This window comes from Asterias rubens, chromosome 19 (assembly GCF_902459465.1).
Source record: "Asterias rubens chromosome 19, eAstRub1.3, whole genome shotgun sequence".
Classification (NCBI taxonomy): domain Eukaryota; kingdom Metazoa; phylum Echinodermata; class Asteroidea; order Forcipulatida; family Asteriidae; genus Asterias; species Asterias rubens.
Genome location: NC_047080.1, coordinates 4,383,721 through 4,450,152, shown reverse-complemented (window position 1 = coordinate 4,450,152; position 66,432 = coordinate 4,383,721). Strand labels below are relative to the sequence as shown.

General features: G+C 39.3%; 1 protein-coding gene across 1 annotated transcript; it reads left to right on the top strand.

Annotated features, from left to right (window-relative positions):
• The first annotated feature begins 6,508 nt into the window (after window positions 1–6,508).
• On the top strand, window positions 6,509–64,925 carry LOC117303313 (gamma-aminobutyric acid type B receptor subunit 2-like). The gene is made up of 17 exons (XM_033787480.1): window positions 6,509–6,736; window positions 40,054–40,212; window positions 43,013–43,183; window positions 43,888–43,992; window positions 45,194–45,259; window positions 46,772–46,987; window positions 47,869–48,111; window positions 52,643–52,706; window positions 53,319–53,396; window positions 54,065–54,215; window positions 58,353–58,488; window positions 58,852–58,962; window positions 59,543–59,671; window positions 60,254–60,425; window positions 61,255–61,424; window positions 61,916–62,038; window positions 63,552–64,925. The coding sequence occupies exons 1-17, from the start codon at window positions 6,509–6,511 to the stop codon at window positions 63,618–63,620; spliced, it is 2,391 nt and encodes a 796-aa protein (XP_033643371.1). The 3' UTR covers window positions 63,621–64,925.
• The last annotated feature ends 1,507 nt before the right edge of the window (window positions 64,926–66,432 follow it).

Below are 66,432 nucleotides of genomic sequence, written 5' to 3'. Positions count from 1 at the left end.
TGTTTGTCTACACTTTAAGCCAATAATTATTCTTTCTAAATGGTGCCATTGTTTTATCTCTTAATTTTAAGATTTTTTATTTTGTTGTATGCATATTTTCTCAACACCAACAAATATATACCGCGATAGTCATGTCCGGTAGCTTCGAGAAACCTTGCCACAATTTGTAATATTGCTTTTAAAATTGTATAATTGGAAACGATCTACTGGTGATGTATTGACCTTGTGCTTGTAACATAATGGCATGCTTCATGCCACTTAATTCGCTCTATAGGATGTCAACTATATTATTTCTTCATTGAAAACAATACAACACCAAAAAGGCCGTATAGTTGTCTTTCCAGGCCTTAACCTTTCAGTCACGATTCCCGGCTAGCCACTCTTATCAATCGCACGTCCGTGATGCACACTTGAGTTTATAATGTAATAAAACCTCCGGACTCGACCAGCCACGCAGTCTTTCGTGGCCTTCTTTCTTCCCAGTTTGCGATTTAAACACGCATGTGGTGTGTAGCCCTTAACTCGGCGTTATTTCATTTTAAGGAAAGCCCTATCACAGCTGTGTATACACCTCCGAAGGTTTTGAAGCCCGGTAAATTTTCCATCGGAGTTGGTTAATATGTTTGTTAATATTAAAACTATCTCATTGTGTTATATGATAATCGTTATTTGGTTATGTGGGAACCAACGTTGATACATATGGCCCCCTTCCCATGCATTGGGTGCATTTATCATGGGCTCACTTGATAGTTTTCGAGAAAGAAGTAATTTTCCACGAATTTGATTTCGATACCTCAGGTTTAGAACTTCAGGTCTCGAAATCAACCGTCTAAACGCACACAACTTCGTGTGACAAGGGTGTTTTTTATTGCATTTTTATCTCGCAAGTTCGATGACCGATTGAGCTCAAATTTTCACAGGTTTGTTATTTTATGCATATGTGGAGATACACCCACTGTAAAGGCTAGTCTTTGACAATTACCAATAGTGTCCACTGCCTTTAAATGGAGCTCAGTGGAGCCACATAGATACGAATATTTTCACATGTATCTCGCAAAATCATTTTGTTTCGTAGCATATCACCTATATTGTGTGTGTCCTGATTTTATATTTAATCCTGTTCTCACACTTTTACTGTATTTGTTCATTACTATTTATATTGCGTGTCCTCTAATAGACTATTTACAATAATCCATCATAAGGTTCGAACTTTAATGCACACGATTAATATAAATATTGTTTCCTTCAAATCGCACGCCTTTTGTGTGTGTCGCATGTCCTCAATGTTATATTGAACATTTTACTCATGTGTCCTCATTCTATATTTAATCCTTTACTCACTATGTATTTCTCATTAATATTTATTATTGCGTGTCCTACAGACCCATACGTCTTAGATAATCCAATCACCAAGAAGTTCATTCTGAATCGGGCTGCAAAAGATGAGTGCATGTCTTGAGTGGCTTGTACAAATTTGCAATTGTGTAAAAAAGGACCGGTCCCGGGATTTAATACTTCTCAAAAGTGATTTTATTTGGATATCGCTGCATGTAAAAGGTGCCGTTGCCAGCCTCGCCGTGTAATATTGATTTAAGATATCCGTTACAACAGTGATATTTGAAGACTTTCTGAAACGACATCACCACATTTTCTATTTATTTGTTTGCTTGTGCACCCAACGCTTATTTATACACATTCGAGCTCTCTGTAAAACCTAGTGGTCACGTACGCTATTGTTAAGAATATTATTCTCCAACTTTATGAAATTTACTTTCTGGAAGTGGTCTTAACTTGATTTGTATATTTGGCTATAAAAGAAGTCTATATCGGGTTGATTAATACGTTTGTGTTGTTCTGTGCACCATAATACCCCTGATATTACTACGTAGACATTCGGCGACGACATCTGTCCGAACCCATCATTCCAAAACTACCAGAATTTACACAAATTACTTTGTGCCTGTCAAGATTTGTACAAACACTTCTGGACTGAGCCAACGACTTTAATTGCCGTCGGATGTGATGGCAATGGAAATGCTTTTTACGGATTTCTTGTTGATTTTAGAGGAGCTCGGGAAACTTTGTCTGAGGCTGCGTGTCAGTTGTGATTTGAGTGAAGTCCCGTAAAATTTGTTTTATAAATTGAATTCAAGTTCAGAGTGGAGAACGGTGTGTATTTTGTGGCCATGGCGCCACGAAAGGGTTTTGGTTCTCCACATGATGAGGCCACGTTCTATCTGTGATGTTGAAGTTCATATACCAATCAAATACTCCATTGCGAAGGAGGTACTGCTCCTTCGTCACAACTGGTTTACTGCCCCTGTCTTTTGCTTTGGAGCTGGGCCATTTACGAAACCACGGCTTCAGTTCTGGACTCGTCTTCAGGCTCCGTTATCTCGTCTGAAACCATGACGAAGCACGTAAGCAAAGCACGCGCAATTGCCAAACACAACCGCGGGCCAAGCTGGCTTAACCGAATCCGGAACCGAAGCCGTGGTTTCGTAAAGGACCTCAGAGTAAACCTAAATAAGTCACTACGTTGTTGAAGGATTTATCAATCCGTAATTGTTATGACCATAAATGTAAGTTTTATTGATGAGATTTATCACTGTTATCAAAAATGAAGCGTGAATTCTCGTGAAGCGTGTTCGAAGATCGCGTGCGTTGTATTTAGAGCTACAGCCATTGAGGCTCTAATAACAGCAACGTATGGAAACAAAATCACTCTTCCAGAGAGTAAAATTTCTTTAATGGGATTATTTATCAGACTATTAGAGTCAGTTTTGGTGAGACAACATCCTATAAGTCGTAATCAACGATGTTCTGCCCTTAAATGTAACAATGATCGAACTCACTTTTGACCATAGTTTGACAATTGTGTCTATACCAGTTCGGAAAAGTTAATGCATATCTCAGACCATGATGATTTAACCTGCTATTGACAAAATTAGTTAATACCTGTAAAATCGCATACTTTTTTCTTTCATCGGCTCACTCCGACTTTGTTTGAGCTAGGGCGCCACCAAGCGCTACCTCAGTCATCGGTATGTGGCCGAGATATATTGCCTCTGCTGAGTCTGCATGGGCAAATAATGTCGTGCAAAATAACCACATCAATCAATGACCATTACCCAAGGTTGCTTACCGTCTACCATGCACGTGGTTGCAGCCATGTTGCTTTCAATTATAATGTAGAAATGCACCGCTTGTGAATCGATTTAAGCATGTTAGTCTCCTCGAGCACAGTCGTTCATGTAAAAGTTGTATTTCAGTTTGGCGAATTATTCACTTTTAGGAGGTGTTGAACAGTTCAAACAGCTAGGTTTTTTTATTGTCACTTATTAGCTATTGGTATAACGTTTCATAATATCTTGTGCAATTAAGCGTTGTTGGTTGTGAGTTGTTTTGTTCCTATTCGTACGTCTTCTGTTTGTCCGTTTATCTTGTCTCTGTCTGTCCACAGGCTGATAACTACAAGCCTCAGCTTATCAAATCGCCCTCCATACTGTTCCTTTTCTTTGACTTTATAAATCTTAAACTAATCTGCTTGCTATTACGCATTCTGTAATGCTGTGTTTTTGAAAGTATGGAAAAAAAAATGTGAACTGAATTGAAACATATTAATCCATCATGAATAGCTAATAGATAGTGCAGCCATCTTGAATTTCACCCACTAATATCAATGTTACCAAACCGAGGCTGGAAGAACAACATAGTCTGGTTCCTATTTGCAAAGTGATTATAAGTGTTTATTGTTGCTATTCGATACGAGGAGTATGACCAAGATGGAGGCAGCACGATAAAGGTCGACCTATACCTATGCTCGGTGATAATGTGAACATGGCCCGTGTATGATTATCTACAGTGGTTTCCTCATTACCTAGTCTTATATAGGAGTCTTCCTCTGTACACAGATACAATACGAAAGAGTAAAGACCACAACGCCTACCTCATTACCCTACTTGTTTGACTACACCAGTAGCCCTAACTGTTGGGATCAATATTGTTCTTGCTTCATTATTATACGGTCATGTACACCTCTATGTCTATACCATCCTTTGGCCACGGTGGGGACACGGGTAATTAGATTGTTAAGCTAGCGATCCGGCCGTCGGATCCATAACCACATCGACTTATGTTGAAGTTAGTGATGCACATTTTGTGTGTACGTGTGTGTGTGTTTCATTTGGAATTTCTATTTTTATCTCGTGCTTGTATACTCGTTGAAAGCCTGTTCGGAAACTTAAGGATTGAGTCGTGGTGCCTTAAAATGGTGGACACTAATAATTGTGTAAGGTATACAATTATGCTGTGCAAGAAAAAGCCTACAAGAAAGACTCTCCTAGAGGGTTGAAACGTCAGGCCATTTACTGTTTGTGCATTTAAACCATCAGTCCTTTTGGTTGGTAGTTGTTTGCAACAGATAATTTTATTTAAAAAAAAAAAAAATAGTTGTGGCTTTAGTCATCTGACGCGTCGGTTGCTTCCTTAACTGCTCCACTGTTGACAATTCACTGATGTTCTGAGGGGAGCACATCCCATAAACAGTTTATGTACGTCATGAAAACTTTGTTGAGCTTTTGGATTCGGTGAAACCAGGTATAGTATTTCGATGCCAGCTATCTACAGCTTTTGGTCTCACCGTGTGTGTCCATTGACTCCCAGTAGCTGCAACACTCATCCCCATTGTGATGTGAAGATTGTGTTGTTTCGTTCGATCTCACAGAGTCGTGTGTGACGTCACACTGTGTCGTGACCGGGGGGCTACTCATCATGTTGTTTGATGCCCCTGGGGATGGTGGATGTCAAGAGAAGTCCATGGTGGTGTATAGATAGACACACCTACTCACGTGGACTTCCTTAATCTTGTATAGTGATGGATGGTGTGGTGTGTATACACGTATCACACTTGCAGTAAGAGGTAGCAACCATAGCGTACAGTAACAAGCGATATCATTCACTCTTCGTACTGTGCGACCAACCTCGTCAAATTGGTGCTGAATTTAACTACGATATCGTGCATAGTGTAGCATTCAGAGTGATACCACTCACCCGTACAAACGCACCGCAGCTACCCGAGGGCGACATCGCGTGGCAAGCCAGACCTTTTCACCGATCGGCAGGGCTTTCTACAATCGGTTGTTATTAAGACACGTTTCAGGTTGCTCGAGGTATTCATTCAAACCCGACTGGGACTAGTGATCGTGTGACGGACATAAAGGTCACACGGTGAGGCGCAAGAGTTTTGACTGGTCGTCGCTGAGAGGAGTTGATGTGGGGACCTTATAGGTTGGGGGCATGAGCCTCAAGGGACATTTTCATCAACGCCGATTGGATGAGATTGCGTTTCATTGCACTGCCCAATTTCTCGAAAGGTTTTATTTATATTAAACAGTACTGTCCAGTACTTCGTTCTGATTAAATCGCGATACAAAGAAGAACATAATATTCACAGATGACTTCATCTTAGGTGGTTATAGCATTTTCCCCTTAAAGCGCAGAACGTCAACTGAACCCACTCGAATTGTTGCACAAATCATCACCAATTGAAGTGGTTTGGTCCTTGCTCCATGATAAAAAAAAAACCAACTCATTGATGCTGTACGGTCATCATTTGGATTTTTTGACATTTTCATGTGTTTGATCGCAGGATTTAAGGCAGTTCAAGATATCGCTTTACTGTAACTTGAGACTTCAGAGTCGATGCACTTGTGACATGCCTGCAACCTAATGGTAACTCAAGACACAAACTGCAACATGTTGGTCCCTCCTAGCTTCTTCATTTAACCCTGAGGGTCTGAAGCATTGCGTACTTGAGTAAACCTGGCACACTCGTCGGAAGCAGTCATCGAGGAGGGAGAAAAAGGGGGACATCATTGTGTGTTCAGCTCATGGTGTTATTGCGAGTAAAACCCAAAAGGTGTATACATTGTGTGAGTGGTTCGTGGTGCTGATCATGTCTATCCGCCCCGTCGAGTCGAAATCAGGCACGGTAGTCGTGTAATAAACCGAAAATTGAATAACAGCCCGAAGTAAGGGATGACACTCGGCGTCAACATTTAGCAGTATGGACTGGACTGCCACCGTGCATAAACCAGCTCGTTCTTCCACTCGACGTTCATCAGCTGCAAAGAGTCGTCTAGGCGAGAGTTCCTCCTTATCGTCGATGGGTTATACCCCAGTAATATCGCCGGTCGTTCAGCGTAACTCTATACCGAGATATACAGTCCAGAGCAACTGAAACCACATTGCGTATAATATGCAAAGCTGGACTTGATAGCACCGTGCAAATAAAAATGAGCAAACTCGGCCAAATTAAGTTGGAATACGCTTGCTGATGATTACAATCGTCCGGTGGGGAAGACATTGTTAAATCTTGGCTGGAAAAGAGATTTATTTCTGAAGATTTTGTTTTCTATTTACAGACTAAAAAAAACCTGGCAATATGCATTCACGTTGGTTTCAGCCACTGGTCCGGATCGCCGTTTGTGACTTTTTAGTCCTTCAAATGCTCTTGAGTGCCCGGGACATAACGGCACAGGGCACCACGGCGGCACAGCCGACGACGGGGCCACCCCGCAACAAGACGCCCATCTACATTGCGGGTTTCTTTCCCTTCGAAGACTATTTTAACAGCGTGATGGTGAACTCCACACAGATTGCCATAGACCACGTGAATGAATTCGAGGGACTGTTAGCAGACTACGAGTTGAAGATGATATGGGCATGGGCTCAGGTAAGTCACGAGCAAACACCTTTCACTTGTGCATTTATTTATTAACCTCCATGTGTTTAAAGGCAGTGGACACTATTGGTAATTACTCAAAATAATTATTAGTGTAAAACCTTTCTTGGTGACGAGTAATGGGGAGAGGTTGATGGTATAAAACATTCTGAGAAATAGCTCCCTCGGAAGTGCCACAGTTTTCGAGAAAGAAGTAATTTTCCACGAATTTAATTTCGAGGCCTCAAGTTAAGAACTTGAGGGAGAGGTTGATGGTATAAAACATTCTGAGAAATGGCTCCCTCGGAAGTGCCATAGTTTTCGAGAAAGAAGTAATTTTCCACGAATTTGATTTCGAGGCTTCAAGTTTAGAACTTGAGGTCTCGAATCATATCTAAACGCACACATCTTCGTGTGACAAGGGTGTTTTTTCTTTCATTATTATCTCGCAAATTCGATGACCGATTGAGCTCAAATTTTCACAGGTTTGTTATTTTATGCATATGTTGAGATACACCAACTGTGAAGGCTAGTCTTTGACAATTACCAATAGTGTCCACTGCCTTTAAAGTTTATTATGTATTTCTGATAATAAACCAAGAATGCGTGTTAAATAAAGTTAATCACTGTTGCTCGTAGGCCTGATGAAGGATGCCCGTATATGCCAGAAACACAAGGGTTAAATTCTCTTCCATGTTCGCGTAGTGATTACTTCGTTGGAAGAAACCCCTCAGAATAATCTAAATACGCTTACAATTTCTTTTAAAACAAAAATCCGAGTTCGTTCTGAAGTCGCAGTATTTCGAGTACTGTGGTTTTGGGGTGCGTGGTTATACGATTATGATAGCATTACTTATGTCCCATTTCCTACATGAATGGATTCAAACTTTCTACTAGCCTGAGCAGCATCTACCAACATATTCCAGCATTCTCCTGAAGACGATCAGAGCATACTGATCGAAATGTTGAGTTGTTAACTTCAGTTCTTTTTAGAACCAACACTACTTTTAAACGATTACACATGGGTGCTACTGCAAACCTCACCTAACTATACTTGTTACCTACTTCATCAATTTAATCACTCCATTTATTATACATAAGTAGATATTTCTTCTCAGTTGAACCTAACTTCATTAGATTCCTGGTCAAATTGAAAAGGCTGTGATAGACCATTAAATATGAGAGACTGCCAATAAAAAGCATCATGTGTACGGGAGCGACGCAAACCGCCGTACATAATCCATTTACTGGAGAACCAGTTCTTATAAGTCGGCAATGCACATCGCGGGAAAGATCTACGCGGCAAATGTTTTACCGCTGTTTATAAAACATTCGGTTCATCACTCAACTCGATTTACATTTCATAAAGAAAGCACGCTAAATGCAACTATTTCATGACTATGATTTCACGGTCGCGTTGTTGTTGTAGAGAAAGTCTCTACAATCACGCTTCATGTTCAAATATGATTCGACTCTCCTGCAATACAATAAAATAAAAAAACAGGTGTGATTTCACGAATTGTTCACTAAAAAAACCGCTAAATGCCCATTTTCATTACTCTGATTTCTCAGTTGCGTTGTTGTTGTATAGCGGCACGCTTTTATGTTCGATATATAGCCGACTCTTCTGCAATGAAAAATATATATATAAAACAAAACAGGTGGGATTTCATGAATTGTTTTTACGCTATGGTTTTTGAGATCATTTTAAAGCGGGGGACCACACACAGAACGGGTTATATCGTCATATCACGAAGAAAGGCGTATCAACAGTTTTACCTGAAAAGGGGCGTATGCAATTAATGCGTACAAAATTGAGTTTCAGGAAAATTGAGTGTGAAAGTTTGATCGGTTTTTCGGTAAATGTTGTGATCAACATGTTATCTCTAATCCGTATACCGTATTGTGGATACGGAGGACGGGTTGAGAAAATTGACGTAACTGCAGCGAAATAATGGGATATTAACAGCATCGCCTAGTCTGATCGAGGGCAATGATGGGATTCGAACCAGCATACAGCTGACGCGCTCAGTGCTCTAGAACCTAGACATACTCTATATAGACCGCGGAGCGTCTACGGTTCGAGTCCCAGCCAACGTACACTTGAAAACACAGACATTCCAATGCATATTGCAATAACGAAGGTTTTGTGGTTAATTTACCTGCAGTAATGGTCTTTTATACCTAATTAAGAAAAAACGCATTTACCTTCACATGATTAGTTCGGCATGATGGGTTAATTACTTCGTCTTGTCAGTAATTGTAAGTTAATTTAAATTTTCTTGAAATTGCAATAACTATATATTCGGTTATTGTCCACTAACCCACTAATTATGATGATAATAGACATTTATTTAATTGAGCCGTAATGATGCACGGAGGTTATGGTCAATGTCAGTGCACACAACTGAATTTGTCTTTCTCACCTAATGCGAAGGGAGGGTCGAATTGGCGGCTGCATCTCCCAACGGTTGCTATGTAATAATAATAATAATAATAATAATAATATGAAACATTTATATAGCGCTCTACGGAGAACAGAGCGCTTTACATGAGACTATGACAACAAAACAAAAGAAAAACAAACAAACTAGGATGGGTGGGGAAAACGAAATGTCTTGAGGAGGCTTTTGAATACAGGCAATGAGATCGCCTCTCGCAGACCCGCGGGGAGCTCATTCCATAGGCGAGGGGCGGCTATGGAGAATGAGCTATCCCCAGCTTTCCGTCTAGTTCTAGGAATGGAAAGCCGGTTTTTGATCAGCTGATGAGCGGAGTCGTTGCCTGTAATCATCAGCAGTATTGGAGTTTTGGGAATGAACAAGTTTAACCAGATATGATGGAGATTGGGTGTGGAGGATTTTGTAAACATGAGTGAAAATTTTGAAGTTGATACGTTCTTTAACAGGGAGCCAATGCAGCGATGCAATCAGGCCGGCAGAAGGCTGGTCACGGCCACACGCAAACACTATCCGAGCGGCCTTGTTTTGTAGACGCTGGTGTCGAGCGAGGTCATTTTCGCGGGCACCTACCAAAAGAGAGTTGGCATAGTCAAGACGGGACAAGACCAGACTTCTGACGGCATGATGGCAAGCGCTTTGTGTAATAAACCGGCGAATACGCCATAGATTACGTATGTGGAAATTAACAGTTTTACGTACAGAGCTAATATGATGAGACATATTCAGAGAACAATCGAGCGAGACTCCTAGGTTCTTAACAGATGTGGAAGCAGGAATTGTAAAGTCGCCCAATATTAGTTCAAGATTAGGGAGAGTGGATAAAACATGACTGTTCGCAAACACAATAAACTCCGTCTTTCCCTGGTTCAGCTGAAGCATGTTTTGAGCCATCCATTTGTTGATGGCAAGCACACATGATGATAAATTGCTGAGTACACGCTGACGATCACCTTCAGACTTAGGGTCAAACTCAGCATAGAGCTGAATATCATCAGCGTTTTCATGAAATGAGATACCATGTTGACGAATGATCTCGCCAATGGGATTGGTGTACAAAATGAAAGCCAACGGACCTACTATGGACCCCTGAGGTATGGAATAGGTAAAGATATGATGTCTTGAGAAATCGCCTTTTATCGAAACTTTGGTGGTACGGTTTTTGATATAAGTGCTGAACCAAGTATTGACCGTACTGCTTATTCCAAATTGAGTATGAAGTCTCTGGAGGAGGATGTCGTGGTCAACCGTGTCAAAGGCGGCAGACATGTCAAGCAACACCATGAGAACAGCTTTACTTTTATCAAGGGAATGAAGAATGTCATTTTTCACCCGAAGGAGGGCAGTCTCAGTACTATGAAAGCGCTTGTAAGCAGACTGGAACTGTTCCCCTAGTGTGTAGCTGTCCACATGGTGTGGCCTAGCTGTTACTAGGTGTGGCAATGGTGTGGCATAGCCTCTGCTCAATGCCTGTCGACAAGACAAACCGATAGGAAGCCAAATTTAAGCGGTCACGGGTGGCAAACAACGTCATTGTAACATATATTAGTCAAATCTGTCGTATAAAAAGAGTATAATGTCCATTGATAGTAAATTCACAACAAAAATTAATCTTCAACAAGTCAATAGTGTACCTTGAATCACCTATATCAGTAGGCGTACATAATCATGTAAAATTAAACTTTAAAGACACTGGACACTATTGGTAATTGTCAAAGACCGGTCTTCTCACTTTCTGTGTCTCACCATATGCATAAAATAACAAACCTGTGAAAATTTGAGCTCAATCAAGTTGCGAGATAATAATGAAAGAAAAAAACACCCTGTCACACGAAGTTGTGTGCGTTCAGATGCTTGATTTCGATACCTCAAATTCTAAATATGAGGTCTCGAAATCAAATTCGTGGAAAATTACTTCTTTCTCGAAAACCACTCCACTTCAGAGGGAGCCGTTTCTCACGATGTTTTATAATATCAACCTCTCCCCATTACTCGTCACCAAGTAAGGTTTTATGCTAATAATTATTTTGAGTAATTTCCAATAGTGTCCACTGCCTTTAAACAATTTAATATATTTCATTTGTATTCTTTTTGCTCACCGCCCAGTCGATCCTGCCTAAACTGCCGCATTAAAAAGATGCCTCACAAGTACTGTAGGTCTATATATCTATATCAACACAAATAATTCCACGTGTTAACAATGGAAGTGAATCTAAATCAACAGACTGACATATTGTTATTGAAGGCAAGCCTAAATTTATCCACATTGGCTGAAGACGTCCAAAGATATGTTATTATATTTGTGGATCATATTTCTGTTATACAACAACTCTCTTATTTTGAAACTAGTTTGACGCGTGTGGGTTATATATCAGAAGAGATATAACAACAATGTAATTTAATAGATGTTAAATTTGCATCGGGATAAAGAATATTAATTTTTGGTTTTACCCATATACACCGATGTGTGTAGCACTGTATACTCAGTACTTCCCCGAGTCCTGTGAAAAAAATCACAGGCATTTTACTCGGGTCGTGGGTCGTGGGTTCGAATCCCACCCGAGTAAAATGCCTGTGATTTTTTTCACAGGACTCGGGGAAAGTACTGAGTATACAGTGCTACACACATCGGTGTATATGGGTAAAACCAAAAATTAACAATGTTGTAAGTCTTTCTCGCCTTAAAGCTGTTCATCGGTCGAGGCCACGCTTTCAATGTTGATATCTACTTTTTTTTTCCTTCTTGGCGATCAATATTTTATGAGAGTGCCTTAAGGCATTGACAGTTACATGGCTGCTGACGACTTCAGTTCAAGGGACAATAGCGACTGGTGATGTGCTAACAAAGGGTTGTCGAACTCCCCACAGTAAATTACCTCTTTTTTTACGCGGGGAATATTATTTCGGTTGAAAGCTCTCGAACGGTCGTGGTCTAAAGATCATAGTAACACCACGAATTGGTCCTGTGGTTGTATTAAGAAGTGGAGATATTGGTCGATGGACATTATGGACATTTTAAAAAGCAGTAGTTGGAAAAAAGGGCATGTAAAAAATAGCCCGGGTAAATTGATTGTACTCGGTTACTTTGAGTGAGGAAACAAATATATACTCGTATAACGGCACCGGGTGTAATGTTGCCTCTATTACGCCTTTTCAGGTTGGTAATTTTTGTTTCTGTACATCAAAATATTGCAACTGTCTTCTTAATTGATTTAAAAAAAAATTGCAAGAGAATACTGAAGAAAAAAAAACCCAGAAAAAACAGCCCAGTTGCATTACTTTGTGTGCTTTCAGATGCATAATAAACGGCTTCAGCTGATTTAGTGTTTGTATATTTTTTATTGAGAAATGGCTTATTTCTGAAAAACTACAATTCCAGAGGGGTGTTTCCCACAATGTGTTTTTTTGTTTACTACAACAGCTCTCAATTGCTTGTTATCAAGTAAATATTTTAGGCCAACAATTATTTTGAGTAATTACCAATGGTGTCCAGTTCGTTTAAAGAAGTATTTTTGAGAGTGGTAATTCTAAAGTTACAGATTGAAGAAAACAACTGCTTCTTATCGTGTGGTAACGCGGATGTACACAATGTTCCAATTCTGAGAATACTGTGCATTGTTCACGGCGCATCTGATTGCATCCTTAAAGGAACACGTTGCCTTGGACAGGACGAGTTGGTCCATAAAAAGCGTGTGTAACCATTTTTTTTAAATGCATTTGGTTGGAAAGATTTTTTAAAAGTAGAATACAATGATCCACCCAAGTTTGCCTCGAAATTGCGTGGTTTGCCTTTTACTGTGCGGACTAACACGGTCGGCCATTTATGGGAGTCAAAAATTTGACTCCCATAAATGGCCGACCGTGTTAGTCGACGAGGTAAAAAGAAAACCTCGCACTTTCGAGGCATATTTGTGTAGATCATTGTATTCTACTTTTACAACATCTTTCTAACATTATGCATTTTATAATAAACGGTTACAAACGCTTTTCAAAGACCAACTCGACCGATCCAAGGCAACGTGTTCCTTTAAAGGTCTCCTACAGCCGCGTTGTCCCCAGAGATATACTGTCTGTTGAATCCTCAACTTTCTCACTCAAATAATAAAGACTTAAAGGAACACGTTGCCTTGGATCGGTCGAGTTGGTCTATTAAAAGCGTTTGTAACCGTTTGTTATGAAATAAATATGGTTAGAAAGATGTTTTAAAAGTAGAATACAATGATCCACACAGGTGTCACTCAAAATTACACGGTTTTCCTTTTTCGTCGCCAACTGTCACGGTCGGCCATTTATATGGGAGTCAAAATTTTGACCCCCATAAGTGGCCGTACGTGTTAGTGGACGAGGTAAAAAGAAAACCACGCACTTTCGAGGCATATTTGTGTAGATCATTGTATTCTACTTTTACAACATCTTTCTAACATTATGCATTTTAAAACAAACGGTTACAGAACGCTTTTCAAAGACCAACTCGACCGATCCAAGGCAACGTGTTCCTTTAAGTTGAAACATTTCACAATGCATCTGAAAGCACACACTTATGCAACAAGGGTAGTTATTTTCGATGACCAATATTGAGCCCTATTTTTCACAGGTTTATGTTATGCTTATGTAAGGATACGCCAAATGAGAATACAGGACCCAATTTCATGGCTCTGATTACCGCCGAATTCTGCGCTTACGTACACGATTCCCCGCTTACGTGCAAGCGCCGAATTGGTAACCGTCGAATCTTTACTAGCCGAATGTTTACATAGCCTTGTTACCGTAGAATGCCTAGTAACGTCGAGTACGCACGCGCAGAAGCCCAAATTCGCCACTAACCCAATAAATACGCTTGCCGTTAGCACAGAATCCTCTGCTTCTGTAAGCGCCGATTCTGTGCTTACGGTTAGCAGAGCCATGAAATTGGGCCCAGGTGTTTGACAATTATCAAAGGTGTCCAGTGCATTTAACTAGTGTGATGTATGTCGTCTACATTCATGTTGAAACCCACTGGATCTTTTCAGATCTAAGAAAGAGATATACATGATGTAGTTCCAAATGAAATCTACAATAATATATAACCTCACAATGCAAAAACCTCATAAATTCCACATCGTTATTGCACTGCATTGCCACCCGTCTCAATTCAAAATACGCAAAATTATCGCAAATTTGAGCCAGGATTTTTTTTTTTATTATATTGATTAACTTTACCTTAAAGGGCGGTACAGCAAATAGTTAAAAGTTATTCAATTTCCACGGTCTAGCTTTTAATGAACACATCAACCAACCAGCCCTGGTCATGTTTTTATGGCGAAACGAACGGCTTGGTCAAAGGGCCTTTGTGACATTCACGCCTATTTTCAACCTTGGCACTCTAAAACAACGATGAGATCTCTGAGTTCTTATTTTTTCTCAACTTTGACAATATTTCACACAGAAAAATCTTTGTAACAGGATTTGTACATGGCCTTAATTTTATATTCAGTGAGCTTTCAGATTTCATATGATTGTTATCAATGTCCTTTGTCTCGATGTAGGTATCCATTATGTAGTTTAAGGTATATCTGGACGTACACCGACAGTAATAAGCCTTATTTTGATCCTTGTTAGTTTTGGCGCGCTTGATTACGCGTATATTTGTTTTGTAAAGGTTGACGGGTAGCAGCATGCAGCGCGTCGAGGCCCCTTCTCATCGTGAATATTAGACAATTCGTGCGACCTTCTACATTGTTTGCCTGTCTGTATTTCTACGCCTACCCTGGTTACCGTGTTGTACACTTTGCTGATGTCCCCACTTTACATGGTTACAATAGGGTATAGTGGACTTACAGCAGCGTCTATTTTGAATGCGTGGTGTAAAGATCATAGCTTGTTGGTTCCACCATCTTCCTCTATTGTGGTTCCACAAACTGCACATGTTGTAACAAAATGGATTTAAGAGGTTTCGATACCTTTTGTTTTGGGCCATGGCATAAATCCATAGTCACTGAGAAAGAAGATGTATGTAATGTTATAATTACTTGTTGAACTTATAGTTTAATGTAATTCTGTGGATATTGTGTTTTGAAGGCTAACAATTATTTCGAGTAATTACCAATAGTGGTGCCTTTATACAGGGACGAAGGAAATCGCAAAAGACTTCCCCACAGGTATGCACAAACATAATTTGTGTGCGATTATTGACAACTTAGGGGAGCGGAAGTAGTTTACTTTCCCCACGAAACCATTTTATAATACATTCTGTGACTGCGCTGTCGAATGAGCCTCGCAGGCCCCGTGTCGCACTCGCGCACTGACCCATCGTGCAATTTTATTTTGTCGTTGACTTTCCACTATGTTACCGCAAGCCAACACGTTAGTGTTATTATAATTGCCTCAAAAACAATATGATGTACAAGGCAGTTATTATTTTCATAAAAAAGGATACAAAGCAAATTGAATCCTCGTGAACACACAAACAAAACAAAAAATCGAAGACCGATCAACCTTGTACGCGTACACGTCATTAATCGATATTAATTACTCGCTTGGCTCGTTTGAAGTTTTCCCCTCCCGGTTGTCATACAATATGTTTGTATGTGATTGGTACTGTATTGCGAATGTAAATGGTATCAGTTTCGCGTTGTGGGTGTTTGAGGACGAATTCCGGTATCTAAACGACAGGGCCCAATTTCATAGCGCTGCATAAGCAGACAACTTGGACTCAATGGGAGACTTTCAGGACGCTTGGTGGCAGCAGACTTACCAGGTAAAATCCATTATTCTCGGTAATGACTGCATGTTCAGAACTACGTAAACAATGGCAATTTACCTGGTAAGTCTGCTGCCACCTAGCGCCACAAAGTCTCCCATTGGTCATCGTATTTTCGAGAGAATAATGAAAGAAAAAACACCCCTGTTGCACATGCTCTTGTGTACTTTTAGCAGATGCCTAGAATAGGCTTCAGGCCTGAAGACGTTTAATATTTGAGTGGAAACATACCCCATTCTCAAAAACTACGGTTCCTCACTCAGAGCATAGAGCAAGGAGGGAGCCGTTTCTCACAATGTTTTACACTACCAACAGCTCTTCATTGTTCATTACCAAGTAAGTTTTTATGCTAACAGTAATTTTGAGTAACTAGTGTCCAGTGCTTTTAAATTTCCATACCGTATCATCCAACGCGGCCACCAACCATTCCTCATTGTTTGCACAATGCCGCATCAGAAGGGTATAATTCGTTTAGGGAACGTCTGTATAAATATCAAGATAATTTATCAACAAGCACATTACCATTAATAAGAGCATTACACAATAAACGTGCTCTCTTATTAGAACGGGTTATAATATGTCGGCAAGAAATCAGCTGGGCATTATTAGATTGCGTTTGTTGGATGAAGTTTAAGTAGGATTTGAAACTTTGCATGGTGGAAGTAAGATATAGAAAAGTTTGCGGTAACACCATGTAATAACAATCTCTAAATGAGTTGGGGTGGTTCTGAAAAGAACCGTTGGATTAACTCGACGTTTCGATCAGTATGCTCTGATCGTCTTCTGGAGAATGCTGGATGAAGTTTACTGATTCAACACAAATTCAGTAACAAATCATCGTCAAATAGTATAATTGCAAGGAAGTTCGTGGGGACTTAAAAGGCAGTGATGGACACTATTGTTAATTGTCAAAGACCAGCCTTCACAGTTGGTGTATCTCAACATATGCATAACATAACAAACCTGTGAAAATTTGAGCTCAATCGGTCATCGAACTTGCTAGATAATAATGAAAGAAAAAACAACCTTGTCACACGAAGTTGTGTGCGTTTAGATGGTTGATTTCGAGACCTCATGTTCTAAATCTGAGGTCTCGAAATCAAATTCATGGAAAATTAATTCTTTCTCGAAAACTATGGCACTTCAGAGGGAGCTGTTTCTCACATTATTTTATACCATCAACCTCTCCCCATTGCTCGTCACCAAGAAAGGTTTTATGCTAATAATTATTTTTAGTAATTACCAATATAGTGTCCACTGCCTAAGAATAGTATAGGGGATGGTTTATTCAGTTTTTCTGTAAAAGGTATAAGGCCTAACCTTAATTTTTGTGAAAAAAATCATACTTCCACTTTGGAGAGAATTTGAAGGCAAATAAATATCATCGCGGTCGCCTTTGACTTGTCACACATTCTCTGAAATAAAAGAGACCCCGAGAAAAACTAAAGCCTTCACCGCCAACCGTTCAGTTGCAATTTAAAGGCAAGTAATGCATTTCTATTTTGTTCGCCAGAAGAGAGAGAGAGAGAGACGAAAAAAGGCAACGTGATTGAATTGAGAAATGTTTCATAAACGAGGCCATTGAAACATCTATAGCTTATCGGTTTCAACAGGAAATTTTTTTATCCTGATGTGACATTGTCACTTGGATGTAATCCGCGCGTCCTTCCCTGTAACTCATAGACGTAAACCAAGCACGGCCATCTTGTCTTGAAGTAAGGTCAGAAAGATTGTGACTTTATATCCATCCCGAATGGTCAAGGTTAAACGACAAACTGATACACGGCACTCAATTATTATTTGAAGACGATGGTCTATAATGGCCACCATTCAGCTTGCGCTGAAGGGTAAAAGTACATCCTTTGGTCGTATAATGGAGAAGGATAAGATCATTTCAGTTATCCTGTTTTCAATAAACTCCGTAAAATATTCGATCAAACCGCTGACCACGTCAGAGTTAAAAACAACACAAAAACTGTTGTCATTTATTTCAACTGAGGCGTTCGAAATAACCTCGTTCCTGGGGGTGGGGGGTGTAGGGGGTTCAATAATGTTTGAGTTGTGGGGACCCGAAAAAGAGCTGAGAGTTGTGCTAAGTTGAATATTTATTCGAAACCTGTTCCAGGGATCGAGTATTCAGTACTTATCACAAACCAGTGTAAAGTTTAAAATCCAAACGATATTATTTTGGATAATATAAAAACATATAGCTGAGTCTTTGTAGACTATATCTTGTGTGCTACTTCATGGACTTGAACTGTGCCGAGTTCAATAAAAAAATGTACCATTCCCCACTATGTAACCTACTTTACTTCTTTTCCAACCATGCAAAGTTTCAAATCCTATTTAGAATTGCGGTTAAAAGCGACTTCTTTGTATAGTATTGTGTGAGTGTTTTACGGAGTACCTCAACGGTGACTAACCGCTGGCGGAAACGTCACCTTGACTAGACCGTGATGAGCAAGCTTACCCCCCGTATGCTCTTGTCAAGAAAATACGCTCCGTGTTTGGAGAAGAAAATTACTGTAAACATCATTATTAAATCCCACGGTTTGGACTTATGGAACATTGGACCCTTGGGTCTTAAATGCTCTGAAAGGCAATGTACGCATGAAGTATATATAAAGGCTAATTCACAAACTACTAAAATCACATGCATGAAGACATGGCTTCTGGCTGGATTTCCGTTTATATGCTTCTTGTTTAACGTTTTTTAATGAGAGATAGCCTCTTATCACAATGCTGGACGGCCAATTCAAGGTGATGATGGCTAGACTGATTTGGGCCCAATTTCATAGAGCTGCTTAAAGGCAATGGACACTATTGGTAATTACTCAAAACAATTGTTATCATAAAACCTTACTTGATTACGAGTAATGGGGAGAGGTTGATAGTATAAAACATTGTGAGAAACGGCTCCCTCTGAAGTGGAGTAGTTTTCGAGAATTTTCCACGAATTTGATTTCGAGACCTCAGTTTAAGAATTTCTCGAAATCAACCATCTAAACGCACACAACTTCGTGTGACAAGGGTGTTTTCGATGACCGATTGAACTCAAATTTTCACAGCTTCGTTACTTTATGCACATGTTGAGAGGCACCAACTGTGAAGAGTAGTCTATTTGACAATACCAGTATCTTTAAGCAGGAATCGTAGCTTAACAAAACAAAATGTTTATGAATGTTCTCTACAGTTTGTGTTTTTGCCTGTTTTTCCCCAGTATGCTACCAATCCTTTCTCCATGCTCTATTCTTCTTCTCCATTCTCTTTAGAATAGTCCATGTTTAACTCTTGTCTTTGAATCCACCTTTTGTTCTTGCTGCTCATTTCCCACCTGACCGATTCTATTTCACTTTTGTGTGTCATTTGCTGTTATTTTCTCTTTTAGCAAGACTCTGCTAGGGGTCAAAACGTGAGGCCATTAAGGATTTCTGTTTACACTATAGTTACTCATTAAAGGTATAAGCATCGGTTGTTTTTTGTAAACGTAATGAGAAAACTGTCAAGAAAGATATAAGTAAAGGGTTTTGGTATTTGTTTTTTGTACGACACAAAGCACAATGTCCATAGATTTAAATTAAAGGAACACGCTGCCTTGGATCGGTCGAGTTGGTCTTTGAAAAGCGTTTTTAACCGTTTGTTATTAAATGCATATGATTAAAAAGATACTTTAGAAGTAGAATATAATGATCCACACAAGTATCACTCGAAATTGCGTGATTTTCCTTTTACCTCATCGACTAACACGGTCGGCCATTTATGGAAGTCTAATTTTTGACTCCCATAAATGGCCGACCGTGTTAGTTCGCAAAGTAAAAGGAAAACCACGCAATTTCGAGTCAAATTTGTGTGGATCATTGTATTCTACTTTTAAATCATTTTTCTAACCATATGCATTTTATAACAAACGGTTACAAACGTTTTTCAAAGAACAAATCGACCGATCCAAGGCAACGTGTTCCTTTAAACTAATACCACGGTTTGAAGATAACGATGGTAGAAAGCTTTCCATGAGGTGCACTCTAAATGTAAAAGAGTGAAAAACACCACTCTTTACATTTCGAGTTGTCCCTCATATGGCTCTTTAAAAAGAGTGGTGGTTATTTCACTCATTTAGAGGGGTTTCACTCCAGGACAGAGTGAAAAATCACCCAAAACGATGCAAACTTCAATCTAAAAGAGTGGAAGACCACTCGAAAAAGAGTTGTCCTTCATATGGCTCTTCAAAGAGTGCTTTTTCACCCCTTTACATTTAGAGAGTGCTGTAGTTTTTTAAGAAATATGAGAAAAACAATTCCACGAAATTGTTTTTGCATGTACAACGGGTATACGACTTGCCTGAATACATTGCTCTGTGATTTTCACTTGTTTTCTTAAAAACTTGACAAATGAAGCTGAAACTTCTGCATTTAAATTATAATATTAGAAACGTCTTCATTCTTAATAAGAAGTGATTCATGTGTTGGTCAAAAACTCGATCTACATACCGCTTGCGAATGCGATACGATTTTGACATCACAGAGAGATGTTTTCGCATTGAATGTTTCGCAGAAGTCAACTCATGCGAATTATTCATTGCGAATTTGTGCCGTCAAAATTCACTTTGCGTTCTCATTGGCAGGATGAACATGCATTAAAGGCAATGGGCACTTGGTAACGAGTAATGGTGAGAGATTGGCAGTATAACACATTGTGAGAAACGACTCCCTCTGAAGTAACGTAGTTTTCGAGAAAGAGATTTAGAATTTGAGGTTTCGAAACCAAGCATCAGAAAGCACACAACTTCGTGTGACAAGGGTGTTTTTTCTGTCATGCTTTTACTTTTTTTATCTCGCAACTTCGAAGACAGATTGAGCTCAAATTTTTGCAGGTTAGTTCTTTTATGCATATTATGTTGAGATCCACCAAGTGTGAAGACTGGTCTTTGACAATTATCAATTGTGTCCAGTGTCTTTAAGCAGAAAATACTGCTTAAAAACTCCTGCTTAGCATTGATGGGTCAGCATATTACCAACCACACATTGTATATGTTTACACGGTAGTTAGGCTGATAACCTTATTCTGGGTAGATGATTATTTTGTTTTGCTTAGCTTCTGCGTGCTGTACTCAGCTTCTGTGTGCTGTACATTGGGCCCATGATCGCCATCCAAACGCCATCCTTCTCTTTTGTTCTACGGAATAGGCCTGCAGGTCTTCCTAATGGACCATTAACCAAAGTATGACCTACCATGAAAGTGAAGGTGTACGTTTGATAATCGCTCTTGAAATAAATGGCAATAACAACTTTTCGTTCGAAGCCTATATAATACAGCAGCTTAATTGGGTAGTATAAAGCATCTTAAGAATCATGTCACTTCGAAGTATTGTGTTTTTGTAAAAACAACTAAGTTTGTTAAATTCCCAAAAATTTGAATCTGAGAAGCGTATCATCCCATTGGGATTATTCTTCCTGTGTAAATATTCGCTCCGGAGTTTCGGCGATATCTGAGAAAGAAAAGAGACGACCATCTAAAATAAAATGATAATAATAATAATACTAATATCGAAGTTTTATATAGCGCACGTGTCTACCAAACAAGGTACCCAAGGCGCTGAGTATATACAAACTTTCAGCAAGATAGGTTATTGCAGTGATGGATTCTGAGACCCAATTATGTAGCACATTAAAAGGGTTTACAATGTGCTGCGACGCATTATCTTTTCTCTGGGTTATATTACATGCGTTACACAACACATGGGACCAACGGCTTTATGTCCCATCCGAAGGACGAAACAATGGTTAAGTGTCTTGCTTAAGGACACAAATGTCACGGCTGGGGATTCGAACCCACACTCTGCTGATCAGAAACACCAGAGTTTGAATTTGGTACTCTCAACCGCTCGGCCACGACACTTCCCAAATGTTCAAGTGTTAGTTTTATTGTATAGATCTACATTTATGATTTAAAAAAAGGTGTATACAGTCCCTTTAAAGTCGCATGGTCTTATATTGGAAAGCGCGTTGACTTCACCGAGCCTGATATAAAGCTTGTCAAGAGCTATTACATTTCCTTTTTAATAATCGTTGGGTATTTTGAAAAGGGAACTGGCTGTTGATACCCTGATAACAACCTATGGTAATAATAGTGAATAGGACATTGACTTATTCCCTGTGGGCCAATGATCTGATATCGTGTATTAGAAAAGAGTGAACGTACTGAAAGTGCGGACAGTTGACTACGGCTTTCTCCTTCTTCGTTTAATTTGTATTAAGAGCCGAATATTGAAACGGGAAATTGACAGAGCGAACATCACGATTCGAAGCATTGGTGTACTTGCTTGTATCGGGCATTGACTTATCCGACATTGAAAGTTATATCTGATGGGGGAGCCGGAGCATTTCAATGGTATCGAAGACGTAATTATATATGCACACTGGCTGCATTCTCATTGCAAACAACCTCTTCGAAGGTTTCATCCCCGATGGGTTTTTAATTTCTCTGTCCCACTCCAAATGCAACCGTTCCATTTATAGGTACTTCTAAATGCACCACTGTGTGTAACTGATGCCGTCTCACATACTGTTGGCCAAATTGCGTACTGTGTGCTGAGAAGGGTTTGGTTTTCACTTCTAATGATTCAAGGCTCTGCGAGTGAAGTCCAATTTAATGAGGACGATAATGCATTTTTTTCCTTTTTACAGAATTATGCCAACCATTTTACCGGGAGATTGGTAAATGATGGTTAGAGACTTAACATAATAGAGTGACTCACGCCCTTGGCTCCAATTGTGTTGAAAGTTTAAATGGCAAGCGGCATAATCACATCATGTGACAATGCGAGTATTTTGCAAAACATGTCAGGTGTTTTATAGAGCGTGCAACAGACAGTCTTAGTGCAGGTAGGTTAGCATACAGCAGTCTATAGCCCGTGCACGCACCATTTCGTCTGTTGAATTGGATTAAGTGTGTTAAATGAATACGGCTATTTTAAAGTGTAGATGTCGGTCAAGTGTAATTCTGGAACACTCCGTGGAAGTCCGTGGAAGAACATGAATTGGTTCAGTTTACATACACGTTAATGGAGCGCAGCAGGTCGAGGTAGATACAAGTGTACACAAATATTCATTTGCAACAGTGAAAACAACAAACAATTAAGTTGTCAACTGGTGGCAGCGGTGGGATATGTTTAAAATATATATCACTAATTGGTTGCAGCGGGGGATCTTACGAAATCAGTCACGGTGGTTACCATCTTGTAACGAGTAATGTAAGCTTGTACGTTTATGGAGCGCAGCAGAATGAGATAGATTATGCACACAATATGCAACAGTGAAAACACCAAACGTTTAAGTCGTAAACTGGTGGCAGCGGTTGGATATGTTTAATAGATGCCACAAATCGGTGGCAGCGGTGGTATTTTACAAAATTCACGGTGGGTTACCGTCTTTACTTATTTTGTTCGATAATACTGTGATACTTTGTGACATTTAAAACTTTTTTTAACAACTTCTAAATCAGTTTTTACATTTGTTGCTGTGACATACAAATAAAAAACAATACATTGTACCCAATAAATGCCCAGGCAGTTTAAATGACTTTTAACCAATTAAATTAAAAGAATTGTCCAGTTACTTTGTATTTTAGCGCAGTATAATAAGTGAACCATCTCCTTGTAAGCGGATATTTTGATAAAGAAGGGAATACACATTCCCAAACCTAACTTTTCATTGATTACCTTTGCTAGATTACACTTGTTAACATGACTCTTACTAGATTACACTTGTTAACATGACTTTCAAAATTTTATATTAGAAATCCCATATAACTGATGTGTTTTGACACAACCAGGAATAACCCGTGTATTTTTGTTTCTTGTGGCCAGTTCATGACCTTGTTTTGGATTGAGCCTCTGATGGTATCAGTGCCGTCCTAATGCACGGCTACAGGCATAACCTCTTCCTCAACTTGGTCTAAGTGTGACCGCGCCTCCAGCCAACTTAAAGTCACTGGTCACGTTTGGTTATTGTCGAAGACTGGTATAAAAAGTGGTATTCTCACTTGAAGTATCCCATCACCATTTGGGGCTAAAATGGTCGTCGAATTTGCAAGAGAATATTAATGAAAAAAAAAACACCCTTTAAATAGTTTATCTGCTTTTAGATGCATAACAAAATACTTATTATTTTGTTATTTGGGTGTAAAATTAACTTATTCTAAAAAAAACTATACGTTACTTCAGATGGATCCACCTTTAACAATGTTCAATACTACCAACAGCTCTGCATTACCCGTTATTATTTTGAGTAATAACCAATAGTGTCCAGTGCCTTTAACTCATCTTGTAAAATGAAAAAGCATTTGCTGAACTTAACCATCACATTAGGCAACAGATACCTCATCTCCAAATCCAAGACATATTAGAATTGTTACACTCCTCAATATCTGAAGACAGCACCCTCGAAATGAAATTGCCTTGGGGACAATTGACCACCTTGCTCTTAATGGACAACATGGTCAAGACTTAATGCTTTTCCGCTGCAAGATTTATAAGTTCCGTAGGGTCTAATAATTGGTACATCCAAATACACTTTCCGACTTCAATGATACATATTAGTTATTCCTTTTTGTTATCAGACATATTGAGAATAGCATTTTCCCTCTCTAAAATGAACTTAATATGATTTTTGTCCTACTGAAAAATACTACTTACTTTTTTTGTAATATGACACATTGGGAAAAGCTGTTTCCCCCATAAAACAAAATTGATTTGATTTTGTTTTACTGGAAAATAATAAATAACGGCTACATGTCTGCAGAGTTTCCCCCAGGACCAAAGGTGTCCAGTGCCTTTAAAGGAAGTGTCGTTCTTCAGCGCTGTAACACTGTGGTTAGATAAATTCACCTAGAAAGACCCAATTACAAAGTAGGCATGTTTAAAACCACGCTATTACTGATAGCCTCAAGGACGCGGACATAAGTGGAAGGGGACAAAACCTTGGCGAATGTGCACTTCTGTAACAATCTGTTTGTGAGGAAGTTAATATCCCCATGTAGGATGGTCATTAAAAAATAGATTGGCATGCGGTGTCTTTCCTCCTCGTATACATTAAGACTAGAGTGACTGCATTGGGGTGAGATCTCTCGACTTCTCGCTCATGCGTGTACACCAGGGGGCCAATTTCATACAACTGCTTAAGCAAAAAATAGTGCTTAACTGTTGTCTTGCTAAGCAGGAATTGAGCAGGATACCAGTCACAACTTGTACATGTGACATTGTGGTTAAGCTGTTAACCTTAAGCTGGTAAGCATTTGTGCTCAGCTACCTTTAGGACTGACGCAGCTCTATGAATGCAATTGAGCCCAGGTAATAACCTATTTGCCATCCCTGAAGAAGTAGGCCAAGATACCCGGACAGCAATCCCACGCACGGACGGGGGCTCCCATTTGATTTGTCCCCCTTCCGTAATCGTGATACTCAAGCATATGTACGCTGGGTCGCATTTTTCATGCCCTACGAATCTGTCACTGTCGTAGTGTTTTTCAATTGAGATTTTTTTTTCTTTTTCTAAATCGATAAACAAGGGATTCATTTAAACGAAATCAGGACAATTTTTGAGGATGGCAAAAGAAAAAGAATTGCCGCCGGGTCGGCTACCCAAGCAATTTTAGAGATTGTATCTCTTATTTGATTGCTATGTCTTTCTCTTAATCGATATCATCAATTCTAATCATCCGCTTGATATAATCTCAACAATTTTGGTATAGTGCGGCAGCATGGTGGTGGGTTGATCAATCACTTTTAAACTACAGGTCGATGTTTTATTGCGCGCGCTTTTAAATTAATTGTAAAAGGATGTTTTTGTTGTTTCTGTGATTGAACTTTTGTTGGCGCGCTGTCACACTACCGTGTTGTAGTCAAGTATAGCCATACGTTTCAGTTGAGTGTCATTGTAGCCTAAGGTTTGCCAAGTTCACTGCAAAAACTGTGTGTTAAAATTTACACCATTGGTGTTGCTGCACATAATAGATACTCAGGAGAATCAAAACTAGCAAATGGTGTTAAATTAACACTAATGTGTTTAGCATAAATTTGTGTTATTTAAACACTGTGGGTTCGACCTCCGGTCATGACATCCTTGAGCACCTTAACCATCTAGCTTCGTAAACAGTTGGGACAGTAGTGCATTCTGCTCCACCAACCAGGCTCCTAATTGATGATACCCATTGCCTACCTCCTTACGGACTGGGAAGGGGGTAACCCTGTTTCAGCCCCAGGAGCAGGTGGCAACTTTCCCCTATGGCATTGGTACCGTACGGACTAGTGCATTCTGCTCCACCAACCATGGCTCCTATGATACCCATGCCTACATCCGTACGGACTGGGAAGGGGGTAACCCTGTTTCAGCCCCAGGAGCAGGTGGCAACTTTCCCCTGTGGCATTGGTACCGTACGGACTAGTGCATTCTGCTCCACCAACCATGGCTCATATGATACCCATGCCTATACATCCTTACGGACTGGGAAGGGGGTAACCCTGTTTCAGCCCCAGGAGTAGGTGGCAACTTTCCCCTGGTGGCATTGGTTTGACCTACCTTACAGACTGTGACGGGGTAACCCTGCTTGGGCCCCAGGAGTAGTGGCAACGTGCTTCTGGTGAGATAGTAAGTGAAGCCCTCACCTAGAAAAACTATCCGGTTGAAATGTTGATCCCTTTTTCGGTATGTGACAGATTTTGCAGTGTGTACTCGAGTACAAGGACTGTAGCGTGCAGTTCAAGTAAACCAATTATTCTGGGCACGATCGGAGCGCGATTTCTCAAAGTGCAAAGATTCATCTTAAGATGCATGAGTTGTCACTACATCTTAGTGATTTGTATCGTGACACCACAAGATGCTCATCAATTAAGATTGAGTCGCAGCTAAAAGATCAGTCTTAGATCAGGTTAATTGTCCTTTCCGCTTCCGTTTTGGACTTTATTTTTATAAAAGGTCTTTGCAACAAGATGGAAAGGTTTAAAGCTTTTGCTTTGCAAGGAACGCAATGAAACCAGGCAATGGTAACAGGTATTATGCAACACCTGGCGAGTTTTAAGGCAAGAGGTGTGATGATTAACTGGCATTATTATGACTGTAAGCTTTTAACTGTACTGCCGCGGAGTCAGTTCTGAATTGGTCTCAACGTTTCGACCAGCTTGCTCAAGGCATCGTCAGGATCCTATAAGCTAAAGTAGTAGTACAAGTCTATTTTCTATACAATCCGCCCTGGTAATAGTTAAAAGCTGGAAAGTTCCTTTCAGAACTAAGAAGTCTCCCGAACCCCCGATTATCTACTCCGCGGCAGTAGGATAAAGCAAGACAGTTCTCTAAGAACAAACTCTACCTGGCAAGTAGATACACACATGGTGTTACCGCAAACCAAATGTACTGTTGATACCTCCATATGCAATGCCTCAAATCCTATATAATATTAGTATGGTAAGAAGGATATTTTTAAATTTGATAATATTAATCAACACAAATATGCCTTGAAATTGCACGGTTTTCGTCGTGAACTAACACGGCACTGTTCGGTGTCAAATATTCGACTTCACAAAAAGGGCTTGATGGCTTTTCGTTTGTGTAACTTTAATTATTTTTGAAATGATTTTTGAGGTTGAACAAAGAATTGACTAGAGTGGGATTCGAACCAACCGGATTAGGTCGTTGGCTCGAATCCCACTCTAGTCAATTCTTTGTTCAACCCCAAAAATCATTTCAAAATTTACCCAGTCAGTTTCCCTTGTGGTTTATAATGATATTTAATTATATTTGTCCAGTGTTTTTATTGTATATATTTTTATTGGATGTTTTAATGCAAGGCACCTTTGAAATTCAGTGCTCTCGCTGAAAGATTTCCTCAGGGAAAACAAAATATAAATAAATAATAAACAAATGGCTTGCACCCCCTCCCTCAATTTTTGTTATTGCGCCCTTGCTCTTGTTCAGTAGTTCACAATAAAAAGATGGTCATGCCAATAATAGTTCCCTGAAATTACAGTCACTCTTCATTCAACACAATCGTATATCTTTTACAATGTAACTTTCTATTTTTAATGGACGAGTCTGTTTAGAGAGAAGAAAAAAAACATAATTATGCAGAAAGGGTCTCTTTTTAAAAAATTGTGTTGCATTTGTGTTTAAGTGTCGCTCGTGTCCGAGTCACGAAGTATAAAAGATCGTTCTGTTTCATAAAAGCCGGGAGGCATTGTTAAAACATTCGTGCATCGAACCGTTTGATAATAGGGAACGTGATTACGTTTCACGAATGAGGAAACACCGAAAATCGTGAGGTTTTGTTGTTCTCATTTCTTCCCTTTTTTCTCTCTCTCATGTTATCCTAACCCTGGGAATCAATTCTTCTTAAAGGCATGGATATATTGGTAATTGGCTATTTATAGGGTGTGCATGATGCTAAAACTAGGACCGGACACAGTAATATGCGCAACTACGCGAGTCCGAGACCCACCATTACTGTACTGGGGGGGGGGTCCGATGGACGAGTCGCGTTGATGGCGTACTTTTTTCGATCACTCGTCTAAGATCTAATATTTAATATACAAATTACAAACGGCTAATAATAATGATAATAGTAGAAAACATTCTCTGAAATATTTCTGAAATGTCATGTTTAAGGAGACAAAAATAAAACAAAACTATGACTTAGAAATTATACCGAGTTTTGTAATTTGTTTGAGTCGATATCATGCAAAATGTGTGTTCGTTTTTGTCACTATTTTCTCGTGACCCAGATTGCCGATCGATCTTAAACTTCTTATACATGTTTTTCAGTTTATGTTGATGGTGGATTACATAAAGTGCTTATAGTCAACTGTTTTGTTAGCAACAACAATTCTGTAATGTTCCTTTAAGGACAAAACAGCGGTTTTTCGTTAGTTGCAGCAGATTGAATTCTCCAACGACGGAGAATCAAATTCAGCGCGTCCCTGGCGGCCAACGTTAGGGGGACAAATTGAATGACAGGCCCCGGGAGGAGCGTTGATGTTGGCTGGTTGGATTACTGAGTAGGACCTACGACTATAGACCGCTGTTCGATCGGTGCGTCTCCTGTCCGTAAAGGGGTGGGGCATGAAGAGAAAATGTTTGGGTTGGGGAACACCCAAACGTTTAGTTTTGCGTCGGAACACTGAAAACTGATAGTTTATCATTAGAAAAGGTAGTTTGAAAATACCATTTGTATGTATTAGAAAGAAGCAATGGTCTGTTGTGCCGAATTTACACACTTTGTGCATTTCATACATTACTTTTTGTGTCTTGTGACGCAAACCTTTGCAATGGTCCTTTCATTTAGACCTACTTCTTGCAATATTGCAAATTGAATATCACTACCTTTTTGTGTGCAAATTACCCAGAGTTCTGAAGGAATGCCACTAATGTATTCCCCATATAGGAACCACCATTTATGATATCAAACAATATCATTGCACTGGTAACTGGTTGTTCACATTAGATGTGGCTGCATCATTAAACGTTTCAGTTGAAGAAAGGAAAGGGTTCTTATAATCAAATTACCCGCCATCGCGTGTTCTCTTCGAAAATACCATCAATTAACAATCGTAGAAAATACACGTAAGAGGCAGAAATACTCACAGTTACCACCGAAACGTGTCCCACTAGCGCATCGTTTATGTGTAACTCCATGCACCATCAGAATTAGTATCTCCTGATTGTTATGAATATGACTTTTTGTTTTTGCGTGTTTAATGATTCCGTGACCAATGGAGGAATTTTTTTAGGGGGACGAACCGATCTCGGGGTATATTAGTTGTTTTTCCCAGCGGCTTCGTGACTGTCCTCGCCAAGTGGCGAATTAATGCCGTACATGTTCTTGTTTTAGCGGCGGACGTCACAGCGTTTGATGTTCGTAAAAGTGGCGATCAAATTTGTTTTAGCTTTTTGTTTGTTCGGTAACGTTTTGTTTTTAAAGTAGGATTTGAAACTAAGAATGGAAGAAGTGTTATAACTGAGAGAGGTTTGCGGTAACACCATGTGAACATCTTTGTTGTGCATTATGGTGTGATTCTGAAAAAAAACGGTCCAATGTTTCGATCAGTCAAAATCACTAGATTCAACACCCAGTTGGAAAGCGTGTACAAAACCAAAAGGAGCTGTTGTCCACCATGCCGTCTGTTAGGGAAAATTACATTAGTCATACTGCTGACAAAATACCAAAATCCAAAAAATGTTTAGGTGTGTGGTTTCCCCTGGCCTCATATGCCTATAAGGGTATATGTACTTTTTCCTAACAAAAAACACAATGTCCACAGATTAACATTAAACTTACACAGTTTGAAGATTATGATAGTAAAAAGATTCCCTTGAAATTTTACTTACCGAGTCAGGTGCTGTAGTTTTTTAGAAATGAGTAAAAGTAATAATTTTCGTCTCAGTTTTAGCATGTGAAAACGTATTAACCAGTTATGCTATGGTTTTGGTATAATATCATAACTGGTTCAGGGGATTTTACATGCTAAAATAATTTTGGTCTCATGAGACGAAAATTATTGTGTGATTTGTTTGACTCATTTCTCAAAAACTACACAACCTTAGTTAGTAATATTTGAAGGGAAGCTTTCCACTATCATTATCTTCAAACCCTGTAAGTTTAATGTAAATCTGTGGACATTTTGAAAAAGTACCCAAATCCTTTAAAACATCTTCATTTTCTTGCAATATTATATCGTCAACCCTTGTCGGCAGTTATGTCTCAAATCACAGGTATAAAGAACTAAACTGTTTGGGTTTTGTGGTGTCCCCTTTGTGTCAACTTACCCGGCCTCCAGAGTCTTTTAACCCGCTCTGACTGTCCCCTGTCTGTCAAGTCGAATAAAACTGATCATTTTAACATCTTAATTGTCTTGTTGTCAACACTTTTTGGAAATTCAGTTCACATCCCAGATAAAGAAAAATAATGTTTAAGCCAGGAGAGTAATTCCTGTTAGATTGCTTGCGCACCAAGACGTAGCCTAACATACAATGCCGTTTTTCCATTTGTCAATTAACTGTGTGTATAACTACTTGTCTCTCCGCTTCGTGTTGGTAGCCTCCATACAATGACTTTTTCATTTCCAAATTGACTTTTGTTATACAATATAGTCTCTCCCCAAGGCTGATGATGTGAAATTAAGTTGTCAATTCTCTCCCGAGAAATCCACTCACAAGCGCTTCCGTGCTGTAGCTCAATTAGAAGTGGTATCTGCTTAAATTATATATTCGTTCATGGTCATTTATTTGAATTAAGCTTTTTCTTCTCGCGAGGCATGGATCACTCACGGAAATTATGTTCAAAATTACTATTGTTTGCTCTATTTTGCAGTGTGTAGTTCTTGGGCTCAAACTTCAAAATACAATTAGACTTGGGGTCTTGGATCTAAACAAGTTCTACAAAATAATATTTAAACAATTGTTTTTTTGTCACGTAAAATAGTTACCGGTGTTTATAATCAGAATTTACCCTTATAACCTTTTCAGTGACATGCCACCATGACCTGTTAGCTTGTCATTTTCATAAGCATTTGATTTGTCACTTGAACTGATACGAAGTGGTTTACATGGGACGCCAGCATTAAACTATCCAGTAAGACATAATGGTGTACAGAACCTTGACGTACACTGTGTGTGTATATAAAACAAATGCACGCTGCTGCAGCTCGCAGACGACTCGCTGCCAAAAATCACCGCGGACCAATTAAAACATAGATAGGCCCAAGGGACGCTAATACGTCACTGCACTTTTATCCAATTAAATCACTGGTTCTGTAAGACCAATACCTGTCTTTAAAGACAGGAGACCAGTCTATGTTGTACATAACTACGAGTCATAACCACTCATACAGTCGTATACTTCTCAGCAATTCAAACTCAAATCCCATCTGGTTTTATCTTCAGATCACTCTACTTGTACTACTCCTCTTTATAAGTGTTGTTCTCAGCGCTTTAGCAACCGTTGTATAACAATGCCCTTGGTACAAATATTTATCTATTATTGTTAATCAAAATCTTCATAATTGACCTGAATAAGTACTGGTCAACCTGTGACACAGACAAAGAAGTCGCATCTTCTTGGGAATTCGTATCACGGCCAGCCGTGATTTAGAAGTTTATAGAGAGACGTCTTGTTCTGTCTCTTATTTGATTTTAATCTAGTTATCCCATTCTTGTGGCCTTATGACAAGGACTGATAATGTATCCCAGAAGAGTATTTAAAGGCACTGGACTCTTTTGGTAATTACTCAACATAATTGTAAGCATAAAAGTTTACTTGGTAACAAGCAATGGAAAGCTGTTCATAGTATAAAACATTGTAAGAAACGGCTCCCTATAAGAAGTAACGTAGTTTTTGAGAAAAGAAGTAATTCTCAGTAAAATATTTGAATTGATTTGGAGACCTCAGCTGAGATCTTGAATTAAAGCATCTTAAAGCAAACAACCTCGTGGGACAAGGGTTGTTTTTCTTCTATTATTATCTTGCAACTTCGACGACCAATCATGTTCAAATTTTCACAGGTTTGTTATTTTACGCATATGTTGAGAACCACCAACTGTGAAGGCTGGTCTTTGACAATTACCAATAGTGTCCAGTGTCTTTAAAGGCAGATCGACACTCAACACTAGTGCGTTCATCGGGAACCGTATGTGACCCTAATACTTGAATAAGATTTAATCGGATTGTTCATCAAATTTAATCTAAAAGTCGATTTTGGTATATAATTCAAGACGATTGAAGTATTCACTCGAAATTCTTCAGTTCGTATTAGGAATTCTTGTTTTGATTGTGGTTGTGTGTGGTTAGAGTTTGGTAAACCTTGGTGGCTGATATAGCATTAACGCGGAGGTTAAATTTTTTAAAGATCTGGTTCTAGCATTTTCTCCACTAATCGATGGGATGGGACTAAGCCATATTAACAGACTTGACAAAATCACACGTTGGCTTAAAGGCAGTGGACACTATTGGTAATTGTTAAAGACTAGCCTTCACAGTTGGTGTATCTCAACATTTGCAGAAAATAACAAACCGGTGAAAATTTGTGCTCAATCGGTCATCAAAGTTGCGAGATAATAATGAAAGAAGAAAACACCCTTGTCACACGAAGTTGTGTGCGTTTAGATGGTTGATTTCGAGAGTCTCGAAATCAAATTCGTGGAAAATTACTTCTTTCTCCAAAACTATGGAACTTCAGAGGGAGCTGTTTCTCACAATGTTTTATACCACCAACCTCTCGCCATTACTTGTCACAAAGAAAGGTTTTATGCAAATAGTTATTTTGAGTAATTACCAATAGTGTCCACTGCCTTTACAGTTATATAAGGCACTGTTGTGGGTGTTTTTAGTCAGCATATATGGTTAGAAACATGTTTTAAAAGAATATAACGATCCGCACAAACTCGAAGTTGCGTTGTTTTCCTTTAAAGGCAGTGGACTCTATTGGTAGTGACTCAAAATAATTATTAGCATAAAACCTTTCTTTGTGACGAGTAATGGCAAACAACAGCTGAACACCAGTAACAAGCAATATGCAACAAATGGAAATTTGGTTGGTAATCCTGTTTTTATCGAGGAAGAAATTTCATGCTAAGCAAAATACTAACCAGTATAGCTGACAGTTTGTTGGACGCGGCTCCCGGTTGCCATTATCCTACGATAAAGAATAAAAATAGGTCAAAACAACTCTGTCTGAATGTTAAAGTGTATTTGCACTGCTTTTTTTCTTCTTAAAGTTGATGAAATAATACTATTTCATACGGTCAGTATTCCTTTCTCTATTTCACAGTGGGTAATTCCTTAACAAGATTTCGGTTTTGGATGATTTCATTATGAGGGAACGTAATTTTTGTTATATGGATAACTCTGTGATGTATGTAGTGAAACGCAGACCTGCTCAATATGAGATCGTGACCGGGGGGCCGTATAAAAGAAATCTGCGTCGCGGGAGGGAGAAAATAAAAACCAAAGGGCACGTCCTGACTGTTGTGTATGGGCTTTGTCCAACCAAGCCATATGGCTACTGGTGTCACGGTCTTAGGTATAGCCGGTGTCAGATGCAATTGTGTCCGCCATGCAATAATGTCTGCTCCGGCAATTTTGCATATGCAATCGTGTCCGGGGCTATGCAAAAACCATCCGGCGGACACGCACATGACTGTACATGTATACAGTTGTATGTGCGCGCGTAAGCGAGCGTGCATGCACTGAACCTATTCAGCATGAATATTCACATATTTAATGATTGCAGCGAATACCCAACATCCCATGTCATTCATGACATGCACTTACCTTGTAAAAAATGGCGAACGTGTTCCGTTGACATTCAAGCGTTTAATTTACTGCCAGGACGGTTTTGCACGGGGCGGACACAACTGCATATGCAAATGTGTCCGGGCGGACACAACTGCTTTATGCAGCAGCGTCCGGGTGGACACGGCTGCATATGCAAAACCGTCTGGCAGACATTATTGCATACGCAGTAATGTCCTCCGGATAGTATTGCATAGAGGACATTATTGCATGCGACACCGGCGTGCTCAGCTATCCACGGCTAAATTTCATAAAGAATTATGCTCAAACAGCTACTGGAGCGGAATGTTTATAACAGAAATGGTATTTTAAGTTGTTTATAATGTGTTTGTTCGCAATTTTAATGTAATTTTGAGATGTGTACACTCCTGTATTTTTCTCAATTATCAAATAAAAAAACAGGCCCCAACCTCAAGATTTGAAAAACTAAAAACACTAACGGTTGACGGCGCGCGTCAAAAATGACAATGCTTTGACGTCATGTCAGGGAGTTTGCCTTGTTTATACCTCCACGCTGCAACAAAGCGGCTATACAAATTGGAGCCCCTACTATGACGTAACATGAGTGATTACGTAATGGAGCTATTTGCGAATCTTTCAGAAAAGTGCTGGATAAGGGTATTTTTTTTTACACAATTAACATCTGTTTATAGTCATATGACTCGATTTCCTTGTTGATTGAAAACAGTTTAAAATAACTCCAGCAAAGTGTACGACTTGACACCTTTCTGCTGAGCAAAGATAAGTAGGATACCAAGCACAAAAAGTGCAGTTTTGCATAACTAGAATCAAAATAATCAACTAAAAGTACAACAGTAATAAATAAATCAATTAAATCAAACTTATAATTACAAATACAATATAAAAAATCATTCAATATTTCGTCTATTTGACTTGCATTGTCAACCGAGTCCTTCGTTCTAATAAAACGTTTACTTTAATGAAAACCACTCATTGCAGAAACGAAGTTTGCCGTATTGGTACCATTTAACGATTTTTGTCTTCCAGTTATTGATGATTTGTCGCATGTTGTCTAATAGTGACACAAGGCCGGCGAGCACTTTGCAGACACCCTGCCCATCATCCTGGTCATAATTGCGCATTGTTTTGTAATTCGCTATTAACGGCCGTAGCGCAGTTAAGGCACTTAACAAATAATGCATTCGCGGTCTCGGCTTCGGACAAGTCCGTCCAAAACGGAAACTGAATCAACCTCGCTTGAAATTCAGTGTGTTTGTTTGTGTTTCTGACTGGTTTTTAATTTGTTTTTATTGACGAGGTTGTTACGTCACTTCGTATTTAATTCATTAAAGGCAGTGGACACTATTGGTAATTACTCAAAACAATTGTTAGCATAAAACCTTACTTGGTAGTGGGTAATAGGGAGAGGCTGATGGTATAAAACATTGTGAGAAACGGCTCCCTCTGAAGTGACGTAGTTTTCGAGAAAGAAGCAATTTTCCACAAAATTGATTTCGAGACCTCAAATTTAGAGTTTGAGGTCTCGAAATCAAGCATCTGAAAGCACACAACTTCGTGTGACGAGGGTGTTTTTCTTTCATTATTATCTCACAACTTCAACGACCGATTGAGCTCAAATTTTCACAGGTTTGTTATTACACCAAGTGAGAAGACTGTCTTAGACAATTACCAATAGTGTCCAATGTCTTTAAAGACCTGCTGGAACGAAAATGTCAAGTCGTGAACTTTGCTGAATTCCACTTAAACTGTTTTCGATGAATAAGGAAATCGAGTCATATGATTATAAATAGGTTTAAATTGTGTAAAAAAAAACAGTCATTTTGTATGCCCTTATCCACAGCTTTTCTGCGAGATTTGCGAAAAGCCCTGTTACGTAATCACTCTCAAAACGTCATAAGTTATGGAACGCGAAAGAGGCATTTAATCATCGGTGATCTTCATGTCCTTGCTAGTAAAGTGCCCACACTGGGCCAATGTCGGTTTTATAGAGGCAAACTATTTTAGTTAGGACGGAGGTTTGCTTGTCTTGGCCAATATTGGTTTTGTGCGGCACACCGTTTCGGCAAAATTATGAACCTTTAATGGGCCAATGCTGGTTTTGTAGCGGTGCACCATTTTGGGAAAGTGGTAGAAAACCTGCAGTGGTCCAATACTGGTTGTGTGGCACACCATTTGGGAAAACAGGCAGATAACCTCTCATTGAGCCAATACTGGTTTTGTAGCTGTCAAAATGGTGTCATATAGAAAACCTTTTCGGGGCCAATCATGCCAATACTGGCTTTGGCAAAACGGTAAAGAAATATGTTCTAATTACTAAACCGACTTGATATTTAAAAAGGAATTAGCCCATGCAAGTTATTGAAGCTAGGGTGGATTTCACAAAGAGTTAAGACTAGTCTTATCTCGAGTTAGGAAGAGTTAATCGTCCTACCTTAGGACTAGCCATACGTTTCTTATATCTCCAAGGACTATGTCCTAAGTTAGGACTAGGCCTAACTCTCTGTGAAATTGACCCACCGGCATTTTGAGAAACCGAATACTATTAATAAAACAAAATTCTAAACTGTATACCTCCTTTATTATTTTATTGGTTTTTACATAGCATTTTTAATTGATTTATTCATTGCTGCTGTTTTTTCATTTTTTATGTTTTGTGTTTATCATGGACAATTACACTTTATTGTAATGAACTTTTTTATTGCAAAGTAATTTCATTTAAATTTAATATATTTGATATACTTTTTGCATTTTTGTTTTATTAATAAAAACTTACGAGTTAAAATGCTGGTTGAATTTTCGTCTGACAATGAAAGTTTTACTTTCTGTCATCTATCTACTGGTTTGTTGGCAGCACACCATTTTGGCAAAATGGTAGAAAACCTCTATTGTGCCAACACTGGTTTTGTAGCTGCACCATAGACAATCTTTTCTGGGCCAATACTTTTTTTTTAGCGCCACGCCATTTTGACAAAATGGCATAGAAAACTTTTTCTATGCAAAAAGTATATCAACTGTATTAAATTTAAATGAAATTACTTTGCAATAAAAAAGTTCATTACAATAAAGTGTAGTTGTCCATGATAAACACAAATCATAAAAAATGAAAAAACAGCAGCAATGAATAAATCAAATTAAAAATGCTATGTAAAAACCAATAAAATAATAAAGGAGGTATACATTTTAGAATTTTGTATTCGGTTTCTCAAAATGCCGGTACCATCAGGGGTCGATTTCACAGAGAGTTAGGCCTAGTCCTAACTTAGGACATAGTCCTTGGAGATATAAGAAACGTATGGCTAGTCCTAAGGTAGGACGATTAACTCTTCCTAACTCGAGATAAGACTAGTCTTAACTCTTTGTGAAATCCACCCCAGCTTCAATAACTTGCATGGGCTAATTCCTTTTTAAATATCAAGTCGGTTTAATAATTAGAACATATTTCTTTACCGTTTTGCCAAAGCCAGTATTGGCATGATTGGCCCCGAAAAGGTTTTCTATATGACACCATTTTGACAAAAATGGTGTGCAGCTACAAAACCAGTATTGGCTCAATGAGAGGTTTTCTGCCTGTTTTCCCAAATGGTGTGCCACAAAACCAGTATTGGACCACTGCAGGTTTTCTACCACTTTCCCAAAATGGTGCACCGCTACAAAACCAGCATTGTCCCATTAAAGGTTCATCATTTTGCCGAAACGGTGTGCCGCACAAAACCAATATTGGCCAAGACAGGCAAACCTCCGTCCTTACTAAAATAGTTTGCCTCTATAAAACCGACATTGGCCCAGTGTGGGCACTTTACTAGCAAGGACATGACGCTTGACCGGAAGAAGGCCAGCACTGGCCCAATTCTGGCTCAATATCATCATCATAATTAACGGCACCGTATCGAAACTCGACGCCGGTACATGCCACCATTGGCCCGATACTGTATTGTCTGTTAGGCTATAACTGAAAAAAGGTTTGAACATAGGTTGTGAAGTTCTTGGGATATTGTCCCACTTCCGGTTGACCTGGAAGTAGAGCTAGGTCAATATGGGGGCCAAATTTTGTTAAGGTTAATCCTTAATGCTCAAAGAGTTTCTAAGTAAAAAAGGGTTTGAACATTCGTGGTGTAGTTCTTGAGGTATGGTTCCACTTCCGGTTGACCCTGAAGTAGAGGTCAACAAGGGGACACATTTTTCAAAGTTAATATTTAACACAAAGGAGTGTGCAACTGAAAAAAAAGTTTGAAAATCGGTTGTATAGTTCTTGAGATATGGTCCCACTTCCGGTTGACCCGGAAGTAGAGGTCAACATGGGGTCGCGGAAACTGGAACAAGTTTGAAATAGGTTGTATAGGTCTTGAGATCTGGTCCCAATTCAGGTTGACCCGAAAATAGAGGTCAACATGGGGTCACGGTTTTCCAAAGTAAAAATGTAAAAGGAGTCTATAACTGAAACAAAAAATGGGCCAACCTCCGGTTGACCCGGAAGTATACTTCTTGAGATATGGCGCTCTACTAAGATTTACTAATTAAATATGCAAATGAAGATCACAAGGTTAATTAATTAATAATTTAAAACAAAATTACGTTCAGAGTAAAGCTTATTTTCAAGCTTCAATTTTATATAAGATTTAACTCTTTTGTCTTTATACTTTATAACCCCCCCCCCCCCCTAAATTAAGAACTTTATACAGTACGTTTTTCGCTTTGGATTCAATTAATACGTGCCTCTCCGTTTATTACAAGGAAATATTTGTATAATACTTTACCTAGCCTTTTTTAAAACGTGTTGAGTGCGTCCCGGTCTGTGTTTGTCCATCACATTCATGATGCACATAATATGTGTTTTCCATCAAAACGGTTTTTGTGTGGTCATAATGTTCTCACCTCCGGGTCTGTTTACACAGGGCTACTTGTATGATTTCAGATTTCCCCTTACACACAAAACTATCGGTAGAGACTCTTGTTCAAAAACATTTCCTTTCACTGAATATAAATATTTGTATTTCCCCGGCATACACCATTTCCAGAAGACGACAACCAATTGTGGGACATAGATAACCCTTCCACACCCTCTCCAACCCATTTGTTATTATTATTATTATCTTTTTAGAAAGAGCTGATTAATTTGATGTTTGTTGCGTTCCCCCTTACATAGTTATAAAATGGTACTTTTATGCTAATAATTGTTTTGAGTAATTACCACTAGTGTCCACTGCCTTTAATGAATTAAATACGAAGTGACGTAACAACCTCGTCAATAAAAACAAATCAAAAACCAGTCAGAAACATTGGTGTTTGTGCCTTAACTTTTTGGCAACAACTCCCATTTGTTTTGTACATCTCGAGACATTGACCCTAAAACTGGTACCTTGTAGTCCCTCTTTTGTTGGTACCATGACTCTTTGGTAATAGCTTCTGATTTTGTACACCATTGGGGACTTTCAAACTGGGGACCTTCATCCAACCGGATTCCCTTGTTATATATAATGTTCCCAAACCCAGACGGTGTTTGCCCAGAGCTTCTTATAAAGTTGTCGAATTAGTTTGTTTTTGTTATTGCATAAACTGGAACCTCGGTCTCGGTTTGTCAGACTCCAGTATCCATCTCGTTCAGTTGGTAAAAAGTGCCTGCACGTTAAACAGGAGGACGCATGTTCAAATCCCGCTCTAGGCTGTTGTGAGGGGCCTTTTCAGATTGAAGGTGGATATAACCGTTGCTTTTTGATAACTCAACAGCGACCATTCACGTACTTTTCAAATATCTTTAAACTATCATATCATTAACTTTTTCTTTGACGCCCACTCTTTATTTCATCATTTTTTCTTAGTCAATTGGGGACAGTGGCAATCCTTCCATAGCTCCTTCCCTGCACGCCACCTACGACTTCATCTATAACCAACCCCAGTTCTTGATGACATGGGGACCCGTCTATTCCCGGACGGGACAGACTCTCAATCAGGTCGTACAACGCTACAACTTGGTTCAGGTAAGTCTACGAACCAGACATGCACAATCCGTGACTGGTATACTGCTGATACTTTGGCTTGTCAGACATTCTTTGAAAGCACTCTTTCCTGCATAAACGACCCTATGCAGTTGGGCCCTGATCGCACAAACGAAGTTCAGCAAGTGACTGTACCAATAACCGAAGTTGCTTAAAGACAACGGACACTATTGGTAATTGTCAAAGACCAGCCTTCCCACTTGGTGTATCTCAACATATGCATAAAATAACAAACCTGTGAAAATTTGAGCGTCGGAGTTGCGAGATAACTATGACAGAAAAAACACTCTTGTCACACGAAGTTGTGTGCTTTCAGATGCTTGATTTAGAGAACTCAAATTTTAAACTTGAGGTCTCGAAATCAAATTCGTGGAAAATTACTTCTTTCTCAAAAACTACGTTACTTTCGAGGGAGCCGTTTCTCACAATGTTGTATACTACCAACAGCTCCCCATTACTCGTTACTATGTGAGGCTTTATGCTAATAATTATTTGAGTAATTACCAATAGTGTCCACTGCCTTTAATTCAGACGTGGTCTCAATTTGCTTCGGCTTTGACTACGGCTTTCACCATTGGCTGCAGCATCAACGTTAACAAAATAGTCCATTTGCACTGTTCAGCAATCCATCACTTTACTATAGCCATTGCCAAAAGCTGACATATTTACACGGCCTTGGCACGAAACTCAAATTTCCGCCTTTGTCTTAATCCCACCCTACGGGAAAATATCCCTGTTGATTACCATATTTACTATAAATGCCATTTATTCCATAAAATGATATTAATTGTGTACCTTAATATCGCTTAGACCAACAATTTTAATTTCTGAACCGATGAAAACAGACAATAAATCTACCCTTAATCCTTGATACGTCTATTTTGAAAATTGCTAACATTAATATCAACAAAGTACCGAAAGCAACATATCCAATTATAAAAATGGCCTTTAGGTTTAATGAAGGTAAGACGTACAAGTTGCCTCTAGCTATGAATATAGCATGACATGTCTGTCCTATTGGTTTAAAGCCAGTGGACACTATTGGTAATTGTCAAAGACCAGTCTTCTTACTTGCTGTATCTCAACATATGCATAAAATAACAAACCTGTGAAAATTTGATCTCGATTGGTCGTCGGAGTTGCAAGATAACTATGAAAGAAAATATCACCCTTGTCACACAGAGTTGTGTGCCTTCAGATGCTTGATTTCGAGACCTCAAGTTCTTAACTTGAGGTCTCCAAATCAAATATGTGGAAAATTACTTCTTTCTCGAAAAACTACTCCACTTCAAAGGGAGCCGTTTCTCACAATGTTTTGTACCACCAAGCTCTCCCCATTACTCGTGACAAAGTAGGGTTTTATGCCAATAATTATTTTGAGTAATCACCAATGGGGCCCACTGCCTTTAAGGGGAGCCTGTCGATTTGCCCTTAAACTAAAACATTGGTTTCAAAGAAGTCTTCGCTTTAGGTTTAGTGGCAACAGAGTCACACTCACTCAATCAAGTTTGGTATCGGGAGAAATTTAGATCCCTCATTGTTCTTGTGTTGAAGGGTAGCTTAAAGGGAAGGTACACGTTTGGCAATTACTCAAAACCAATATTAACTTAAAAACTGACATTGTAACGAGCATTGGAGAGCTGTTGATATTATAACACAGTGTGAGAAATGGCTCCCTCCGAAGTAGCCTAGATTTTGAAAAAAGGCAAATTTTCACCAAAATAATAAAACACTTCTAGCTAGAAGTATTTTTTTCTAATCTGAAAGCACACACATTCGTCCAACAAGGTTGTTTTTTCTCTCATCTGTTTCTCGCAACTTCGATGACCAATTTAGCTCAAATTTTTACAGGCTTGTTATTTTATGCTTATGTGGGATACACCAAGTGAGAAGACTGGTCTTTGACACTTACCAAACATGTACTTTCCCTTTTATAAGGTACACGATTGGTTATCACTCCAAAAATTATTGTCAATACAAAATTATTTGCTAGATGCCTACAGCAGCTTTCGAAGCATTCTGAGAAACATAATATTATGTAAAATTAGTTTTGTCAGTAATATGCTTTTCTCCTTAAGAAGACGAGCAGGGTATACTGTTCGAAACGTAGAGGCCAAACCGGCTCTTTTCAGAGCTAACACTCACTCAAAAGAGATTTAGATTACATTAGATTAGATTTATTTATTGTCCACGTTAAAAAACATTGAAATTTTACATCATCTTGTGCTCTGTGATGGACAGACACATGGTTGTACCCGCAAGTTTACTACTTATAGTTTCTTCATATTTCTCCACACCATGCAAAGCTTCAAACAATACATAAAAGACAATGGACATTATTGGTAGTTGTCGAGGACTTGTCGAGGACCAGTCTTCTCGCTAGGTTTATCTCAACATATGCATAAAATGAAAGTTTGAGCTCAATTGGTCTTCGGAGTTGCGAGATAATAATGAAAGAAAGAAAAAAAACCTTGTCACACGAAGTTGTGTGCTTTCAGATGCTTGATTTCGAGACCTCAAGTTCTAAATCTGAGGACTCGAAATCAAATTCGTGGAAAATTACTTCTTTCTTGAAAACTACGTCACTTCAGAAGAACCGTTTTTCACAATGTTTCATACTACCCACTTCTCCCCATTGCTTGTTACAAAGTAAGTTTTTATGCTAATAATTATTTTGAGTAATTACCAGTAGTGTCCACTGCCTTTAATATGCAAGTTCCATGTATGCGCGCTTAATAAGAAGCCACTTCTACCAATTTACAATTTCATACCATTCCTCCAGGTCTGCATCGCACAGTTTGTCTCCGATGAGCACCACGTGGAGAAGTATCCACTGACGGTCCAAATCTACCCGAGCTCTGGCGTCTTCAACCCCGCCAGGATCGTCCTCATGCAGCAGATGCAGTGGCAGAAAGCCGCAATCATCTTTGAGAATTTCGACTTGTTTAGATTGGTAAGACAGAGAGAGAGAGTGAAGCCCTTGAACTTGACCTTGAAGGGGCACATCAATTTCTCTCTGGTAATGGAGGTACTACTACTATGAGGAAAATGTAAAATTTGTATAGGAACTTTGAAAATGGCACCACAGAAAATGCACAGGGCATATAGCAATGGGAGACTTTGAGGCGCTAGGTGGCAGCAGATTTACCAGGTAATTTTCCATTGTTTACGTACTTCTGAGCACGCGCACATACCGAGAACGATGGATTTTACCTGATAAGTCTGCTGCCACCAAGCGTCCTGAAAGTCTCACATTGCTGTGGGTGATGTGGGCTATTTCGAGGCCTGGGAGAAAAACCTAGGAACATCAAATCATGTCAAGCCAGAAACCCAAGTCCAACCTCTGGGACCTATAAAGTCACACCCTGATAACAGCAAGGCTGGTGCCCTGTACCCCTTTGCCAGGCAGCAGGACACCCCAAACTCCAATCCCGGGTGAACCAGAGAGCACCAGACTATTGTTCTGTATTATTTATATCAGAGTGTGAGTTTGATTCCCTGTTGTGGCACCGGGTAATGGGAACCAGCTTGGGTATTGGTTTTTTATTTGAATGCAGTGTTTTAAAGCGCACAATAAATGCCTGTAATACTATCATTAGTATTTCCTCTTTCCAATAGTCTAACTGTTTCCTTTCCTTTTTCTCTGTCATTTTCAAGGAAATGGAGGAACTGGTTGGGCTCTTTTCGGCAAATAATCTGAGCATAATAACTCTGGAAGCTATAACGGGAGATAACCCCCGGGCTAACGTCGACAATCTTGAGGTATAACACAAACTAGGATCAATACCAGCTACACCAAACCAAGTTCCATTTGTTATACAGGGACTTACTGCAAAATCAAGAGGTTGGCTGAATAAGTTCCGCAAAGATTAGGGGCAAGTATATGTGAAAGCGTGGTTGACCTTGTAAGAGATCGTGTCACGTGAGGCAGTTAACGTCCAACCAGTTCCAATCGACCTCTCACCAAGAAGAAAAGCCATTTACATCGCAATGTTCGCACATTTTTTCTTAGCGACTGGATTTTATTGTTTGAAGAGTGACCGAAGTGGTCGTGTAGAATGCATTGGTTAGTTGCCTCATAGTTGCCTGTAAAATTTGCCTTGTGTTACACGGCCCTACCAACCGCCAAAGCTATTAATTCAAGCGCAGCCTAAATCACCTTTCTTGCCAATTCTTCACACGCCCTGAAAGTTAACAAGCTTGAAGAAGATGAATACCAGGGGTAGAGGTGATCGGAAGAGGTGTCGATCTCCAGGCGAGTGTATCAACACAATTACCCTGTTATAGGGCGAGGTTGTTGGACAGCTTTACATCGACCCCGCCAGGTCACCGAGTAATTCCCAATTACTTCGGGTGGCTTGGAAGGCAGTGAGGTGTGGTGCCATCATTCGGTTCCTGAATACATAACAAGATGCACTTTCTATGTAATCAACTTTAAATTGAATATCGGATACAGTACTTCAATGATGTCGACCTAGATTCATAACCCTTGTCAGTATAGTCTTATCTTTCAAATGTACCCAAACACTATCTGGAGCGACTTTGCTAAGGGGTGACTTTTGTTAGGGGGTGACTTTGTAAGGGGGTGACTTTGTAAGGGGGTGACTTTGTATTGGGTGACTTTGTGAGGGGTGACTTTGAAAGGGGTGACTTATAAGGGGGTGACTTACAACGTCGCCCCTGGCAAAGTTACCCCCTTACAAAGGCACCCCCTTACAAAGTCACCCCCTTACATAGTCACCCCTTACAAAGTCACCCCTTACAAAGTCACCCCCTTACAAAGTCACCCCTTACAAAGTCACCTCTTACAAAGTCACCCCCTTGCGTAGTCGCTACGTATGGTGTTGAATTTGATGGAAACAAAGCAACCAATCATGGGTGGTATTTTATTTATTTGAATGGTACTCCACATGTTTACCGTTTGTCTTTCTCAAATTACTTTATTGCATTTGATAATTTACAGAAACACGATGCAAGAATTATATTTGCCACTTTCTACCAGGAGATGGCAGTCAAAGTATTTTGTGAGGTAAGGTTTGAAAACTACAAAAAAATCAGCTCACTTGTTAAAATGTCTTTTCTTTTTTCCCAATTGTGATTAACGCTTCAACATGACTAAAACACCTATTGATTTCGTGTTTTAATTATAGTATGGTTGTATTTGTGTTCATAGAAGACAATGTTCAAAAAATCATAACAAAAAAACTGTAAGAGTGCCCATCACAATTTTTCAGAATATTGTTGCTTACATCTTAAACTTGCCTTAAAAAAAAATTACGCATTTTCGCAAATCAAGGTCAAAGGTCAAACTTTTGCGTATTTATTTTTTTCGGTGGTGCGTGGACATTTTTTGATTTTATGTTATCAAATGTGGGCCATGTTAAGAGCTTCAAAATGATGTAAATATTATCTCGGTAGGTGTCTCCCAAAATAATGATCCGAATTACATAAAATTTGGGATTTGGGCATTTCTCAGGGAGTCCAATCAGCATACCGAATTTCATTTAAATCCGTGAGGGTCAGGTCCACAAGCGTGTTGAATTGACACGGAATGACCCTATAAAGGATGGTAACCGATCATCGAAATCCCATTCTGGTGAAGAACTTCTAATACAGAACTCTTTTTTTCCAAAATCCTTTAGACAATTTTATATTAGCTTATGTTAGTTACCTTTCTAAATGTTAGGGTCTTTCTGGTTGCCTCTACCAGTTCCCTTTTCGTTTTATTTTGTGTTTTGAAAAACGGCGAGCGTTTTTATTGATGTAAGACCATCATTACAATAGTGTAGTTATTGATTTTTTGTCAGTCAGCCGCAAATGTCCTTGGCCTACAAAGTGTACAACCTTTTAAATCCATCTCGTGAGCGGCATATTCTTCAAAGTGAAGTCTATGGCATTTAGTTCCTGGTTTTTGTTTGAATCTAAGAGTGGTTTAAATTTATATGAATTCAGGCTATTCTTATGACTGACTCGTGAAATGATATCGTAGGTATATATAAATCGGTCACAGAATTATAACAATTTTAAAACCTGCCTTAATTTTGTTCTAAATGTTGGAGTGCCTTGATGTAGTCGTGCGCTTTATGTATATAATATTATAGTGTATTATTACTGCTAATTGATGTTTTCCTTCAAACTTAAAGGCAGTGGACACTATTGGTAATTACTCAAAATAGTTATCAGCATAAAACCTCACTTGGTATTGAGTAATGGGGAGAGTTTGGTAGTATAAAACATTGTGAGAAACGGCTCCCTCTGAAGTGACGTAGTTTTCGAGAAAGAAGTAATTTTCCACGAATTTGATTTCGATACCTCGAGTTTAGAACTCGAGGTCTCGAAATCAACCATCTAAACGCACACAACTTCGTGTGACAAGGGTGTTTTTTCTTTCATTATTATCTCGCATCTTCGACGACCAATTGAGCTCAAATTTTCACAGGTTTGTTATTTCATGCATATGTTGAGATACACCAAGTGAGAAGACTGGTCTATTACAATTACCAGTAGTGTCCACTGTCTTTAATGTCCGATCGATTCCCAGGCTTACCGTAGAGGTATGTACGGTGACAAGTACGTCTGGATACTGTTGGGTTGGTACAGTCCGGCACGCTGGTGGGAGCAAGAAGTACGGAAACTCAAGGAGAAAAACGCAGATACCTGCGAGGTCGAACAGATCGAGAAGGTCGTAGAGGGTTCACTCAGCATACGGGGATTCGAAATCCAGCAGAATATGTCTCAAATCAACTTCAATGGTGTGGTAAGAATAAAAGCATCGTGGACACTATACTTGGTAATATACTCAAAATAATTGTTAGCGTAAAAACTTACTTCGTAAAACGGGCAATGAAGAGCTATATAAAACGTTGTGAGAAACGGCTCCCTTCGAAATAAAGTATCTTTTGAGAAAGAGGAAATTTCTCACTAAAGTATTTGAATCAGAGAAATACTCAGGCCAGAATATGTTTTCACCAATCATTATACTACGTTTACTTATGACAGGCCACAGACAGACATGCACAAATCTAGACAGTGCATGCAAAGAACCAATGTTAAGAGTCTACACGTGATTTCATCCCATCCAAATTCAAGTTCTGGTGCAGTCACCAGAGTGTGGGTTCGAATCCCGGTCGTGACACTTGTGTCCTTGAGCAAGATACTTTACTATAATTGCTTCTCTTCACTCAGGGGTAAATGGGTACCTGAGAGGGTGATATTTTGTACGCAAAAGCCACTAGCGCCTTATAGGCAGCTCAGGGCTGTATACTCCCCAGGGAGCTGAGAAACATTAAAAAGGGATGTTATTGGCCCTATACGCCTCTCATAATATTTATGCATGAGGTACGTCACAATGCTAGCCCAAACGAGGGGATGGGCGCAACCACTGCAAGTGATGGGGAACTTGCGCCTATAGCCTCATTTTGGGTAAGAATTATGAAGTCATGCATAAATATTAAGAGAGGCTATGACCAGGGCACTCATGAAAAGCGCATTGGTACGGTTATTGTGAAATGCGCTATAAAGGAATTTGTTATTATTTGTTATTAATCAATACTATTAATGACAATTCAGCTCATTCACGTTCCACATTTCGCAAAGAAACTTAAAAAAAATTGATATTGTCTGTTATAAAAACATTAGCATCCGAAGAAGAATCACCTTGAGTTCTACAAGTATTTGCAAGATCAACTGCTTACAGCCGGTGCGTGTGATTCGTACGCGTACGACCAGATCATCACAATTGCATTAGCCCTTAATGCTTCCATCGAACCTCTAGCAAAGATGGACCCACCGAAACGCCTAGAGGACTTCAGTTACGACAATGCGCAGATGGCAGGCGTGTTCCGTGAGAAGGCCGCCTCAGTGGACTTTGTTGGGCTCACGGTGAGTTTTAGTTTGACGTTTTTAGTGATATGGTGACCTGGGTTTGACCTCAACGTAACTTGGGTACGAGGTGACAATTGTACATTTTTATGGTCAGTGTTCTGTACAGCGATGTCATGCTGTCCTGTAAAGAAAATAATGTGTAAATCGTTGAGAAAAACAAAAACAGTTAGAAGACGGCAATGTCTTCGTTTGCATTGCGCTGCCAGCGACCCCGCAAAGGCGACGCTGCCATTGCAGCTGCAGTGTTTGCGCGCATGGGTCGGTCTATATACTACACTACACTTCTATCTTGTATAAATAAGATATGTTTTTCGAATGCCATTGGGTACAATAAATACTATCAGTGATAGTGGCAACTCAACAAAGGTCTATTGTGCACAAGCTATAATGAAAAAATCAATACAATTCATTATGAACCTATTTGTTTAGGAAGAAACCTTGATGGCCAATGTAATATTACCACAATTATCACCCATGGACCCAATTCATGTGACGTCATCACCATAATTGCGCCATGTTGGGAGTTGGAGCTCCCCGTGTGTTTTACACAGGAGAGTGTGTGACATTAATAGGCGATGCGCCGTATACATGCTTACCATACTAATGTGCAATTTGACTCACAAATTGCCTAGCATTGCATACTAATGTGCAATTTGACATCCAAATTGCCTAGCATTGCAGACAGTTGCCGTGTGTGAGGGTTGATATATGGGGTTATTTTTAAAACATTTCAAACCTGCAGGGATACCGGTTGAGCTAGGTAGTAAGAGAGCCATGCAACAGCCTATATTCCCTGTACTGAATATATTTGGAACTCCCTCCCTGCGGTGCATGTGTTTCCCTCCATCCTCCAATCTAAAATATTTGAAGAGGAAATATCAATTCCTAACTTCAGCTCCACTGGGTTAATTATTTGTTTTCCATCCTTAAACATTTTATTCTTGTATCATAAATAGGCGAACTTAATAGAAATAAAAATATAATCATTTATTTGGAGAAATCCTTGATAAAATTAAAACTTATCTTATGGTATATTTATATCGTTGGATTGATGATTGTAAAAACGGTACCCTGTTAGATATCGCTTAGCAAAACAAATGTTGTGTATAGTGACTTTATGATGTTGTTCACTGGTAATGGACATGGCGATACAATGCTGACAAAACCTGCGATTGACTCAATCGACCCATCTATGAGATGAGTATACAACCGCATCGATTGACAGGGTGATAGCAACAGACTCCGCCAGAGAGAGACAAATTATTTATTCCAGGCAAGTTGTACACTTGGAAACAAGTCGTTAAATGTCTGTCGCGGTGAAAGCGTTCCAACTCTCTCAGCGATTCCCGCGACACTGACGATATTCTTAAAGGCACTGGACACTATTAGTAATTGTCAAAGACTAGCCTGCACAGTTGGTGTATCTCAACATATGCATAAAATAACAAACCTGTGAAAATTTGAGCTCAATCGGTCATCGAAGTTGCGAGATAATAATGAAAGAAAAATAACCCTTGTCACAAGAAGTTCTAAATCTGAGGTCTCAAAATCAAATTCGTGGAAAATTACTTCTTTCTCAAAAACTATGACACTTCAGAGGGAGCCGTTTCTCACAATGTTTAAAACCACCAACCTCTCCCCATTACTCGTCACCAAGAAAGGTTTTATGCTAATAATTATTTTGAGTAATACCAATAGTGTCCACTGCCTTTAAGAGACTGCTGTCGCCGCGAGACTACTGCACTCAGGACTATAACACGGCCCAACGGGTGACTAGAGTATTCAGCAGCCAGCAGCTTCACGAGCGACAAGTGAGTCATTACAACGCCAGTACGACTCGACTATCTAACCGCGATATACCATGAAAGCCGTTGGACACTTTCTGAACAGAACAAACATTAAAAGTTCACATTATTTACAAATAACTTACAGGGTTTACAGAAGGTAATGGTGAAAGACTTCCCTTGAAATATTGTTCAAAGAAATGCTTTACTTTTTTGAGAAAACATTAAAACAATTATCAATTCTCGATATCTAGAATAACGGATTTATTTTAAACACGTGTCATGACACGGCAAACGTGCAGAAACAAGGGTGGGTTTTCCCGTTATTTTCTCCCGACTCCGATGACCGATTGAGCCTAAATTTTCACAGGTTTGTTATTTTATATATAAGTTGTGATATACGAAGTGTGGGCCTTTGGACAACGAATTGTCTAGTTTTTCTTCAACAAATACACATCGTAATTGCGGTGTGTCGTTATAGCCGAGCGTATTCAAACTCTGGGTGATGTGGGTTTGAGTCCCAGTCGTGACACCTTTGTCCTTTCACGAAACTCAACCATGATGCTTCGTCCTTTGGGTGGGACATGAATCAGGGCCCAATTTCATTGCTCAGTGATTACCGTAAGCAAAGAATCAGCGCTTTCGGAAGCAGGGAAGTCTGTGCTTACGGCAAGCGTATTTCACGGGTAAGCAGCAAATGTTGGCTTCTGCGCGTGCGTACTCCGCGCTACTAGGCATTCTACGCTTACAAGGCTAGCGCAGAAATTCGGCGCTTGCACATAAGCAGTAGTCGTGATCGTAAGCCAGAATTCGGCGGTAAGCAGAGCCATGAAATTGGGCCCGGGTTGGTCCCGTGTGTTTTGTAACGCAAAGAGAATTGAGGTTCGCCCCGGGTTTTCCTGGTTTTATTTTTGCAGCATGTTGCGCTAGGGAGTACCATAGTAAACCTTTACACGGTGCTTTGTTAAAGGAGTGGGTCTCGATCGTACTTCAAAATAAATCCCACGTGCCCACAGGAAAATACTGTATGTTACAGCGCCAGGAGCGTTGTAATTGATATGCACATATATAAGAAGCCACCATTATAATTATTAAATTGCAGCTCAGATAGCTAAGTCTCCATTGCTCGCAGTTTGTTTTTACTCAATAATTACACAATCAAGAGTGCCCTGGTATGCACACAATACGGGGCAATGTACTGTTAATCAACGGCAATCAATCTTGGTAATCACATTGCTCTATGTGTTGTGCGTGGGTTGAATATATTTACTGATTACTTCGTCTTTTGAGCTTCATCCATCTCTGATTTTAAAGGCACTGGGCACTACGGGTAATTACTCAAAATAATGTTTAGCATAAAAACTTACTTGGTAACAAGCAATGTAGAGCTGTTGATAGTATAAATTATGAGAAACGGCTCCCTCTGAAGTAACGTAGTTTTTGAGAAAGAAGTAATTTCTCACTAAAATATTTGAATTGAATTCGAGACCTCAGCTGAGGTCTCGCATCTGAAAGCATAATACTTTTTGCGTCAAGGGTTATTTTCTTTCAATATTCTCTTGCAACTTCGATGACCAATTGAGCCAAGTGTTCAAAGTTTTTTATTGTATGCGTGGGATACATCAAGTGTGAATACTGCATGGTCTTTGACAACTACCAAACGTGTCCCGAGTACCTTTAAAGCTCAATAGAAATAATAGCCGAAGTGCAGTGACACATAGAAACCACTTTCGGAAAGTGGTTATATAACACACACAAAAATCCTCTTAGGAAAGTCCAGGTTCGTGTCAGCAATTTTCCCAAGAAAAGAGAGTAGGGAAAACAAAGAAACTTTGCGGCAGAGTTTAAATCTATCCCACGTGCGCAAACATCTTTCACAGCACACTGTGAATCAACACCATCGCGAACCTTGGATTATAAAAAATAAAAAATAAAATAAAAATAAATAAATCAACGCCCATGTCTGTCCCGCTCGCTTCACGGCTTGTTAGTCCGCACACACACGTTGAACAACAAGACTTAGAACCTTTATACCTTTCAATTAAAACATTGTCAGTAATTCAGGGATCATGGTCGTGGTTGTATAGAGTGCTCAACCCTCTTAGTAATGGAGTTTTCGGATCGGAAATTGGGATACTTGAGCCAGTCCCCTATAATAACGGCGTGTTTCAAGTGTAGTCACTCGCAATAATCAAAGATGGATTGATTTGTATCTAGCTTGAGAGTTCTGTATTCGTTTTTATTTTTATTTTTCAAAGCACACTTGTAGCGTGTCTACCCAAAGAGCAGTAACAATGTCACTCAGTGGGCATAGCTACAATGTTAATTGTCGCAAATTTAAACCAAGGGACAGTTTCCCTTTATTTTTTACACAAAACACGCATTTCACGATACTTTAAAAAATGCGTCTGTGGGGCCGTTTGGTTCTCGCCACAGTTACTTTGTTTCAATTTCATTGAGCTGGGATTAGTTATAACCAGAAGTTTGAAGGATTTTTCATGAAAAGACGAGTAAACTGTTCGAAATGGTGAAATGATGCTCAGCAAAAGGTACTAGGAAACACACCCTAGACATCGTTACATATAATGTATTTTGGCTGGAAACCAATCTAAGATTCCCACGTGCTTTAGTAATACAGTTTCCAAACACCTCTGAAAGAAAGAGCATCAATTTGTTCGTCAAGTCATGCTCTTAACTTAGTCAGGTATTAACCGTAGCCATGTTATATGCTTTTTTAATGGCAGGGACGTGTGGCATTCGATCGTTTTGCCGCAAGAGAGAGCAAAGCTGTCGTGCAGCAAATACAGGGTAGGGATATTTTGTAATTTCTTCAATCAGAAACGTTCTTCTTTGATGTCTTTGTTATAGCCGATGTTCTGCGATCTTTAAATGTTGTGTCTATTTACACTATGAAGAATAACCTAACCAAGAACTACTTTATACCCCCCCCCCCCCGCCCCCACTATAGAATTATTGCCCTCTGTGTCAACCCGTAAAGGGTCTATGTACTTTTTGTAGGACAAAAAAAAAACACAATGTCGACAGATTTACATTAAACTGACACAGTTTGAAGATAATGATGGTAGAACGCTTCCCTGAAAATATTACTTGCTGAAGTGCTGTAGTTTTTGAGAAATGTGTAAAACAATCTCATGAAAATAATTTTCGTCTCGGTGATCATGAGACGAAAATTATTTTAGCATGTAAAAAACGTATTTTCATGACATTGTTTTACTCATTTTTTCAAAAGCTTTTCATTATCTTCAAACGGTGTAGGTTTAATGTAAATCTATGGACATTGTGTTTTGTGGTACAAAAAGTACCCGAGTCCTGTAAGTGCGGGGATACCCCTTGAGAAATTACACAAAATAATGCAGCTAAAGTTGATTTTCATTTTGTGTCTTCACGTTTTCTTTGTAGGCGGTAACATAACGCAAATATTTGTGTACGACTCCTCACAGAAAACAGTTGCGAACATCACAAGCTTTATTTGGGGCGGTAAGTGCTATGTTTCTCTATGGTCACATAAAGGTAAAACATTATGGTCACATTGCATTTTGTAAGATGTTGTAATTGCTCAAAATTACCTACTTCATTATTATTGTCAGTTGAGTTTTGGGATGGCAGCAGACTGGGTTTATATATTTTTCTTTGAAATGAGCCTAATTTGGCATTTGTATAACAGCAATCGGTTTCATTTGTATAACAGCAATTCGGGTGGCATGGTTGGCGTGTGCGTAAAGCGCTCGCCTCTCACCAAGGTGACCCGGTTCGATTCCCGGCCAGGGCCATGGTTCTCTGCTGTGCCACGAGGGTTTTCCAGAACATCCGGTTTTCCTCTCTCGGGAAAAATCAAACACTTTCGATCTTGGCTGTGCTCCGTGGTCATAATGGGTTGATGTGGCTGGCAGCCAAAGGCGCCTTGCATGCCTGCTTCTCGAACACGTTGTAGCCGCGTCATTCGTAATTCAGCTCTTAGCTGCGAGTAAGGATGATTAGCCCCCCCCCCCCCCCATTATTATTCATATATCATATGAATATCATATTGTCAGTTTAGTTTTGGGAGCAGACTGGGTATATATATATTTTTTTCTTCTTCTTTGAAATGAGCCTAATTTGGCATTTGTATATTACAGCAATCAGTTCCAACGTCTTTACTTTTTTAGGAGGTTTTGTTCCAGTGGACGGACCAACGGTCACATACACCCCCTTAAAGATATCCCAACTTATTAAGATCGTGGTGTACGTACTGTCTGGCGTTGGGGTAGCTGTCTCTGTTATTTTTCTCTGCCTCAACATGCGATTCAAAAATAGCAGGTAAGTAATGCATTTGTTTGCAAAGTCACTTTCAAATAAATGTTATTTATTGTTAGAGGTACTGGACACGTTTGGTAATTATCAAAGACCCGTATGCTCCCTTCCTGGTGTATCTCAACATATGCACATGAAAATAAACCTGTGACAATGTTTGACTCAATTGGTCATCGATGTTAGTCATGTTATATTTATAACAATAAAAAACTCTCTGGAGAAAATGTTGATAACTTCATAATGATACTTTGATAACAAGAAACGCCCGACGATGACTAGAGCAAACTAGTCGAAAAGCTGAGACCAGTAAAGCACTCACTAAGTGAAAAAGTGAAGTTAATAACGATCCTATAAGCTAAAGTAGTAGTCCGAGCCGATTTCCTACCCTCCGCCCAGGTAGGTGTTAAAAAGCAGGAAAACATTTTTTTTTTTCAGAACTGAGAAGTCTCCCGAAATCCGACAATCTACTTCGTGGCAGTAGAATATAATTATTTGCAGTTAGTTCTATAAAGAACGAAATCTATTTTATGCACATGGTGTTTTACCGCAAATTATATAACAATACCTCAAATCCTAAATAAGAAACACCTAAAAACCACAAAACTAAAAACCACCAATATAACTTTCACTTGTGAAGCAGTTCTTACCTGTTGGTTATGAGTAAACTTAACTTACACGCTTCCAAGAACTAATGCAAGACGACAGCGTAGTTTTCACTCCCTTTTTAAGCTCAGTTCACTAAACATCGTACATCATTTATGATTGACACACGCCCCAAGCTCTTATTCGATTACACTTTACGCAGCTGAGCAAAACAAAAAAAGGTACTCTATGAAATAATAATGGCTTGCCGCACATCAAGAAGTATAATTTGCCGCGCAACGATTTTTCTGTCATGTTTGAAGATGTCAGATGCCGGTACCTGGTGTGAAGTTTAGTTTATTTTTGTTGCCATTTTGACCAAAAGATTACTCGAGGATCTAAGCAATGTACTTCAACTTTGGTTTTCTTACCATATTTTATAAGCCACACCGCAGATTGAACCCTTCCCACATGCCACGAGCTACATGTGATGTTCGTCGGTGCCTTTATGAATTTCGAACGCCGAAGAAAAGGTCACATTACAACCTTTGCATGAAATCGCTGTAATTGCAAATAACATCACCCTAAATAATAAATGGTACAGATCCGCGTTATATCGACAAGAATGCCCGTAAAACAAATCTATCTTGATTATGTACCACTCAAGATGCAAAGGTCATGATCTTAACTGCAGCAGTGCCTGCATTACTTATTCAAACAGTTTACAAAATATTTTTAACCGCCACACAAATTGTACTCTCTATCACCCACAGTATTTTATTTCATTAGCCTTGTTTTGTTTGATCTGAATCCGCGGAGATAGTTGTGTGATTTCCACCTTCAGCTGGAAGCCGGAATGGTGCAATTATTGTAGATATTGGACGCCGGGATACGATCGTTTGACGCCCGGGGCTGCTTTCAGCTCAGCTTCGCTAAAATTACCCCATAAAAATGCCCGATTACATAAAGATGTTGATAAGCAGAGCATTTTGAATCAGCAAAATTATAGTGGGGATCTTGCACTCACAATGTGTATTGGCCCATTGCACAATGCGGAACGATGTGCGCCTGCTATTAACTCACATCTTTTAAAAAGTCAATTCTAGTGAACATTTTGACGCCTAAACTCCTAGAAAGTGAAATGTATTTTGTTGGCCACTGAGTTTTTACTATATTCTTTTCGCCCCAAATTATCTTCGTTACAATTTCTTTAGTACAATGGTATCTTTATATGTCCCTATAGAACAAGGTAATTTTTAAAGGCAGTGGACACTATTGGTAATTATTACAAATAATTATCAGCATAAAACCTCACTTGGTAACGAGTAATGGGGAGAGGTTGATAATATAAAACATTGTGAGAAACAGCTCCCTCTGAAGTGACATAGTTTTCGAGAAAGAAGTAATTTTCCACGAATTTGATTTCGAGACCTCAGATTTAGAATTTGAGGTCTCGAAATCAAGCATCTGAAAGCACACAACTTCGTGTGACAAGCGTGTTTTTTTTATTTCATTCATATCTCGCAACTTCGATGACCAATTGAGCTCAAATTTTTCACAGGTTTGTTATTTTATGCATACGTTTAGATACCCCAAGAGAGAAGAGTGGTCTTTGACAATTACCAAAGGTGTCCACTGTCTTTAAGTATTGTATCATCACCAGGAAGTGTTCAGCATGAAGTAAAAACGAACGCGTTTTCTTTGACCGTCCTCTGTCCTGAGCAAAACAAAAACAAAGCTTCTCCTAAAGATGGACTTCCCGACCTTCAATTATGAAATAATTTGCGGGAAATTCTCGACATATCTTATCGACTCTTCCCCGCAGATGGCATGCAGTTTAACTCAAGCGTGAATGATAATCAAATCCGGAAATTGTTCATCGTCAAACCCACAAGGTTCACCCCGGTTAGATGAGCAGAGAGAAAGACAGAAAACACATTCATAGGGAAAGAATTTTGCGGTATATAACAGTCCTCATTAGACTAATCAGTGGTGCCAATTATGAGTTCTATTCGATCCGTAATGGCCGTGGATCGTTGGCAAGTTGATTAATTTTTTTTCTTATTGGATGACAAGAGCGGTTCAACCACTCTTCATCTATAACACACAGAGAGGAAGGATGCAGCAGTTCAGTATCGATCACTTCAAGGGTCGATACCGAAGTCTCGGTTACATGTGTACTGATGTCTGTCGTGTGGAGTCAATGCTCTCTATCATTTCAACCCGTGCGGGTAGATAGACACTTGTTAAGAAACAAACCCATTTAAGAATCGACACTAAAGCATCGGGGCATGCATCACCACGACGTCTGGAGTCGATTTCTCCGACAGAGTTTGACAACTTTGTCTACTTTCTTTGTAAAACTCTCTCTACTGGGTTTTAGTTGCCTCAATGGTGTATTTCCCTGCCGTTCCCCCCGGTTCGAATCCCCCTCAGACCCAAAATCTTGCGTGTGGATTAGTGTTTCAGTCCTACCCCGCACAAGTATAATTTAAGATCCCTGAGAAGAGAATAAACTTGCCCCCACAAACCCGGTATGCCCTTAGGACGACCTTGTTCCTTGATGCATAAAAAAAGCAAACAGGATATGAAATCGGACAGGATCGCGGGGCAATAATTACCAACAGCCTGCGGGTCCATTTGGGAGAACACTGTGTTAAAGAATTGCAGCTGGCAGTGCCCTTAACCAACCAATAAAACTTCATCAAACATTTGTAAACATCACTCTTAAACCATACGACTCGAGACCGCCCACACTTTCCGCATATGCAGTTATATACAGATTGCATGCACTCTTTTTAGGGGGGGGGGTGTACCTTATGTGTTTAACCTTTCGGCTGCTCTCATTTTGTATAAATGTAGATATTCTCTTGTCTATTTATAAAGACGACAAATCGTAGGTTGAAAATTTTAATGGAATGGTAACAAGATGAGAGAAACAAAAAAGAAAATACTCCCTCGAAAATTGATGTGTTAAACCAGAGCACGGGCATTGGTTTGCTAAAGAGTTTTGTTTTTTAAGTGATTTTTTTTTGTTCACGATTACAAAACTTAATTTAGACCGTTATTATGTGTGTAATCAACTGAACCTAATTTATACTTAGCGAGACTAGACCAAAAGCAATGCTAATGGAGTGTCCATCGTTTTGTTTGTCTTAAACTTCATCATTCAAATGGTTCTCAGTTTTATTGTTTTAAAAAACAAATTGCATAGAACAGGAACAAAAATCTTGTGCATAATCGAGTCCCTGAAATATCGTTTCTCATCTTTATTATTCTTTTATAAATCTCTGTATTTTAAACTTAATTCAGCCTTTGGCTGCGATGTTTGGATGTTTTTATTAAACCAGTAATAATGATAATAATCTGTGGGGATGAAGAGCTCAAATTTTCACAGTTTGATATTTTATGCGTATGTTGGGATACACCAAGTGTCAATCGGGTATTGGTCTTTGACAATTACCACACAGTGCCTTTAATAAATATACAAACATATACACAAATTATAGACTGCGTCAAAGATGTTGGCTAAATTTCTCTGTTTCTCTCTCATTTCGGTAGTGCAATCAAAATATCCAGTCCGCAGCTGAATAACATGATCGCCTTAGGTAGTATGCTTCTTTACGGGTCAACTTTCCTCTACGCACTCAAGATCGAAGTCAACGAAGATATCACTAGATACACAGTGTATTGTCAGGTACGAACAAAAATGCAGCGAATTCTCAATTCTTTTAGCAAAAATATTGCTAAGCACAGCAAACTATTGGTTAAAAGAAATTAGGTCCTGACCGAAATACCTTGTATGGTATTCTAATAATGTGAAAGCTTTACAGCATTACGAAAAATGTGGCTTTAGTGCCAGTTTATTAGGCTATTACGCACCATGGTAATGAGATGTAATAATTTCACAAATATGTTCAGTATTTCTTGAAAATTAAACCACATATCCGAAACTAAACGACCTTAAACCATTGCTTGCGTGACAACCAAGTGTTTTAATGAACGGGTCCTGTGGTCGAAGGTAACACGCCAAAGTTCTCCTGTTATTTTGTCTGCACAGCTGTCGTCCGGTATACTGTGTGTTGGTCTATCGCTGGCTTTTGGCGCCCTTTTCATGAAGACGTTCAGGGTCCACCATATTTACACGAGTGCCATGAAATTAAGAAAGTCGGTGAGTATTAGATTTCCTATAATCCATCACTATCCTTCAAGAAAAAGAAGCAAAAGGGTATAGTCATTGAAGGGGTACATTTGGGGTCCACAGAGGTGAACGGTTTGACTGTACTTTGAAATACATACTTATATTAATACATTTTTAAAATTTCAATGTGTATTCTGGAAAACAATGTTCCACTGAGAGGTTTCCCCAGGGTAAAGAAGAAATAAATAGATAAATTCATAAAATGTTGTGTATGCTCTAATGCCTCCCTTGATGCTTTCCATATGCGGCCAAAACCAGTTCCGGGTAATTATGACCCGAAATCTGTGTCAAACTTAAGCAGAATCCGGGGCAGGAATCCTTATAATATTCCGAGTCAAACTGACCAAGAAATGGGTCTGACTCCCTGCGGGACCCGTAATCCGGGACCCAATTTCATTGCGCTGCTTTTTTTTGTTTCACTTCGCTCAAATTTTCGTTCCAACTGTAGCAGAACAATTTGCTTAAAATAAATGAACGTAAAAGCAATATTGAATTCCCTTTTGATCTCTTAATGTTTTTTTTCATATTTACTTCCTCTACTATTTATCAGCGAGCAACCATTACTGATTCTAAACTCATGTCTGCCATTGGGTTATTCGTCGTAGTAGACGCCATCATCTTCGGTCTCTGGATGTACTTGGACCCAGTAGTACTCGTACAGGACGAGTTGCAAAGAAGGGTACGTTTTATGAAGTATTATTTGGTGTGTTTTGCAGTACACTTGATGAAGTGAGAACATCAGTAACTTGCTGTTGCAAATTTCTTATTAGCCAACCGGATAAATGATAGAAAATGTGACTGTTGTAGTTGACAAACGAGATAATAGTATTAATAATTGCAATTTGTCCGATCAGCAGGGTGTGAGTCAGAGAGTCGTGACACTTGTGTCCTTAAGCAAGACACTAACAAAATATTGCTTCGTCCTTCGGATGGGACGTAAAGCCGTTGGTCCCGTGCGTTGTTTATTGAGCGTGAAAATAGCCCATTAGCAGTTATCGCTGAGAGAAGAGGTTCGCCCTACGCAGTATTTCCTGGCTGCTGAATGTGCTGTAGCACCGTGTAAACCCTTATAAGGTGCAACACAATTGGGTCTCATAATTCATAACTTCCATAACCTATCTTTCTGAAAAGCCATTGAGTACCTTGTTGGTAGATACGTGTAATAAGACTTCGATATTGCTTTAATTATTACTTACTTCAATGTTTTCTTGTATTACTTATTGACTGATATATTTTTTGTTTTTATTGAAATTACCTTCAGACTATTAACAAAGCTAAAGAAATCTACGACAGTCAGATCTTCTACTATTGTACATCGAAAGATGAGATCTACTACAGCATTGCCATCTTTGTCTACAAGGGCGCCCTCTTGATCTTTGGTATCTTCCTAGCCTGGTCGACCAGGAATGTTCGAATTGCCCAGCTTAACGATAGTACGTGGGAATGTTGTTTTATATAGACTTGTTTGTGTGAAGTCACAACCACGGATGGCCTTCACTGCAAACAAAATATAAGCCCAACCCTTTCTCTGTAGTATAATATTTCTAACCCAATCGATAAAGCAACATTACCCAACTGATAAAGCAATGCTATTGTACCCAAATCAAAAAAAGCAAATTCTTCGTATTTTTTATTTATTTATAGTGGCATGTTTGTGCAAACCTTGTGTCAACACTTTATGTACTTAAAGGCAGTGGACACTATTGGTAATTACTCAAAATAATTATTGGCATAAAACTTTGCTTGATGACGAGTAATGGGGAGAGGTTGATGGTATAAAACATTTTGAGAAACGGCTCCCTCTGAAGTGCCACAGTTTTCGAGAAAGAAGTAATTTTCCACGAATTTGATTTCGAGACCTCAAGTTTAGAACTTGAGGTCTCGAAATCGAGTTTAGAACTTGAGGTCTCGAAATCAACCACCTAAACGCACACAACTTCGTGTTGCAAGGGTTGTTTTTCTTTCATTATTATCTCGCAACTTCGATGACCGATTTAGCTCAAATTTTCACAGTTTTGTTATTTTATGCATATGTTGAGATACACCAAATGTGAAGGCTAGTCTTTGACAATTACCAATAGTGTCCACTGCCTTTAAACAAAGGAAAGAACCAGTTAACTTATTATTGTATAAGGAAATTTAAATTAATTTTTTTTCTGCTAAAGAATCTGTATGAAATTGGGCGCAGATGTTGGAAGGGAATTCACTTCTACAGTTGTGTGTTTTATTTTCCTTAATCTAATTTTGTTTCCCCGTATACAGGTAAATATATTGCATTATCTGTGTATGCCGTCGGCTTGACTTGCGTTTTGACAGTACCGGTGGCATTCTTCAGTCATGGGCAGGGAGACATCGATTTCGTGTATGCCTTCGTCTGTGGCGCCCTCCTGTTTGCGAACACGATCATGTTGTGCCTAGTTTTCATACCGAAGGTATTCAATTCATTATAACATTTATTTCCATATGTACATAAACAGAACGACTCGAATGTCACTTGTTTTTAAAGAATTTGGGTACTTTTTCAAAATGTCCACAGATTTAAATAAAACTTACAGGGTTTGAAGATAATGAGAGTGGAAAGCTTCCTTTCAAATATTACTTTCCTGAGGTGCTGTAGTTTTTGAGAAATGAGTAAACCAATGTCATGAAAATACGTTTTTACATGCTCATAATTTTAGTCTCATGAGACGAAAATTATTTTCGTAACATTGTTTTACTCATTTCCCAAAACTACAGCACCTCAGCACGTAATATTTTCAGGGAAGCTTTCTACTATCATTATCTTCAAACTGTGTAAGGTTGGTGTAAATCTGTGGATATTGTGTTTTTTTGTCCTACAAAAAGTACATAGACCCTTTAACACAAAATATGTTTGCACTAATTCGCTCAGTTGAAACATGTATTATTCTTTTGTTTTTAACAGTTTATCTCGTTAAGAAACAACACCGATGGGGGTCGTCTCAATACCTTCATGCCATCCAACACTTTTACCGTCAGCCAAGACAGGCAAGCCGCGATTTCCAGGTGTAAAGAACGGCTGCAGGAGGTACTAAAACACCTTTTCAAAAATCATTCCATTAAAGGCAGTGGACACTATTGGTAATTACTCAAAATAATTATTAGCATAAAACCTTTCTTGATTACGACTAATGGGGAGAGGTTGATAGTTTAAAACATTGTGAGAAACAGCTCCCTCTGTCGTAACGTAGTTTTCGAGAAAGTAATTCTCAACGAATTTGATTTCGAGACCTCAAATTTAGAATTTGAGGTCTCGAAATCAAGCCAAAAGCGCACAACTCCGTGGGACAAGGTTGTTTTTTTCTCATTATTATCTCGCAACTTCGACGACCGAGTGAGCTCAAATGTTCACAGGTTTGTTATTTTATTATGTTGAGCTACACCAAGTGAGAAGACTGGTGTTTGACAATTACCAATAGTGTCGACTGTCTTTAAAGCCATTCCAATGAAATCCCTTGCATATTGTTTGTTCATTGATTGATTATATCAACTTTCCGCAAAGGGAACTCGGCAAACTGTCGGAACCGGATATAAACACCAAGCTGGCAACAGCCATATCTCTCTCGTACAAACTCCATTGGTTTTAGAGACACTATAACACAGGTTCAACCTAGAAGTCGAAAGTTTGGTCACAACACGGTATAGCTTTGCTTGTTCGCAATATGAACTCTAGAAGGTGCAGGCTAAAAGTACATCCACACTGAAGTTCCAAAATGTATTTCAGGATAGACCTTTAAGATATGAAAGCCAAACACGAATCACACAGCTTAAGTCACCTCGGGCGAGGAAGAGCGTGTGTGTGTGCGTTTGCAAGAATCCGAAAGGCGTCACAAGCCGGCCGGAATACCGCACAACAGAGGTCGCCCTAGGGCTTTACGATCGGCCAACAGATTGTGCACTATATAGCCGGGAGTGTGACTTCATGCGCAGTGTTCTTGTACTTTAGTTTACTAGACTTCATAATGTCATTGCTGTGAACATGGAACTCCCCTCTTGGTCATGGTGCACACACGTTATCGATCATGTGTACAGAAAACGGGGGAAATATGGAAGCCATGTACTTGGGGGCAAGTCTATGTTTTATTGCGGCAGATGACTTAACGGGAAGCTCAAAAGAGTTCGCCGCAAGGCGCCACGAAAATACTACAGACTTCAAAGTTTATTTCATTAAATATCATTCTATGGGTTTTGTTGATATAGTAAAGTGACCCTTATTTGACACTGGTGTGGCAGGAGATTCTGTCCAGGAGATGCTGTCACACATTCGGTGAACTGTGTACAAACTTCTTCTGAGAGCGTCTTCTTTTGTATCATCCTCCAGCCCATGTCAATTTCCTAATGGGGACAGGTTTCCCGATGACACTGACTTAACAACTCAACCTTTCTCGTTTGTTTAAATATGACCCTTCTTTAACTCCAAGTCCAATCTAAACCTTGTTTCATACAGTTTCTTAAATAAACAGTTTTGCCTATGATATTTTCAAAAATGGCAAGACCAGAGGAGTTATAGAAACAATCATTCTTGATTTTTAATTTTTCAGAAAACAGCGCGCCTTGAAAGGCTTGTTGAGCAGTTACGGGAGCTGAAGAAAGCGGCACCTGTGCAATGAACTCCATGTATATCAAGATTCTATACAAAGACAGAATACAGAGACTATAGATGAGGTTTATTCAACGAAACGAAGTGGAATGATTTTAGGAAGGCCAATTATATAGCAATCACTTTTGTGATTTGTTTTTTATAACTCAATTTCAGTTTTGTTTATAATATTACGCATCATGTGAGCGATTCGTGGGAAACATTCTTAATTTTTGACCAAAATATGTAGCTTCATAACATGCTATATTATCCGTAATATATAGCAATATGCGTTCTAATGGCAGACCTTTGGGGACGCTGGTTGGCAGCAGACTTACCATTGCAGTTCTATACTGTCTGAAACAAAAATGGAAATACACAATTTTAATGTCTGCAGCCACCTAGCTTACAAAGTCTTCCATAATAAACGTGCCACTTGACGTTCAAGGCACCAAATGACCTCAGGGAAGTACGATGGGCTTGCACCTTTTAATGCGAACTACAACTAGATCCGTGGTATTAAATGACTGTTTGAGTGGAGATCGTGCGGGTCATGAAAGTGAGTTGAGAGAGTGAGAAAGAGGTTGTAGGTGAAAAGGGGAGGCGGCATGGGCGGGGCGTGGGATAAGAAAAAGCCTCTGATGTACAAAAAAAATGATAACATGTTAAACGGTAAGTTTTGAACTATTTAAGGGCACATCCGTGAGTGTAGTGGACCATAGTTCGACCCTCGTTGGTTTCAACTGGTGTTTTTGTTTGGTGTTCATTCGTTTATATAGCGTATTTCAGGTTCAGGTTCAGGGTTATTTCCATACCATTTGTACGTGTACAATGTAAGGGAAAACTAATTATAGAACTTATAATAACAGTATGGGGAGTCAGTAATCGCTTAGATTAGATACTTAATACATGCTTTTCAAACCAGTGATTTCATTGGATACAATGATTTCATTGGATAATGTGCAGTGACGTTTTTCCATATCTGTTTTTTGATTGGTCCGAAGTGACGTTTGGCAACTGCACCATCCCCATGTTAAAAGAATGTAGGTGAAAGGTGATTGTGGACTGGGATTGACGTATAACCAAAACGGTAACCGAGCTCACAACTCGGTTATCGTTCAGTCTGAACAGCAGAACCAACGACCATTAACCGAAACAGTTTTTGGTTACCGCCGCCAAAACGCATCCCAGATGTTCAGGCTTTAGTACACCCTGACAACAAGAATGGCGAAAGAGGGTGCACGGCGAGAAAAGTGAATGTTCACGTGTACCAACCAACCTGTTTATACCTTTCTTTTATTGATAAACAAACCGCCTTGGTTGGCATGGTCGGCCGAATGTTAGTAAATCACTAAATCGTAAAATCAGATGTTTTAAAAAAATTCAACATTTTCTGCAAAGTTTCAATTAAATTAAATACCTCTCATAATTAGTTGTTTTGTTATAAACAAAGTAAACAAGTTTGGTTACATTGTTACCAAAAAATAGCGATCTTTTCTTGATTTGCACTTACGGCTTTCCATAGTTTTCCAATCTGGGTTGGCAAAAACTCGGGCTGGACGTTGCAAAAGCAAGGTCTATATTGGGTGCGTTCGTTTAGCTTCCCTGGGTCGACCCCGGTGTCGCGTATTTTATTTTTTTCCAGGACGAAAGTGGGCACACAATTACCCCACGTTCGTCCTCGAACCTGGAAAAAACCTCAGACACGTCACCACGTGAGCCTTCCCGTGGTGACGTGAGTGCACCCCAGGTCAGCCCCAAGAGCCCCACTTGTGGATTGGGTCACTTGGGGCTGGCCCGAGGTGCACTGACGTCACCACGGCAAGGCTCACGTGGTGACGTGTCTGGGTTTTTCCTGGTTCGAGTACGAACGTGGGGTAATTGTGTGCCCACGTTCGTCCTGGAAAAAAAATAAAATACGCAACATCGGGGTCGACCCAGGGAAGCTAAACGAACGCACCCAATAGACCGATTGCGCTCCGTGCGTCACGTGACCTATAATGGGTATTAGTTGTAAACAAACACGGCGCACTGCAAATTCAGAACTAATTGGGGAGGGAAGAGTGTGTATCAAAGTGAAAACCACATCTAGAATTGTAGCGCGTCTTGCGAAAGAGATAGATATAATTTGATGTTCCCGATCTCAGTTTTGTTCCCGTCTTCATTATAACAAATTCTTTAAGTGAAAAACAACAAATATTGGAACACCCAGTTAAGATCAGATACCAGTCATGCCAGTATGCGTGATAAATAATAACAACAATGATAAACAAATAAATAAATAAATAAATATATATATAAAGAAAATAAACTTTAGTTTTTACCCATACACCGATGTGTCAGCACTGTTTACTCAGTACCTTCCCGAGTTTTGTGAAAAAAAATATAACAGGCATGTCACTCGTGTGGGACTCGTTTTACATTGCCCTTATTTTAATGATTTTCCTGCCAATATTTTCAATAAAAATCTCATTATGAAGCTGCAAATCCCTTTATTTTCACCCTCAAAATATTTTATTGGAAGGGGGTAGCTGTCAGCTATGAGTCAGACAACTTCGCGATCTCCCTTATCACAGCCCAACTTCACGCCGTGCACAACGCAAAATCCACGGCACGTGAAGAGCTCGCTCAAAAGTCAGTAATTTGCGTAGTCTAACCCTACTCTCAAAATAAACCTCTTTTGTAGTAGAATACTGGAAACATCAAACAGCAAATGTGGTTTAAATCAATGTCACAATATTCAACTTTATAAAAAGGGCTCCGTTTTTAGTTAAAAGTGTTATTTATTGAAAATACAGCCAATTGTGGTCCATCGGTACGAGTCTTCTCATGTCTTTACTGTG

Coding starts and splice junctions, on each gene's coding strand:
- LOC117303313 (XM_033787480.1), top strand. CDS start 6,509: ATGCTCTTGAGTGCCCGGGACATAACGGCACAGGGCACCACGGCGGCA. Junction 45,260..46,771: donor CAGTCAAAGTATTTTGTGAG/GTAAGGTTTGAA, acceptor ATCGATTCCCAG/GCTTACCGTAGAGGTATGTA. Junction 53,397..54,064: donor CACAAGCTTTATTTGGGGCG/GTAAGTGCTATG, acceptor TTACTTTTTTAG/GAGGTTTTGTTCCAGTGGAC.